The sequence below is a fragment of the Zingiber officinale genome, chromosome 6A, assembly GCF_018446385.1.
Source record: "Zingiber officinale cultivar Zhangliang chromosome 6A, Zo_v1.1, whole genome shotgun sequence".
NCBI lineage: Eukaryota > Viridiplantae > Streptophyta > Magnoliopsida > Zingiberales > Zingiberaceae > Zingiber > Zingiber officinale.
In genome coordinates this window covers 123,306,169-123,378,257 of record NC_055997.1, presented here as the reverse complement: position 1 = coordinate 123,378,257, position 72,089 = coordinate 123,306,169, and the positions used below count along the sequence as shown (strand labels likewise).

Sequence of the window (72,089 nt, the reverse complement as noted above, 5' to 3'; positions counted from 1 at the left end):
GCGGCTGGAACATATAATTACACAACCACGCAGTAATAAAAACACAATAACTCAAAGGAAACTATTCTAGCAATGGTAAACAAGTATATAACTCCAACAATAGGACATATCAGCCTACAAGTATGGAATAAACTCAATTACAGTCCCAACTTCATAATAGCGTTTAAGGAAAACCAAAAAAAACTCTAAACAGAAAGGTCTTGACAATTTCTTAGCAAACTCTTGATCTCCCCATAGTCCAGCCATCACACACCTTCATCACCACCACCTTGTCGCCTTCCTTTCATACTTTAGCTTTTCCTTTATCTGCAGTAGGAGGAAATGAAAACTATAAGCATAAAGCTTAGTGAGCGCTATCTAACTCACAAAAACTCGATATGCATGTATATAAATAAAAACATGCTAAAACTGAATGCAAACATATAAAGCTACTCATGCTCATAAATAGCAAAGGAATCATACTAACTGAAATACTAAACATGTATAGCTAATCATGCTCATAAACCAATAAAGGAATCATACTAACTGAAATACTAAACATGTATAGCTAATCATGCTCATAAACCAATAAAGGAAACATACAAACTAATAATGCATGCCAGAAATAAGAAGAACTAAACTTACTGATTCTAAACATATGTGAAGCTTGTTTCACTTGTTTAATACTTATACTTTAATACTTTTATACTTCAAAATAGTTTGGGCCCGGCATTGTACCAATTTGCGCGCATCCTTAATAAGAGTCGAGGTAGCTAATCCCGAAACTACTAAGGTACTTCTAGGCGATCTTGTGCCTAGGGGCGATCTAGGAGCCCACCCAATGGACCTTGTGTCCTGGACCTTGTGTCCGGTACATGCCATTAAAAAGTAAAATACTTATTTTCTTTTTAATTATTACTTCCTTATACTTGTTATTCTTCAATTCTCTTATAATAAAATGCCTTGACATTTCTTTGAGCACTTGATATGCTACTGATCCCAATTCTTAAAATTAGGGATCCTATTAAGACCTTGGTCTCTCTTTCTTATAACTTCTTATAAATCCCTAAAGGATTTCTTAAAACTCTTATTCTTCCCACCTACAGGTAGATTCTAGAGTTTTTATAGAGCAACAGGTTTCTTTAAGCATGTATCAACAGAATCAAGCAAAAGAAAACAAATCAAACTTCTTTAAACATGCTACAATAAACATAAATCAAAGGAAAGCAAACTGAACTCTCTAAGCATGCTACAAATAAGTCAGACAATCTAAACATGTACAATCACAGAAGCTAATTATTCTTAACTTCAGCTTTGGAATGTCCATTTCCACATCACTATACAGATGTATTAAAAGGTCTCTTGAGTTTCAGTTCAGAACCATATTTGTTATCAAATTTCATCTAGTGACTCCGTGAAGTTGATAACCAACTAGAATTAAAGGCACATTCTATTCACTCATGTTTTGCCGAATCAAGATCAGGATAAGGATTTGTACATTAAATCATATCCGAGCAAATGGTACACTGGACATGGAAACTTATTCAAAGATCATTTCAAACCGAAGAAACACCACATAAATAGGTAATCAAGCCATCATGAATAAGTAAGCTTTTTTTTTTTAAAACACAGGCCTTAAAAGCAAATATATTGTCTTCTTCTATAGGATGACCTGTCTTGCCTAGTCCAGAATCTATTTATCTAATAACAATGACTATAAAGAAAATGCTTTAGTAAACAAAACTAAACCCCTAATCAACTTCAATAGCTACTAGAGAAACTGAAAGTGAGGTAGATGATTTTATCAATACCAACATTCTAATTGGTACAAAGAAAGATAGATAAAAACAACAAACCATTTACCCCCACCAGTAAAAAGAACAACATTCTTTAAGCTAGCATTCAACGGAACCTACAGATTTCACCATTTAACTTCTAGAATTCAAAATTATCTACAAGCAAACTCTAAGGTTACATGCAAGGCTTCGGAACAAGGAAAAGAAACAAGGAATGAACTTCGGTGCTATCCCAATGCTGTATACCATGATCCGGAAGCAAAGAACATAAATTAAACCTCCTACTTTATAGAATTAGATCCCCACTGCAAGGTCAAAGTTTTCCAAAACCTAACAATTCCCCTTTTATTTCCCTAATGAAACTCACGGCATTTGTACCCTTTTGAACCTCACGGCAGAACTTCAAAAACAAAACAAGAGAAAAACTCTAAATCAATGCCACAAGGAGGATTGTTCATGCTCGGCAAGGAAATGAAGAAGGCAAAATCGCGGAACTACTCCTACTGCAGGTGAGAAGCAACTCACCGTGATTTGCTTGGACTTACAACCGAAGAAATCGCTTCAAAGATTCGGAGAGACTTCAAATCCCGCGGCTCCTTTTTGTTTCCGAGCTCCCCGGGTCGAGGTGGTCACCTACGGGTGAAGATCGGCCAGAAAGAGACTTCGCCGGCCGCCGGAGGGTGAAAACCCTAGCTCCTTCGTGTTTCAGCCCGAGAGAAGAACGGTGTCGCTGCGTGAGAAGAGAAGGAGATTTTTTAGAGAAGTTTTTGATTTTCCGATAAGAAAAACCTAAATTCCTTTTCTTATACTAGGGTTTAATAGAAACTATACCTTAAATAAATTTATTCCCATATTTAGTTAACAAAACGAGCTTAGCTCGATTGGTCGGGCCGGTTGTTTCGGGCCGGTTGTGCTTGGGTCCGAGGAGCTGGGTTCAAAACCTAGCTTCTATAACTTTTTTTTTAAACTTTCTCCTCTCGGTAAAAATACTAAACGGACTCCAAAAATTGCATAAAAATACTCTAAAAATTCCTAAAAATCTCTAGAATATTTTAAAAGCATTTCCAAATATTTTTAAGGATATTTAGAACTCAAAATAGAGAAAATTGGGTCGTTACACCCCCTTTGATCACAGCAAAAACTTTTAATATACTAAGTCGTTTCCAAAGTCCCAAAAAAATTTCTAAGTCATTTGAAAAATTTGCTAAGTGAAAATTTAATATTATTTTCAAAAAAACTTAGCTTAGATAATTTTTTAAAAAAATCTACTTTTAGAAAAGATGTTAACATTTTTTTAAAAAAAATTGAGAATTTTTCTAAGTAAAATTTCAAGCAAGAAACATTTTTCTAGATATAAAAATATTTTTGAAGAATTTTCAAGAATATGTTTAAAAACTTTTCAAAGCATTATCTATTTTTTAATTTTAATGCTTTATCAGAAATTTAAACATTTCATTTCTATATTCGGCTTCTAGCCAGTGGCGAGGCAGTAGGCCTTCTTAGTTATTGGAGCAACAACCACTTTCTAGTCAAAGCCTCATAAAGAAATCTTAATGTTTAATTTTCTCGCTGAAAGCTCTTAACTTATAAAAAATTTAATTTAGCAAAGATTTTGGAATCCAATATAGATTCTTTCCTACTGGGTTATCCAAAAACTTAGGGGGTACATAGTTTCTAGGAACTTTCCTAAGTTGTCCCTGATGTTTTCTAATATACCAATTTAATTTTTCATAAATTCTTAGTTTAGATTTTGGGAATTTATTAACATATGCATCATTATTTTCCAATTTATCAATTTCAACTTTTAATTTTTCATTTTCTAATTTTAGATTATTATACATTTCCAATGGGCATGCTTTTGCTAGGTTCAATTTCAATTCAGCATGTTCTTTTTCTAATTTTGCAAGATCTTTCGTCAGCACTTTGATGAACTGAAAAGACTGAGTAGGGGTGAGATCACGTACCTTACTTACCTCACTTGGTGATGCTCCCCCTTCATCGCATCTTTCTTCTTCTGATGATGATCCTCCCCCTTCATCTATGCTCATCTCTGAGTCCGAGTCATTTTCAAAGAGATGATTGGCCATCAGTGCTACTCCTGAGAAGGCTTCGACTTCTGACTCGGAGGATGAAGAATCATCCCATGTAGCCTTCAGACTCTTGCGTGTTGAGGATGTCGATTTTTGAGCCTTCTCCTTGTGCTTTTTCTTCAGGTTGGGACAATCATCCTTGATGTGTCCTTCCTCGTTGCAGTTATCGCATCGGACCGCCCTTTTGTTGCATTGATGTTTCCTCGACTGCGATTTAAACTTATTAGTTTTAACGAACTTATTTAATTTTCTTAGCAGAAGAGTTGTCTCAGTTTCGTCGATCGATGCTTCGAAGTCGGGATCATCCTTTTCGGTTTGTAGGGCAATGTTGAGGTTCGACTTCTCTACTTGTTTATGTTGGTCCCTTTGGAGGCCGGCAAGAGGGGAGGGTGAATTGTCTTGGTTTACAATCAGGGGATTGCTAATCCAAGGAAAGTAAGCACACTATCTGACGATCTCCTTTGGGCAGAGTAGCCTCTTTACAGCGTTGAGAGCATAGACAGAAAAGTAGAAATGAAAGAACTGATTATAAGTTGTTGTTCTGAATCAATTGCTTAGCTTCTGGACCAAGGCTATATTTATAGCAATATAGCCTTGGTCGGGGCGCCTGGAAGGGTTCCGGGCGCCATGGGGAGCATAAATTTTATCCCCCAACGTTCAGATCGAGTCAAACATCGATCCTGGTCAAAATCCACTTCCGGGCACCCGGAAGGGTTTCGGGCGCCCTGGGCTGCTCCGGGCGCCCCGGACTGCTCCGGGCGCCCCGGAGCAAAAAGTCAACAGTTGTTGAGTTTTTGTCCGGGACCTCTTCTCTGGTTCAGTCCCACCTCGGTCCGGGTCTTTCGCTCAAGCTCCGCTAGCTTGGGTGATCTCGACCATCCGAAATAGGGCTCACCCGAACCCAAGTTCCGACCTTCTCCTCGAGCAGCCTTCCTTCCCGGTTTCTCGTCCCTCGAACGCCGTGCACATTCTTCTCGTCCACCGATGTACTCTTCTGTGGTCACCTCGTCCCTCGGACGCACCGAGCCCGTCGACTCTCTCCCGTGCCATCCTTCTCGCTAGCCGCGTCTTCCGCTCGACTTCCTATGTTCTTAAGCTCCTGCACACTTAGACACAAGAGTTAGACAATGCAGGACCTAACTTAACTTGGTTTGATCACATCAAAACACATTGGGGTTCCAACAATCTCTCCCTTTTTGATGTGAGCAACCCAAGTTAAGTTAGGGAAAACATATGCAATAAAAATAATTTATTTGCAATTAAGTCCAAAGATATTTCAATTTAAAAATTATATTCCTCCCCCTAGACTTAACATCTGTCTCCCCCTTTGATCACATAAAAAATAGGGGTCCTTAAACAAGTCTAAGGTAAAAAAAATTTCTATGGTAAGTTTTTAAAAACAATTTCTATAAAAAATTTTCTAATTTAAACAGTTTCTAAGTCAGTTTTATAAAAAAAAATTCGAAGGCAGTTATAAAAAAATTCTTAGTAAAAAAAATTTTAAGGCAATTTTTTTATATATAAAAAACTTAAGGTAATAGAAAATTCTAAGTCAAATTTTTTAAAAAAAATCAAAGGTAATTTTCATTAAAAAAAATTTTCAAAGGTAATTTTCATAAAAAAAAATTCTAAGGTAAAAATTTCTAAATCAATTTTAAATATTTTCTAACACAAATTGAATAACTCTTTTAAAGCATTAAGTAAATTAAATTAATATTTTTTCAGTTAGTCAATTAAACTTTTCATTTCGATACTTGGCTTCTAGGTCGTGGCGAAACACTAGGCCTTCTTGGTTATTAGAGCAAAAACCACTTCCTTAGACAAAGCCTCATAAAGAAATTAGTTGTTTAATTTCCTTGCTGAAAATGCTAAGTCTAATTTTAATTTTAAATTAAACGGGTTTTTGGAACCCAGTAGATGTTCCTACTTACAGGATTAACCAAGTATTTCCTAGGTACATAGACTTTTGATATATTTCTAATTTAACTTTGATGAAATCTATAATACCAATTTAAACCTCTATAATTTCTAAAAGTAGAAATATTTGAACCATTAGATTTTTCAATCTTTTTATTTCTTCTTTTAGTTTTTCATTTTCAATTTTCAATTTTTCAAAATTCTCTATAAGACATGATTTTGCCAAAATTCTTTTTGTTTCTAGAATTTTATGTAACGACCATCCTTCTTACTACTACTACTACTCTCTAAGAGTGACCGTTACTTATCTACTAACTCTACTTAACCGGTTTATTAAAAATCTCTAGGAAAACCCTACCGAAAAATTTCGGCAGAGTCTCCCCTGTACCGGTGACCATTTCCCATAATACAAACAAATAATAAACCATCAGCCACATGCGGCTGGTATAAATACTTCACAACCACGCAGTAATAATATCACAATAACTAAAAGGAACCTATTCCAGCAATAGTAAACAAATAGAACTCCAACGATAAGACATACCAAACTACAAGTGCGGAATAGACTCAATTACAATCTCAACTTCATCATAGCATTAAAAGAGAACTAAAATAACTAAACAGAAAAGTCTTGGCATTTTGCCAGCTCATTCTGGATCTCTCCATAGTCCAGCCATCACACACCTTCATCACCACCACCTTGTCGCCTTCCTTGCTAAATCTGTTCCTTCCCTTTATCTGCAGTAGGAGGAAGTGCAGTCTATAAGCATAAAGCTTAGTGAGCGCTATCTACTCACAAAAACTCGATATGCATGTATATAAATAAAAACATGTTAAAACTAAATGCTAACATATAAAACTACTCATGCTCATATATAACAAAGGAATCATGCTAACTGAAATACTAAACATTTGTAGTTCATCATGCTCATAAACCAATAAAAGAAGCATACTAACTGAAATACTAAACATGTATTGTTTATCATGCTTATAAACCATAAAAGAAGCATACTAACTGAAATACTAAACATGTATTGTTTATCATGCTTATAAACCAATAAAAGAAGCATACTAACTGAAATACTAAACATGTATTGTTTATCATGCTTATAAACCAATAAAAGAAGCATACTAAACATGTAAAGCTACTAAACATGTAAAACTAAACATGCTGGATAATCTAGTAGCAAGAAACAAATAAAACTATTACTGCATGCTTCAAATAACAAGAAACTAAACTTTCTAATTCTAAACATATTTGAAGCTTGTTTCATTTGTTTCAAAACTTATACTTTAATACTTCAAAATAATAATAAACTTCTTTGGGCCCGGCATTGTACCAACTTTTTGCGCGCATCCTTAATAAGAGTCGAGGTAGCTAATCCCGAAACTACTAAGGAACTTCTAGGCCTTGTGCCTAGGGGCATCTTGGAGCTCATCCCTTGGACCTTGTGTCCGGTACATACCCTTTAAAAGTAAAATACTTTCTTTTTAACTATAACTTCTTTATACTTGCCCTCACTTGGCATTTAAGCAAACACCTTGTGTGCGCTTTTGATATTCAATCTTCTGGAATTGAAATCAAATTAAAGCCTTGGTCTTCTTCGCTTATAACTTCTCATATTAGTCCAATAGCAAAGGACTAAAAATATGAATCAATACTGCTCATGTTAAACTGATAGCAAAGGAAACTGTACGTCTAATAGCAATAGAAAAGAAGTCTGCTCATGCTTACAAATAGCTAAGGAAAAGCTAGAAAAAGAAAACTGCTCTTCTATTAGCAATGTAAAAGAAATCTACTCATTCTAATTAATTCCAACAAAGTGGAACATAAGGAAAGGATAATTTCTGCTACAATCAAAAGTTACCACATGATATACTAAAGCATATGTTGTTCATGTCCAGTTAATGGCATACAACCTATTCTGCAAAGCTAACATAAAATGATATACTTAAACACATGCTATACTCAAATCTCCAACTATCTCAATGCGGTACTGTATAATCTGAAAGCAAAGAAAAATAGATCGAAGCTTAACAGAAAATCTGCATACAAAAGTTTCTAAAAGCTTCCTCAGAAATTCGGAAGACACAAGCAGCAACAACTAATGTCTATAGCAAAGTATGAGTAGCAGTAACAAAGTAATTGGTCACCTCCTGTTACCTTAGCCTGTTTAGTGAAGCAAAACCAATTAACGAAACCAAAACTCTACCCACATTCCATACACTGCCATGGTCGACACTAAAAGGAAGGACCGTGAACAAGACTTTAGTGCATCCTATCTATCCAAGATTCCTCATCCAGTGCACGAAGAAACATCACAATGAAAAGCCATGTTAAACACCATCTCAAACCCGTCCAAATCTGAAAAACTAACCCAATTTCCTATAACAATTTAACAGGAGAGCATAACCCCTTCATAGATTAGATCAATGTTAACTATAAGGCTGTAGAATCTAAAACACAACTTATACGTTCATCTAACATCTCGGCTAGGCATTTATGCAAACAGAGAACATTCCGAGAACTCGCAAAGAAACCTTGAGGAGAATCAAAAATCCACCGAGCATAAACCCAATTCAAAAACCAAAACCAAGTCGCGAAACGACTCCTACTGCAGGTGAGAAGCAACTCACCATGATTTGCTTGGACTTACAACCAATCGGGACGAACTCTAGGGCTTCGGAAAGATGAAGTTCTCGGCTTCCTCTTGTGCTCACGCGTGCTCCTCTCTGTCGGGATGACCACCACGGATGAGGTTGGCCGGAAGACAGCTTCGCCGGCGCCGGAGGGAACCCTAGGAGATGTCGCGGTTTTCGCCCGTGGGTTTGTCGCCGTCACGCAGCCGAGAAGAGAAGGAATTTTTTGAGAAAATGTTGATTTTCCGAAAAGAAACCTAAATTCCTTTTCTTATACTAGGGTTTAAATCGAACTATACCTTAAATCAATTTGTTCCCATATTTAGTTAACAAAACGAGCTTAGCTCGATTGGTCGGGCCGGTTTTGCTTGGGTCCGAAGTTGTGGGTTCGAACCCCAGCTTCTACAAACTTATTTAAAACTTCTTTCTTTTTGTAACACTACTAAACGACCTCCAAAAATTACGTAAAAATACTCTAAAAATCCCTAAAAATCTCTAGAATATTTTAAAAGTATTTCTAAATATTTTTATGGATTTTTAGAACTTGAAATAGGGAAAATTGGGTCGTTACATTTTATTTTCTAATTTGGTATTTTTATTTTCTAATTTATACATGGATTTTGCCATTGCCTTAATACCAAAGTAAAGTTCATCAGGGGGTAAGAGGCATACCTCACTTACCATATCAGACTTGAAGCCTGAATCTCCCACTGCTTCGCTCTTCCATCTGAGGTCGCTCCCCCTTCATCGATGTTGGGTTATGATGTACTTTGTCTTTCGTAGCTTGCCATCAGTGTTATCCCGGCATATTCTTGAATCTTGGACTCAGATGATGAAGTGTCGTCCCAAGTGGCTTTTAGGTTCTTGTGTTTCTTGGGTGTCTTCATTTTGTCCTTCTTTAGTTCTGGGCAATCCTCTCTTAAGTGTCCTTCCTTTTGACACTAGTAGCAACACACTTTTCTTCTATTTCTTGGATTCTTTTTATTTTGCATTTCTTTAAATTTATTAGATCTAAAAAACTTTTTAAAGTTTCTTACCGTATATGCTTCTTGGTCTTCTTCGGAGTCTGACTCGGGTTCATCCTTCTTGGTTGCGTTCAACGCCATTATCTGACTTGAGTCTTTTGTTGTAGCTGCACACCTGGTTTCATGTAACTCAAGAGTAGAAAACAACTCTTCTAAAGTACTTACCTCCAGGTCTTTTGAAATATAGTAGGCATCGACGATTGATGTCCACTCCGGAGTTCGAGGAAATGCGTTGAGTGCGTAGCATATGGTATCCTGGTTTGTTACTGTTTCACCGAGGTTCTCGAGACCAATAATTAATTCTTTTACCTTCGCATGTAGACCGACTACCTTCTCACCTTTTTCTAGACGAATGTTCATCATTTTGTTCCGGAGGATGTCTCTTCTAGCGAGCTTCGCTTCGGACGTGCCTTCGTGGAGTTCTAGGAACTTCTCGTAAAGTTCTTTGGCCGACGAGTAGCTTCCGATGCGGTTGACTTCCTGAGGCGGCAGTACGCTCAGTAGGTGATATTCCGCACGACTGTTCGCTACAGACTCATTCTGCTCCTTCTTTGTCCAATGGCTCTCCTCTTTTTCTTCTCCATCTTGATTCATCGGAGCTACAAAACCATACTTCATAATAAACCAAATTTTGAAATCAGTTCTTAGGAATACCTCTATACGACGCTTCCAATCTGCGAAGTCCCCCTCGAATTTTGGTGGAACGACGCTTGGTCCGACCATCTTGTTGCTTTGATCGGCAATTAGTCCTCCTGAAGCGTCCTTGCTCTGACACCACTTGTTGGTCCCTTTAGAGGCCGGCAAGAGGGGAGGGGTGAATTGCCTTGGTTTGCAATCAGGGGATTGCTAATCCAAGGAAAGTAAGCGCACTATCTGACGTTCTCCTTTGGGCGGAGTAGCCTCTTTACAGCGTTGAGAGCACAGACAGAAAAGTAGAAATGAAAGAACTGATTACAAGTTGTTGTTCTGAATCAATTGATTAGCTTCTGGACCAAGGCTATATTTATAGCCTTGGTCGGGGCGCCTGGAAGGGTTCCGGGCACCCTGGGGGGGGATAAATTTTATCCCCCAACGTTCAGATCGAGTCAAATCTCGATCCTGGTCAAAATCCACTTTCGGGCGCCCCGGGCTACTCCGGGCGCCCCGGACTGCTCCGGGCGCCCCGGAGCAAAAAGTCAACAGTTGTTGACTTTTTATCCTTGACCTCTTCTCTGGTTCAGTCCCGCCTCGGTCCGGGTCTTTCGCTCCAGCTCCACTAGCTTAGGTGATCTCGACCATCCGAAATAGGGCTCACCTGAACCCAAGTTCCGGCCTTCTCCTCGAGCAGCCTTCCTTCCCGGTTTCTCGTCCCTCGAACGCCACGCACGTTCTTCTCGTCCACCGATGTACTCTTCCGCGGTCACCTCGTCCCTCGGACGCACTGAGCCCTACGGCTCTCTCCCATGCTATCCTTCTCGCTAGCCGCGTCTTCCGCTCGACTTCCTGTGTTCCTAAGCTCCTGCACACTTAGACACAAGGGTTGACAACGCAGGACCTAACTTAACTTGTTTGATCACATCAAAACACCTTGGGGTTCCAACAGTTTAGGCTCTGCAAGTCGAGACTTGTGAAGTTCGAAGGTAGAGAATAAACTTTCTAAACTACTTATCTCAAAATCCTTAGAGATGTAGTATGCATCTACTAAGGACGCCCATTCAGGAGTTCTGGGGAAGGCATTGAGCGTGTATCGAATGGAATCTCGGTTCGTTATCGATTCGCCGAGATTTGTCAGTTACGTTATCAGCTCCTTGATTCTCGCTTGGAGTTGCGCTACCATCTCGTCGTTGTTCATCCGAAGGTTTGTTAGTTGTGTCCGGAGAATGTTGCGCCTCGCTAGCTTTGCTTCTGAGGTGCCTTCATGGAGCTCCAGGAATTTTTCCCAGAGGTCTTTGGTAGAGTCGTAGCTTCCAATCCGACTTACCTCCTGGGGTGGCAGGACGCTGAGCAGGTGGAATTCCGCCTTTCCGTTGGCCACGAAATCGGCTTGCTCCTTCTTCGTCCAGTTGTACTCTTCTTTGTCTTTTGACGCTGCATATCCATATTTCATTATTAAAAGTATATCAAGTTCAATTTTAAAAAATACCTCCATTTTTCGCTTCCATGTAGCGAAGTCTCCGTTGAACTTTGGGGGATGAATGTTCGCGTGTTCGCGTCGACCATTGTCTTGATCTTTGTGCTTCAGTCGGCGGTTAGTCCTTTTGAGGCTGTCAGGCTCTGATACCACTTGTTGGTGTAGCGGGCCTGACAAAAAGGGGGGGGGGGGTAAATTGCCTGCAAACAAAAGTACCCTCCTCAAAACTTTCAACTCAAAATAAAAAGCAACAATAAAGTAAAGTAACAATGACAGAAAAGAAAAAGGGGCTCAACGAATTGACTTAGTTACAACCGAGGCGGTTGTTAATCCAATGCGGTTGAACACGTGCACTAACAGAGTCTCCTTCTCTGAAGGCGGAGAAGCCTTTTACACTTTGAAAGCTCTTACACGTTACTTGGAAATGAAATACAGAGTTGATTTTCGTTAATTCCGAATAGTTGTTCGAGGCCCCTTTATATAGGGGTTCCAAAACTTATCCATTTCACCTGATCTTCGGGATCAGGATTTGACTCAAGAGGGATCGGTTGAACGATCCCTAGGTTTGGTCGACCGAACCTGCGTACTTGCCCAGGCTTCCGTCCAGATGTAGTCTGTGTGGATCGAGCCTGCGTTCGGTCGACCGATCCCATTGTTCGGTCGACCGATCAGCCAACGGTCTCTCCCTGAGCTGGCCCGATCAGCATGCTCGACTAAGTCTCTGGTTTATCTTCGGTTTGGTTGACCGATCAGAAGATTCGGTCGACCGATCAGCCAACAGTTGGTTGCTGACGTGTCACCAACGGCTGGCTTCTAATGATAGGGGTTAAATCGACCGATCATGGCTTCCGGTCGACAGAACACTTGTCAATTCAACTTCCTGGTTGACTTGCTCTGGTTCTGCTCGCTTGGGTGATTGCGGCCAACCGGAATAGGGCTCACCCAAGCCCAAGTAGTCTTCCGTCCCGGCTTTACGTCCCTCGAACGTCGTGCACATTCTTCTCGCCCACTGGTGTACTTTTCCTCAGCTCTCTCGTCCTTCGGAAGCACCGAGCTCGTCGGCTCCCTTCCCGTGTCGTCCTTCTCGCTGCGTCTTCCGCTCGACTTCCTGCGCTCCTAAGCTCCTACACACTTAGACATAGGGATCAAATACAAACATGACCTAACTAACTTGGTTGATCACATCAAAATAACCACGGGGTCTAATAGATCCTCCCCCTTCATCGATGTTTATTTCTGAGCTACTTTCATCTTCTTCTCGGTGGTCCACCAGTAAGGCTAGTCCGGTGTATTCTTCAATCTCAGACTCAGAGGACAATGATTCATCCCGAGTGGCCTTTAAAGTCTTGTGATTGGATCTTGTTGGTGGTTTGTCCTTGTCCTTGTCCTTTTTCTTTAGTTTAGGGTATTCATCTTCGATGTACCCTTCTGCGTTACAATTGTAGCATCGGACCTCCTTTTGTTTTGATAATCTCTTTTTGTCTGCCATTTAAATTTATTAGATTGAATAAACTTATTAAACTTCCTTTCCAACAGTACTGCTTCATTTTTGTCGATGGATGTTTCAGAGTCAGGATCTTCCTTCTTAGCTTTCAAGGCAAGATTATTGTTCGACTTTTTGATTTCTTTAGAATTTGCACATCGAGTTTCGTGAAGTTTAAAAGTAGAAAACAAATTCTCTAGTGTACTTACCTCGAAATCCTTAGAGATGTAGTATACATCTACTAAGGATGACCATTCTGGAGTTCTCGGTAAGGTGTTGAGCGCATATCGGATTGAATAGCAGTTCGTTACCGATTCTCCAAGATTGTTGAGTTGAGTGATAAGTTCTTTAATTCGTGCTTGGAGTTGTGCTACCTTTTCTCCATTGTTCATCTGCAGGTTTGTTAGCTGGGTTCGGAGGATGTCTCGCCTTGCTAACTTCGCTCCTGATGTGCCTTCGTGGAGTTCTAGGAACTTCTCCCAAAGCTCTTTGGCTAAGTCGTAGCTACCGATTCGATTGACCTTTTGGGGCGGAAGGACACTCAGCAGATGAAACTCTACTTTACCATTCGCTACGAAGTTGACTTGCTCCTTCTTCATCCATTGATATTTTTCTTTGTCTTTTGGAACTACAAACCTATATTTCATAATTAACAAAATTTCAAAATCTATTTTAAAGAATACCTCCATCCGACGTTTCTATCGTGCGAAGTCTCCCTCGAATTTTGGTGAGTGAATGCTTGCATCAGCCATCGTCTTGTTGCTTCAGTCGGTGGTTAGTCCTTTTGAGGCGTCCTGTCTTTGATACCACTTGTTAGACCAGGTAGGGTCGGCAAGAGGGGGTTGAGTTTATCTGTCAAAAGTAAAACAACACCTTTCTCGACCGTTCAACTCAGATTAGTAGCAATAGTATAATTAAAATTAACAACAAGAAAATGAAGGAAGAGGCGAATGGTTTACTTGGTTACAACCTAGGTGATTGTTAATCCAAGGACAAATGAAACCTCTAAAAATCTCCTTTAGTGAAGGGGAAAAGCCTCTTACACTCGTTAATTGCTCAGACTATTGTTAGGAAAAGAATACAGGAGTTATTGTCTATTTCCTAGGTCCAAGGGTCTTTTTATAGTCCCTGAAAAATCTTATCCATGGCTTGAAGGCGCCTTACATAGGGTCGGAAGGTGCCTCCAACAAGGCACCAAAGGATAAAGTTTTAGCCTTTGGCAACAGCTAAAATCAACCTGGTCGAAGGCACCTTCCATGTACATTGAAGGCACCTTCCATGAAGGGTTGAAGGCGCCTTCCATGCACATTGAAGGCGCATTCAAGTACTTGAAGGCGCCTTCTAGCAGAAGGTTTCAGTAGCTACCAAGCTTTACTCTCTTCCTCTGGCTCTTCCGCTTAGATGATTTTTGCCAACCGAAATAGGGCTCACCCAAACTCATTTTTCAGCCTTCTCGAGCAGGGTTCCGCTCTAGCTTCTCATCCCTTAGAACATCGCACACATCCTTCTTGTCCACCGGTATACTCTTCCACAGCATTTCGTCCCACGGATGCACCGAGCCCGTCGGCTCCCTTCCCGTGTCATCATTCCCGCTAGCTGCGTCTTCCGCTTGACTTCTTGTGTTCCTAACCTCCTGCACAGTTAGACACAAGGTTCAAATATAATAGGACATAACTCAACTTAGTTGATCACATCATAACTACCATGGGGTCCAATAATATGATCCAGGGGGAGCCAATAGAAATACCATCTTTATTATTAAATAAATTTGTTTAGCATATGATTTATTGTTTTTCTTATACATGCTTATATTAGGATAGATAAGAACTTAGGCTTGATTGACACTTGTTTAATTAGATTAAGGATTCTCATAAAGAAAGTTAAATATTTAATTTCTTTAAATTGCTTTGTCTATAAGTGGTTGTTGGGAGTCAGGAGTTTGCATTCGAGAGTCAGGAGTCTGTAATTCGAACTCTATATTCAAGAGTCTGCACTTGGACTTGGGAGTTGGGAGTCTGCAATAAGTTTGCAATCGGGAGTCTACAACTTGGACTTTTCAGTCGGGAGTTTGTACTCGGGAGTCGAAAATTGGGAGTTTACATTCAGGAGTTGGGAAGCTGCAACTCGGACTTTGCAGTCGGAAGTTTGCACTTAGACTCGAGAGTCTGCACTCGGGAGTTGAGAGTCTACAGTCGAGAGTTTGCTACTCAGACTCTACAATCAGGAGTCTGCACTCAAGAGTTGGGGAGTTTGTAACTCGGACTCTGCACTCGAGAGTCAGGAGTCTGCAACTCGAACTCTATAGTCGAAAGTCTGTACTTGGACTTGGGAGTTTCCACTTGGGAGTTGGGAGTCTGCAATGAGTCTGCAATCAGGAGTCTACAACTTGGACTTTTCGGTCGGGAGTTTGTACTCGGGAGTCGGAAATTGGGAGTTTGCATTCAGGAGTCGGGAATCTGCAACTCAGACTTTGCAATCGGAAGTCTGCACTTAGACTTGGGAGTCTGCACTCGGGAGTTGGGAATCTACAGTCGAGAGTTTGGAACTCAAACTCTATAATCAGGAGTCTACACTCGGGAGTTGGGAGTCTACAGTTAAGAGTTTGGAACTCAGACTCTGCAATCGGGAGTCTGTACTCAAGAGATGAGAGTTTGTAACTCGGACTCTGCACTTGGAAGTATGCACTCGAGAGTCGGGAGTCTACACACAGACTCTATATTCAGGAGTTTACACTCAAATTCTACAGTCGAGAGTCTACACATTGACATATAAGGTAACACAATTTTTCAACTAATTCAACCATTTTAAATAGTTCTTCCTTCCTTATTTGACAATATGAGATTATCATGTCAACTCAATAAATAAATCTACTTTAATCTATAATTTCAATTTTCACTACTTTTTCTCTCACTTTGTTAAGACTGTCCAACACAATAATACATCCACTAGTTGGCATCCACATGTGGCTCTGCTTTTACTTATTGTTGCTCTACTTTTACAAACTGAATCAATAGAACTTATGTTTCTTCCAACTTGTTAAGTTGGAATTCTTTTGATAACTTCAAGAACTTGTCGTCCAATGATTCTGACCATTTTCAGCTTGATAGCTAAGGGAGTTGCTATGGTTTTACTTTAGAAACATTTATGCAAATTGTTTCGGTCTGAAAATTTTCACCACGATGCTGTGACAATAGAAATTGATCCTGGCATAAAGAATAATGGTGTCGAGCCATTCTCCTATATTCATTCCCGTAGCATGGTGATTCCTACGACGACTAACAAACCTTGAAGAGCGCATCGGATTCCTCCAACGAAGCCACTTTATACTTAGGTCAATATAGTATTTCAATATGGTAGAGAAAAAAAAAATGCGAGTGGTAAAAGATAAAATCGTTCACCCCCACCCCCAACGTCCCCATCGTATCCGATCCCAAGCCATCACGAGAGAAAAAAATCACGACAGCCGAGCAGACAAATAGTGGGTGAGGTGAGATACATAAAATCTAGGGATTTATGCCCTAACAATCCTACGATTTAACTCCACGTTCTCAAATGACAAACGAGTGTGAGAATGAAAGTTAGAGGGAGCATGAGAGCGAGAGCCCCTCTTACTATCTAGGAACTTGATTGGATTGGTTTGGCTTGACTAGTCGGAGATGGTTGAGATACCACATAGAGAATATGTTAATCGTGCTTTGGAATGCGCCACATGATTCATGTATTGACCAAATCTTAATCTTACCACATGACCTATTAACCGGGTCAAGAGCTCACCATGAATCTTACTTACCTCCCCATCACAAATGTTGTTTGAATTGAGAGAAATTTAACACTAAACTATAATTTGTCATGCATGCTGTGAAGTTAAATTTTATCATATAAAAATTTATTGATAACTTCATTTTATTCAAATAAAAGAGAACTTGATGGAATAGATTTGCTAGATCCGGTGATTTTGGGACAGAGGGGAAAAAATAAATAAAAATATTTTACAAGTTCAAAATGTTTTTTTTTTTGAAAAAAAATATTTTAATTTATTTTTTTGGTAGGTGGTTAACCGACTGAGCCAAGACACAACTCGTCTATAAGGGAATCGTGTCATCCTCCGGTTCGTTTCATCACTACGGTTTGGCGTTTCCATACTCTACGCCTCGCAGCTGATCCCATTTGCCTGCCCCGCCTCCCGCTTCAACCATCTCCTCTTCCTCCTCTTCGTGCTTCTTGTGGGTTTTACATCCTTATTAACGGCTAATTTTCGGTGGGTTTAGGCGTCCGTAGTTCGTCTAAGGACTCGATTAGGGCATCAGAAACTCGATTGCTTGACGAAACCCTTTCGTCGTGAGAAAATTGAAGCTGAAATCGCTCCCTCTGATTACAATCTCTTCTGGGGAGATGGTCCGGCTGAGAGAGGTGTATATGGGTCATCGATGACGTGGTGCTGTAAGATCTAATGATGTCCTACCACGGCGGGAGTTGCGTCGGCGATGGTCATCTGCGGATGCAATTCGAGCGGGAGCAGGACATTGAGCTACACGATGACACCAACGACCATAGATCTGATGGTTCTTCCAGGTGCGTAAACCTGAAGTCAGATTTCCATGTTCTGTTGGTCTGTCTTTCTTGCAAGTCAATGTGATGCAGCTACGTTATACTTGGCATTTTATTGCAAATCAAGTAACAATTTAAGCTCTAGAATTTCAATCGATGCATGTCGGTGGGAAAGTGAACAGTCTGGGGCTCATGGGCTATGACTGTTTTGTTTCTGTTCTGTACTGAACTTGCTTGGTCAGATGCCTTCGATGTGGCATCAACGCGAATGCAACACCACATATGCGCCGTGGACCTGATGGACCAAGGACCCTTTGTAATGCATGTGGCATTTCTTGGACAAAGGTACAGCTAAACTTTTTGTTTCTTCCTTTTAGGTGTTGTTAGTTTGTGCTCTAATATCATGAAACATAGTTAAAATTATATATTAAATAACGCAAATCATAAATGTATTGTATTTTCCGTAGCAAATAGTAACACTTGTATAAGGTGGATCTCATTAACATAAGTCAAAAATATATTCTTCTATTTACAAATTCAAAAGGTGGTAGTATCGCATAAAACAAAATAATATTATTGTATGCAATGAAGGATACTTAGGGCCATGATGTCATCAGATCTGTCAGAATCACAACCTCAAACATGATATAGTAACTACTCATAGATAAGTCAGCGTTCAAACTGATGCTTGAATGTTCTTAAGAGGACTTTAAAACAATCTGCCCAATATGCTAGGGTAAATAGTCAAGGATTGCAATTCAAACATGACAGATGGGAATTGAAATGTGAATGGTATAAATAGATAAAGTGGATGTGATTTTTCAACATGGCTTGATAGATTTGCAACTTGAGTATTAACAGTTAAGGCTGCACAAATCATAACTGAAACTGAGAATAGAAGCTGGATACATGTCCTTAATGTAGATGCATATGAATTTGCTTTAGTTGGCAGATTAGAGCCTCCACTCTTCATATGAATTGTTGAAGCAAAGTGAATAGGAAACTGACAATATATGTTAGTGCTTCAATATATTGAAGCAACTTGTAGGATCTATTGATATGATAGTGAGAGAAAATTAGCTTATGATATTGAAGCCTGAAGCAACATAAAATTAAGATGAGGTGTTGACTACTTGAAGTTGAAATGCTCATCAAGCCACGGCCAAATCCACATTCATGGAATTTGAAAAGAAAGCTATATTTTTTTTTATGAAATACAAACTCTACTTTAGATAAAACGAAGCTAAAGATTAAGAAGTAAATAAATATTGGAAACTATGAATTAAAAATAATCTACGTTCAGAATTTCTCAAAAGTAATTATGGCCGACACGTTTATCTTGCCTAGATCCCTTCTTCCTTCTTTTGTTATGACTGATGTACACTTCAAGCTCCTGAATGTTATGATATAATAGGATATTGAGGAGTTTTGGTGAATGTCCAGGAATTCACCATTTTGTTTGATTGATTATCTCATCTATTTGGGTTCACTATGTTGATTGATGTTGTCTAATCTTATCCAATCCTAGGCACTTGACTGGCAGTTTATGATAAATCAAATCTTCTAGTCACATAGATTCACCCAAGGTGATGTCAAGGTGCCCATAAGGTCACTTCATTCCATGTTATGGGAAAATTATTAGGATCTTATTCTATGTAGGTAGTCCACTCTACATCAAGTTAGATTATCATTATTGTCATTTTACATCCATATCCCCAAGGTTTGCATAACTATGGAGTCCTATTCTAGTTACAATAAGGTCCTCAACAAAAGCTAATCCGAATTAGTAGCTGGTGTTACTTCCTCTACCAATCTTCTTAAACAGGGATACTCCATTTCGGCATTGGCAGCAATTAATTCCATAAATTCTTCACATTTTGATGGGATTAATTCCACAAATTGTTCTTGCTTCCCACCACCTTCGCTTGCAAAAGGGTTGGTCCATTCATCAGAAGAAGGATAGGCATCCCATTGCGGCTGCTGTTGGGTAGTGATTGTGGATAAATATTGTATATAGTTCAGATAAGAATGTTCAGATTCCTCATAATCAAGAGTAGGGTCCATGGACCGTGGTACAGAGGCTCCTGGGCTTGTATCCACTGCATGGTCTTGCTCAAAATTATTTTGGATTGATTTATTCTGAACAAAGACAGCTGCTGATTCCCTTGGTAACAGAAGGGAAAATATGTCTTGGGTTGTGAAATGCCTGGGACTATGCGAAGTAGATGCTTGATTTTGTGTAGGTCTATTAATAGGAGGATCAGTTGACCCGAATCCTTTGTTGTCTCGTTCTATATAATTAAGATGAGGTACTTCATATACTTCTGGAACAACTATTTTTTCAAGTATTAGCTGTGCAATCTTTTGCTGTTGAGAAATATAAACTGGGAGGTTAGTTCTATTAAATAAGATAATTTGTACTTCACCTCGGTAGTCGGAGTCAATAACACCTGCTCCTACTTCTACACCAGTTTTCCATGCCATGCCCGAACGAGATGCTAGCCTTCCATAATATCCATAGGGAATTTCAATTCTTAGTCCAGTATGAATTAAGTCTCGACCATATGGTTCGATGACTATTGCATGACTAGCTGATATATCTAGGCCAGCAGATCCTTTGGTTTGCCTTGTGGGCGTAACTGCATATGGAGAGATTTTGTTAACTAGAATATGAGGTTCTGTTGTTGAGGAATACCTTTCACTGGGCATATCTTCTATTTGTTTTGGATTATTGTCTTCCTCATCACCCCAACCAGATGGAGGGGGAAGTTCTAAATCAAAAGGAATCTTCGGGATATCATAATTGACATAATAATCAAACTTTCCGCTTGGTTGCCCCAGAGTATCCCATCTTCCTATTTTGTATTTTGAATTCTGCTTTCCCTTATAGACCTCATTATTTTCTTCATAATATTCTTCTGTCGTTCCATCATAGTTCATAAAGACTCCAGGTTGAGTTTCTATAAGAACCGCCAAAGTCTCATATACTTCTTCATCTTTATTATTGTAATTTGGTGCTTCTGATGGTTGTGCAACAGTATAATTGCTGAAACTTAATGAGATTCGTCCGTCCATCATTGTCTGGCTATTCACTTCTGCAGGTTGCATTGGTATAGAGATCTGAGTTGGATTTATGACCCAATTTAGTCCTTGCAGGTTTCTTGTGGTAAATCTTCTTCCAGGAAGAGCATTTACCCCATGAGAGGCCAAATAATCCACTACTCCCTGCACTTCATAAACAAACCCAACATTAGGTGTATTAGAAAGTCTACCAACCATTCCCTTGGTGACTAGCAAGTTTGCTTCACTATTCTGCCAGGCCTCATATCCTCGTGCAAGGATAGAGATCTGAATATTGCGGTAAAAGTCTCCAATCGTCATCATGACTTTTTGAATAACATAAATCATCTGGCTTCCACGCGTGAGGTCAACTTCCATTGTTGCCAGAATAGCTTGGTCTCCTTGCCATCGGTTATCTTTGAAGACAATTAGTGTCATTGTGCCTTCATATTGCCTATGCAGTATTTGAATTCGTACCTGAAGAACTCCCAGGTGGATGTACTACATGCGGCTTCTTTGAAGCTGGGCAAAGCTTTCTTCTTGAATAAAATTTCTATCAACTTGGTGATTATCAGTCACCAATATTGCTTCTTCAGATCTGTGCACATAAACTCTGTGATGTGCATCATCCCTTCTTGAGTGATATAGTACTTCTGCTGGTACTATAGCGGCTCGTTCTTGCATTGAAAGTTGTAACTGAACTTCTGGCTCCAATTGTTGCTCAAGAGTATATCTTGATGGTGCTCCACTAGTGAGTTGACGTCCAATCCTTCTTGCTACTTGTTGAGTGTTATAAAGACGTCGTTGATTTTTTCTGTAGCTTCTTATTTGATCTTCAAATAAAGGAGTTGTTGCTACTTGTTGTTCTGTTCTGGTGGCGGTGGCCATACTCCTTTTAATTTTTCTTGTTCTTGTTTTAGGATTTTGTATGGATCTTTAAAAACTCTTAACTTTCCAGGCTTCTCTTTAGGTTTCAGGGGGCCAAGCGATAGGTTTTCAAGTTTAGAAATTAGGTCTGGTGGTAAAGAAGGGGTAGTTTGCTATAAGTGAGGAAGCTTAGCCTCTTGCAAGGGCATCGAGCGTTCACTCGAACCTTACTTGAGGAATCAATGTGTTCTCTAGTGTGTTGTTTTCCAGTGTGCTTTTAACTTATCAATTTCCAAAAACCTTCCGCCTTTCGTTTTGTGTGTGCACCAATTTTTGGTATCATAGCTTGTCATACTCTTGTTACTTAAGCCTGTTGGTATTATGCAACCTTGAGAAGCAAAAGGACAGATCCTAACTTGGTATAAACGGCAAGGAAGGCCTAAGAAGACCAAGGGCACATCTGTATGAGGTTCTCTAGGAAGGAACTGTCCTCGCTCAAGGAACAAGAGTCCCTATAAGTTCTGATAAGTTTTATGAGCACTTTTGTTACTTCAAGAAATACAATTTCATATCGTGAAGCTATTTCCGCCACTGATTCCATAGAAAATTCATCCATTGGTTTTGATAGACCAAGTGATTATCAGGGCATAACACCTGGAATTGCTTCGATAATTAAACAAACAACACCCAGATCCATTTACTCGTCCAAATAGCTGAAACCCTAAAGGAAATTCAGCAAGACCTTCGAAAGCAAAATACCCCTTCTTTACCACCAGACCTAATTTCTAAACTTGAAAACCTATGGCTTGGCCCCCCTAAACCTAAAGAGAAGCCTGAAAGTTAAGAGTTTTTAAAGATCCATACAAAATCCTAAAACAAGAACAAGAAAAATTAAAGGGAGTATGGCCGCCGCCACCACCAGAACAGAACAACAAGTAGCAACAACTCCTTTATTTGAAGATCAAATAAGAAGCTACAGAAGAAATCAACGACGTCTTTATAGCACTCAACAAGCAGCAAGAAGGATTGGACGCCAACTCACTGGTGGAACACCATCAAGATATACTCTTGAGCAACAACTGGAGCCAGAAGTTCAGTTACAACTTTCAATGCAAGAATGGGCCGCTCTAGTACCAACAGAACTACTATATCACTCCAAAAGGGATGATGCACATCACAGAGCTTATGTGCACAGATCTGAAGAAGCAATATTGGTGACTGATAATCACCAAGTTGATAGAAATTTTATTCAAGAAGAAAGCTTTGCCCAGCTTCAAAGAAGCCGCATGCAGTACATCCACCTGGGAGTTCTTCAGGTACGAATTCAAATACTGCATAGGCAATATGAAGGCACAATGGCACTAATTGTCTTCAAAGATAACCGATGGCAAGGAGACCAAGCTATTCTGGCAACAATGGAAGTTGACCTCACGCGTGGAAGCCAGATGATTTATGTTATTCAAAAAGTCATGATGACGATTGGAGACTTTTACCGCAATATTCAGATCTCTATCCTTGCACGAGGATATGAGGCCTGGCAGAATAGTGAAGCAAACTTGCTAGTCACCAAGGGAATGGTTGGTAGACTTTCTAATACACCTAATGTTGGGTTTGTTTATGAAGTGCAGGGAGTAGTGGATTATTTGACCTCTCATGGGGTAAATGCTCTTCCTGGAAGAAGATTTTCCACAAGAAACCTGCAGGGACTAAATTGGGTCATAAATCCAACTCAGATCTCTATACCAATGCAACCTGCAGAAGTGAATAGCCAGACAATGATGGACGGACGAATCTCATTAAGTTTCAGCAATTATACTACTGCACAACCATCAGAAGTATATGAGACTTTGGCGGTTCTTATAGAAATTCAACCTGGAGTCTTTATGAACTATGATGGAACGACAGAAGAATATTATGAAGAAAATAATGAGGTCTATAAGGGAAAGCAGAATTCAAAATACAAAACGGGAAGATGGGATACTCTGGGGCAACCAAGCGGAAAGTTTGATTATTATATCAATTATGATATCCCGAAGATTCCTTTTGATTTAGAACTTCCCCCTCCATCTGGTTGGGGTGATGAGGAAGACAATAATCCAAAACAAATAGAAGATACGCCAAGTGAAAAGTATTCCTCAACAACAGAACTCATATTCTAGTTAACAAAATCTCTCCATATGCAGTTACGCTCACAAGGCAAACCAAAGGATCTGCTGGCCTAGATATATCAGCTAGTCATGCAACAGTCATCGAACCATATGGTCGAGACTTAATTCATACTGGACTAAGAATTGAAATTCCCTATGGATATTATGGAAGGCTAGCATCTCGTTCAGGCATGGCATGGAAAACTGGTGTAGAAGTAGGAGCAGGGGTTATTGACTTCGACTACCGAGGTGAAGTACAAATTATCTTATTTAATAGAACTAACCTCCCAGTTTATATTTCTCAACAGCAAAAGATTGCACAGCTAATACTTGAAAAAATAGTTGTTCCAGAAGTATATGAAGTACCTCATCTTAGTTATACAGAACGAGACAGCAAAGGATTCGGGTCAACTGATCCTCTTATTAATAGACCTATACAAAATCAAGCATCTACTTCGCAGAGTCCCAAACATTTCACAACCCAAGACATATTTTCCCTTCTGTTACCAAGGGAATCAGCAGCTGTCCTTGTTCAGAATAACTTAATCCAAAATAATTTTGAGCAAGATCATGCAGTGGATACAAGCCCAGGAGCTTCTGTACCATGGTCCATGGACCCTACTCTTGATTATGAGGAATCTGAGCATTCTTATCTGAACTATATACAATATTTATCCACAATCACTACCCAACAGCAGCCGCAATGGGATACCTATCCTTCTTCTGATGATGTCTTTTGTATTTGGTTCCATAAATTTGAAGATATTCCCATGACTAAATAGTGCTTTTAAAATCAGACGAGACCTGTTGGTTCATCAGCATGGCTGTTACGGAAACCAGCAAAAATCAGAAAAATTGCTACAAAATTGGTAGTCTTATTAGTTGGCCTCTTAGCCTAGTGGATTCTACATTTGTATTGTTTGGTCACTTGTTCAAATCCCAATGAGTTCCCTTTTATGTTTTTTTTTTCAAATTAACTATTATTAGGACATGTATTTTATTATATGGATGCTTTATATTTATTTTGTATATAATTTAGTGTACATATGTTTTTATTATGTAATTTTGGTGCTCACCTTGTGGTGAGCACCATGTGTAATTTTTTTGGGTTTTTTTTTTTTAATTTCTTTAGCTTTAATTCTATAATCCAAATTATAAACCCTAAAGACTAAACCGTAAATTCTAAACCCTAAGCTTGCACAAGGTGAGCACGATAAGGTAAGTAGGGTAACATGCTTGTGTATGTATGTATGATGTTACATTTAACTGGATTAGCCTGTCTCCTTTCCATCCTTCCAATTCTCGGTATATTTAAAGACTAAAAAAAACATATTGAACATCCTTCCTATCTCTTAGCATTGTGACTTGTATTTTGCTTCTTTTGTAGTAATTTTTCACTCCAGTCTCATGAAGTTTGTCTATGTCAGCATTTGGTTGTTGGTTGTTGGGACCTGTGATCTATTTTCTGTGGATTTACTTGTTTCTTCTGATCTTCTTTCATCTCATGATGTTATTATTTTAGCTGATGGACCATTATAGAGTTTATACAAACAGGGGAAAATGAGGAGAATGATTAATTCAAATGGCCCTGTGGATGAGGTTGCGGTAGCTAAGTTGGTGCCGAAAATTGACATGGAATTTGAAAGTGAAGAAAAAGCATATGAATTTTACAATAAGTATGCGGGACATATAGGTTTTAGTGAGGAAAAGTTCATCAGGTAAATCATCTGAAAGTATTACTAGGTCTAGAACCTTTGTTTGCTCGAGACAAGGTTTCCGTAAGGACAAAAAGGAAGCTAAGGAAGTCAAGAGACCCAGACCAGAGAGCCCTGCACGAATGACAATTAAAATGACTTCAAATGGTAAATACCGAGTTAGAGAATTTATAGCAGACCACAATCACCAACAAGCACCTCCTTCAACAACCCACATGTTAAGGTCTCAACGAATAACGATTGAACTTCAGACCGCTGAAGCACATTTTTCTGATGATTCTGGAGCCACTCCCAAATCTACCAATAAGACTGTACCAAGGCCAAATGGTGGCCCTAGAAATGCTAGCTTTCTTCCTGCAGATTACAAAAATAATCTCCAATCAAAACGCATGAAGGCCATGCAGATGGGTGATGCTGGAGCTGTGTTGAAGTATATTCAGAGCATGCAGCTTGATGATCCCTCTTTTTTCTATGCCATTCTGGTTGATGAGGATGATAGGTTAACTAACATTTTCTGGGCAGATGCAAAATCTAGAATAGACTTCAACTACTTTGGTGATGTTGTGTGCTTGGACATGACTTACAAAATAAATGGATATGGTAGGCATTTGGTACCGTTCCTTGGAGCTAATCATCATAAACAAACAAGTATCTTTGGTGCAGCATTGATGTATGATGAATCACTAGAATCTTTCATATGGTTATTTGAGACATTCAAAATTGGGATGCGTGGAAAGCAATCAAAGACAATATTGACGGATCAATCTATCACAATTATTAATGCGATAGCTATGGTGTGGCCAGGAACAAATTATCGCCAATGTGTATGGCATGCCCACCAGAATGCTGTTAAGCATCTTAATCATGTATTCCTAGGTTCAAAAACTTTTTCAAAGGATTTTAGTAAGTATCTATGACTACGAGGAAGAGGGAGAGTTTTTATTAGATTGGAGTACAATGCTAGAGAAATATGACTTAAGAAATAATGAATGGTTAGCCAAATTAATTGAGGATAAAGAAAAATGGGCACCTCATCGTATGCACAACTGCAGGCTTTCCTTGGCATAAATCAATTTAATCAAGTAATTTTTGAAAAAATTTAAAGATTTATTTTGCAGCAGTTGATAGGATTAGACTTCCCTTTTTGTAACTTACGTTTTTTTTTTTTTTTACTAAATTACAGGATTCATCAGCGTCCAATTTTCATCAGCATGCATTCCATGCTATTCCTCAATTAAATCAGGTAACATCTATGGTTTAAATCATGGATTTGAATTTCAACTGCTGTTCTGTCTCGGTAGATGTATATTGACCCAAAATGTGTGGGGGCCAATAAATGATCGGCAGCAGAGACACCTAATATTTTTGTGTTTCACCTAATACATGGCCATTCAGGAGATATTGAGTTCAATATGTGCAATAAAAATTTGATACAATCAAATACAAATATACAAATCTTCTTTTTTTAGCATGGATGGTAAAAGCATTACAGAATACCAATGGTAAAAAATAAAAAATAAAAAAAAGACAGTTCGATGCACGAAGTTCCTGTCATGTGGGGTCTCGGGAAAAGATTTATTGTACGTAATCTTACCCTATTTTTTGCAAAAGGTTGTTTCCAGAATTCGAACCCGTGACTTTTTGATAACTTGATAACAATTTTATCATTGTGTCAAGGCTCTCCTTCAATACCAATGGTAAAACAAAATATAATAATTACTGAAATCAATCTTTAGAGAGAATCTTTGATGATTCCTAAACTGAAGAGATCCACCACTTGCATGCTACTAAATTATAAAAATCATGTCCAAGGGTAAGAAATTAATTCTCATTTTCAAGTTTCAAATATAAGTCCCTTGGAAGTTGCAATTTTGTAGTGAAACTTTTCAAATATTTGTTTAGATCAATATTGAAAGAAAATGAGATGAACACACCATCAAGCTGCAATTTAAAAGTAAATATAAGTTTATGGATAATAATTGCAAATTTAATGAAACTGGTAGTGTCCTCCATTTATTACATGTGTGCTATCTGTTTTGGAATTTTTTGCTCCTAAATTTCTTCCGAAATGCTTATTGTTGTTGGCTAACATCATAATATCCATAAGCTTATGTTAATTTAGTAGTGTGGAAATATGAATCACGAAAGCTCAATGTTACAATATGATTGAAGCACTCATAGAAGTAAGTTTGTTGATTCATTGATGAGAATGTATAAGCAATTATTCATCAAAAACACAACTATAGGTCTCTACTGCAAATGCCATAATGCTTTTTTCCTAGGTCAGTGGAAAATATGCTATTGTTTGGTGCTGTTTCGGGAAGAGATAGTTGAATCTTCTTTTGATGTCATTTTTAGGGATATGCAGCTGCTGCAGATATGCACGCACAACCATTTCTTGGAAGTTCCCATTTGAATAATCAGACAAGTGATCGAGGCCATTGAGACATTATATTCTTCAACAGCTCGGTCATTATGAAATTATGTAAATCCAGGCATCTGCAAACCCCCTATCGATATCAACTGGCATATCCCTTGTACCACTAAGTCCCCTCTTAAACATCTCAATTTTTCACATTAATCAACTTATGTTACTTCCAGATGGAGATGCAAAAGCAACTCCCTTTGGAAATATGTAAACCTCCTAAATTATGGTAGCTGTTCCTGTCATGGCGGAGGCTAACATGTTAGCTTGTGTTCATTTTCTATTGAATAGTTAGCCTAGGCTCAAAATCATGTATCATAACTTGCTCTGTTTTGTCGGTAATCTAGTTCATAGAGTTGTAAAATGTCGGGTTCAGTACAGTCGTAATTTCCAGTATCTTCCTGGTCATCCAATTTGTTTTATTATAGGAATTGAATGTTCTATTCTTGATGATCTAGTGTCAATGATTTTTTTTATATATAAAAAAAATCTGATAAAAGAAAGGGGAAAATAAAAGAAAAAAAAATCGAAGCACTGTGTGCATGAGTGAATAGCTAATTGTAATAGGATTAAAACAGCTGTTTGATGGACGATATATCATAGTTTCTGTATACATTGACAATACTAATAAAAACTAATTTATTAATTTATTTAAAATTATAGTTTTACGTTTTTTATTAATATCTATTTTCTCCACTAAATTATTACGTAATTCATGCCTTTTAATTTTATTGTAATGGAATGCAAGTACATCGAATTAATTTTATTCTAAAAATTCAACAAATTTTATAGTCTAATGCTACTAACTAATTCTTATCCTTTACTTTCCAGAAAATAAAGTAGAATTATATGAATTATTATTATTATTATTATTCTCTTTTTTGTTTCATTACTCTTTTCATATTTTTACTATTATCTAATATTATGTATATGCGTTTTTAAACCTACAAATCTTTAATAAGTACCAATACTATGGGTTTAATGTGCATGAAAACCATTAAGCTGATTTTGTCAAACCACATTAATTGTCTAAAATATCTACCTAATCCAATTGGATTTTGCTTTCTTATTTATTTAAGCAAATGGTATTTAAGCAATCAAATAAATTTAAAAAGGAAAAAATATAAATATTTTAAATAAAAAATTGAAGAAAAAACTGCTTGAGAATTAATTTCTGACCACAGGAAGATTTTCACATTTTTTTACTGAATGTGAAAAAAAAAATATTTCCAAACGTTTTGTTTGGTCTGTTTTCATCCTACGGTCATACAGTAACGCCGGAGAGGGATAATTTCTCAAATATATATACACTCTTTGTATTGACAAAATCTTAAAACTTAAAAGAAAGAATATATATATATATATATATATATATATATATATATATATATAAAACAAAATTTATTTAAAACTAGTAAAAATATATTCAAAGGCTTTGAGAAGGATCCGACGGTACTTTCGAGCTTGAAACTTGACGGTTAAAGTTTTTTCACAATAAAAATAGATTTTTTTAAATTTCCCATGTACTGATAGAATCTGATTTTAAGATCCGAGTTAAAAGTTATTTTAAAGTTCATACTGAATTGATCTTTCATCGTACTGCCAACGTTAAATTAATGAGTTCAAAAATAAATAAGACCGTAAATTGAGTCAACTTAAAGCCGAGTTTAAAATAAATTAATTCGTATTTAAATTTGACTTAATTTTTTTTTAGTTTGAGTTTATTTAGATTCATTTAACATTGTAAAAACAGAGGGCACTCAACTATGTTATTATTATTATTATTATTATTATTATTATTATTTTTGGAAAGCGCCAATCGTATACGATAACAATTCAATAAAGTATCTTGCCGACAAGAACGATATAAGTGGTCCCCAAAACATGGATGACACCATCTATTTTGGCCAATGCTGCTGCGGCAATAGATCTTTAGAATCTGTGCATCAGATAAGGAGGGAGATAAAGATGCGAAGCTCTCGTTGGGCAGCTCAATCCGCCAGCTTATCTCAGCCATCCATGACTAAAAAATCTAACAGAACCAGCGGCCAGAGTACAATCCTGCTTTCTGACCACAACATGCCTTCGCCGTTGACTACAACGCATGCAGGAGCCACCATCGCCGCCGCTAAAACATCTCCCCTCCAGAAAACTCGTCGCCGGTGCTCCACCGGATTAACTCTTCCGTCCAGAATGGCCACAGCTGCAATGCAAGCCTCTGCGGCCGCTCTCCGGCCATTCAGCTCCAGATCGAGATTCTTGACAGGGGGATCCCCCAGAAAACTACCACCGCAGAGAGTATTCACCGCCAAATGCTCGCCATCTTCCACCTTCAAGGTGGAAGCCATCAAGCCAAGAAGGGCGAATGGATCCCTGGCCTTGCCTCCCCGGGCTATCTAGCTCTACGAAAGGTGAGATTTATATATCCTCTGACATGTAATTACTAGCTAGATTGCGTCATCGATCTCTTGCTCGGCGATTGATTAATTAATGGACTAAAACTCTAAAAGTAAATTCACAGTTTGCCAGGGTTCGACCCCCTTGGACTGGCGGAGGACCCGGAGAACGTCAGGTGGTTCGTGTAGGCGGAGTTCGTCAACGGGCGCTGGGCCATGCTCGGCGTGGACGGGATGCTGCTTCCGGAGGTCTTGCCCAAGATCAGCATCATAAATGCGCCGCCGTGGTACGACGCCGGCAAGGCCGAGTACTTCGTCTCCTACTCCACGCTCTTCGTCATCGAGTTCATTCTCTTCCACTACGAGGAGATCAGAAGGTGGCAGGAGATCAAGAACCCCGGCAGCGTCAACCAAGATCCGATCTTCAAAAGCTACAGCTTGCCGCCAAATGAAGTCGGCTACTCCGGACCCCCTTAACTTTGCTCCCGCGCTCGAGTCCAAGGAGAAGGAACTCGTAAACGGTAATTAATTAAATCACTCTTAAACTAATTAATGAGATTATTCATGTTCAGAATTAGGCACACATGTTTAATTAAGCTAAGCTATGCGTTGGTGTTGTTCTGCAGCGAGACTGGCAATGTTGGCCTTCTTGGGTTTTATTATATATCCAACATAATGAGACGGGCAAAGGGCCATTTGAGAACCTTCTGCAGCACCTTTCGGACCCAAGGCACGACACGATCATCCAAACCTTCCAGTGATAAGATTGATTGATTAGACACTAGTGTAACAATAATTTGATTGTGGCTTTAGTTAAGTAATACGTGAAGAAAGCATTCATGTATAGTATTGAACATTAGTTGATGATGCTACTGAAGTTCTGGAGATCTTTCTGTTTTAGTTGGCCATGATCCATGTTTGTTGAAGTTACTGACACTAGCCAGATCTCCAGGCTGGTTTCCGTACTTTATTAGTGGAAAAGGAAATTATTGTATTAGCATTATTTTATGCATAGGCACACTTGTTTTGGCTATTATGGTTATATTTGTCATACCCGTATTCTCTTTATGATGTGCAAAAATCAATTATAATCCTAATTTACCTATTCAATCGCTTCTAACCAAGCCATGTACGATCCTACAATACTAACACCCAGAAATAATAAATGGCAATTTATGACAGGGTCATATTTTCATCAAACTATATATATATATATAATTAATTAAATATAAAATAAAAGGTTGTTCTGCAGTGCCAGTGTACTGCATGTCCTAAAGAAACACTGCAACTTCTCTTTTCTTTACATGAATTCCTCAACTGCTTTGCTCTGCTCTCACTCATGTACTTTTGTAGCAGAAAACTCAGGGTTGAACGGAAGGTACAGGAGTCACGAGTCAATGTAGTTAGGTACTCCGCTGCTGTGCTGTACTTTGCGACGGTGTGAACTGGTCTCTGCGAACCAATCCTCCGCTTTCTGGGTTTGTGTGATGCAATGAAGCTGCAGAACCATAGATTATATTATTATTATAGCATGCATCACACGGACCAATCTACGCTATCTGTTTCTCCATTATTATTTAGCCTAGCCAGAATCAAAATTTAGTTGGCTCATTGTTTGTCTTATGCTCTTTCAGTTTCTTTGGCAGACAAAATCGTCAAAAGCATCCACCAGTTACCAGTAACATGCGAAAGAGTTCAGTCTTTAGTAATTGACAAAAAGAAAACATTGAATTGTTAACTGAAAGTGTACAGTGTTATTGTATGATATCCAGTATATAAGGTCAATTTCTTCCTTTTTTTCTGAAAATACTCTAGAAGGAGTTGCATGTACTCTAAAACTTTGAATAAGCTAATTCTCAGTAACAAGTTGCAAATGCCAGTGTAAATAAGCTTAAACAAGAATCAGTGAGACTTGAGAGAGCAAAACGGGAAAGAATATGAGAATCAAGACTGGCTTTTTCATCAGAATTTACCTATTGCAATATTTCGATAACTATGTTGCTAAGTTCGTTCATCAGACTAATGGCAGCTAAAGATTACCAAAACAGCATTTATTATTGGAAACAAGTTTAGGAGAATTAGGGGGAATTTTCCTGAACTACTACAAGTAATGAAAGTGCGAATAGAATAGACACCAGAACAGAAAGTAATCTTAAAACATCCCAAATTCAATGAACTTATTCAAGAGGGAAAATCAGTTTACAATTATTCAAACCTTTGAAAAACTTCAAAGATCAAACAATGTCAAATAGAATTCCAGTTTAAGCAAAACAAAATAGCTTGAGCTAATATGATGGCAGATAACTACATAGAAAATTATAAAAATCCATCAATGAATTCTAATTAGAATCAGTGTCAAAATAAAAAGAAAGCTCATCTTGCCGCCGTCTTTTGCCCAACAACACCTCCAATCCATATTAAAGCAATATCAAGACTTTAATTATTCCAAAGATTTTTCAACTTATTAACCATATTTTATCTAGCATGATGGCATATCTGACCAATGGTTGATGTGAGTCCCAAATCTGAAATAAATTATCAGGTGACGAAGTACACAAGAAAATCAGGTGTTATACAAGCAAGAGAGATGATCTATTGAACCTTCAGCTGTATAGAGTTTCAGAAAATCCAGTTATTACCATTCGAACAGAATCAGTACTTTTCTCCCATGAACATGGCTTTACACATGGCTCATAGAGATGGCCAGATCTTCCATGGAATTCAGATCACTCAGCAGCCCATCACAGCACAATTATAAACGAAGCTGCCTGAATGCTTGCTAGCAATCAATTGCCATTCCGGTGGTCCTCCATTTGGAATCCATGAATTCAGTTCAATCATCCCTCCTCCATGAGAACCTTTTGTCCCACCGATCACTATTAGCCATTCTCCACAGGCACGAAACGCAAGCCCCCATCCATTCATTGAGAATGAGCTTTCAGGCAATCTTCCCAAAACTATCCATTTATTATTTACTTTGTCGTACTTCCTCAAATCCTTATCGGCATAATGAGCTGCATAAAGTTCATTATTCACCACAGCTACAAGTGGAGGTGCACCTCTGGCTCCATTGAGTCCGGCAGACATGTTAGGGATTAGCCTCCAAGAACCTCTCTTGAAATCATACTCTTCTCCACATGTAAGAATCTTTGTGTTATTAGCCATGCCGCCAATGACATAAAAGTTGCCATCCATGAAAACCCCCGAGCACATCTTTCTCGCTTGGTTCATACTAGGTAAGGTCTCCCAGGTATGCGTGCGAGAATTGTAAAGCTCTGCAGAGCTCAAGATATCACCCTTCGCATTGGTTCCCCCAGCTATTACGGCTTTCTCTCCGAGGCTAGCAGATCCAAACAAGCACCTAGGTGAGTTCATAACCACACCAGGAGACCAGGAGTTAGTCAAAAAACTGTATCGTAGTACAATATGGGAATTCACCTCTTTTCCAAAAACAAGGAGCTCAGTGCCCACCGCCAGGGACTCCTTATCAGAGCACATGAAGCTCTCTGTAGGAGGCATCTTAGGAACGGAAATCCAGCGCCCACGGTATGGATCATAGCCCTCCCACTCAAGGACATTACAGGAGAAATAGACCCAGTGCTCAACAATACCCATCTTGCAGCGTAGCTGGTAGAGTTCCCCGCTATGAATCAACGAATGGAACATTCGGTTGACTGATGCAACAGCACCATACTCCGATCGAGAAAGGTGAAGAAAGCAGCTAATTATGAGCTCCCTGCCAAGCCGGTTGATGCTTGAATCAAAAGAGTACTCCCTATATCTTGCTTGGCTATCCAATTTGCGGAGAGACAGATCCATATCTTTGATCTCAGGGGTACTAGGATGCTGTGGCGACTTGTTTCTTTTGACTTTGTCTTCGAGGTCTCGTTCTTCAGGCTCTTGAACTTGAAGATCCTCATCCAAATGACGTTTTTTCTTGTCTGATGATTCAAGGAAATGGTACTCCATGGAAATGCCAAGTGGATTCTTGCACACGGCAGCTTCGGAATGCCCTCGTTATCAAACGGCAGGGACCTTCTAACATCTCTCGGAAGCCTGAAATCTCCAATTAGTCACCTCATATATCTCCTCCTTGTTTCAGAATAATATGAGACTCACGATGAACACCAAAAATGAAAGTAAGAAAAAACAACAGGGGGAAAATTAGTTCTTTATACAATCTTCCGTGAAATGTAGCCTAAAACCGGATAAGAACAAAAGAGAAAAGCCATCAAATTCCATTTTTGTGTGTTCTTGACTGTCATTAAAAGCATCGAATAACCGATTTGGAAGACGAAAAACGCAAACCTTGTAAGTAAAAAAAAAAAAGGGGAAATAAGAGAGAAATTAGATTACAACCTCAGAAGAAAAGATTTCCATCTCTGAAAATAGACAACGAGCACAAAGAAAACACTAAAAAAAAAGAGAAACTTTTATCATCTTTGCCGCATAAATTCTTCGGATTCCATTCCTGGAGATCGAAGACTGACCAAAAAAATTCAACTTTTGTGTATCCCTCTGCGTTTTTTTCCTCGTTTTCCAGACACAGAAAAAAAAAACTAAAAGGGTTTTCAAATGCAAAGAGTTTCAAGAGATCTGGAGATGGAGATCTCGAAGGGACAGTAAGAAGCTACAGATCGATTTGGAGAATGAGGAGAAGCGCTCCGACGAATTCGAGCAAAGAAGGCACTTTCTTGGGGATTAAACCTCTCTCTCTCTCTCCCCACCCCTATTCTTGAGTTGTGACCCTCGCTCGCCTCCGTTTACCGTCTCTTAAGCTCTTCTTCCGGTACTCGAGCTTTTGTAGCCCTTGCTTTCTCTACTTTTTACCAAATTTAATCGCCTTTTTAATCAAAAAATATTTCGATTATCTATTAATAACTCAATTTAATAGATTTATTCCAAATAAGGGAAGTTGTCGTCTTCTACTTGTTACGGTTGGAAAAGTTGACCATCTTCTTCAATTATAATAATCTCATCTCCTCTTCCAGCTACTTCTAACTATTTCGGCATTAATAATTTTAAATACATGTTGTTTTATCTGGTACTTAATTTCACAATTAATATTTTTTTAAAAAAATATTAATTAAATTCTTTCGCGGAATAAGATCTCGAGGTAGGTTCGCCGCAGGAACAGTATATCAGACAACGTGCCCAGCACGTGCATGCCATTTATTATCGAAAAAATGGGTAAATAAATTGGGTGTCCAAGTGTTGTCAGTTCCACTGGGGTTATTTAATCGGGGGGAGAAATTATTGTGAAATGGGAAAAAAAAAAAAAAAAAATTCTTCCTGCGACTGTGCGGGTGGCCCCGGGAGTGCGAGACGGATGCAGCCGTCGGCAGTGCATTGGCGGGTCGACGTGAAAGGCTGCTGATGGGGGACAAGACGGCGTTAAATATTTATAGAAATGATAAATGTCAAACTTTTGAAATGATGGGTTCCATAAAAGCGCGTTAAGTGATAGGATTAGTTGGCGGACTGTCCGTCCGGCTGAAAAGATGGAATTTGCATGCGTTGGAATTGGGAAATTGCTTGTAAATTATAAAGGCGTGTTGGATTGAGCGAGTCCGGACTCCGTCGGATAGCCGCCGATGTGCAAAATGTGCCATAAATAGGGTTTGAGGAAATAGGGTTTGACGTCTATTTCTGAAAACCGCAAATTTCAATGTTCAAAATTCGACCGGTCAAAAAAATATATATATAAAATATTCTATTTAATATATATCATTTTAATTAATACATTTCAATAAAAAAATAAATATAAAATATTTCTTTTTTATATGTTAGATTTTGATCATTTAATATTGTTTTTCGTACTAAGTAGACAAGTGAATCGATGATACTGGCCTAAGTGAGTCAGATATTAGAACTAATTAGATCGGATGAAAATTAATTTAAGTTAAGGAAACTAGTTGAGTTAGTTAAACTAGTCACTTTGGGCAGAAATAATTAAAACTATGTGTCGAGTCAACCAAATTAAGCATATTTTGAGGGACCGTCAAATCAGATATATTCAATGAATTAGGTACATCAAGCACTATGAAATGGACCCAAAGACTGTACAGATTAGTTTGGTTTACATGGAAAAAAAATTATTAAACATAAATTGAAACATTTCACTAATTAAATAAAAAGAATAAAAGATAATTCTCTTTCTTTCTTTCCATTTCATTGTATTATACAATTTCTAATCTTATAGTTTCATTTTAATTATGTTACATCATTAGTTAGCTAGAGGAGCGGACAAAAGCAACCTCCCCATCCCCACACAATAAATTTGAGCTTCCCTTTACACAAACCATAAGGAATTATCAAAGTCCTTTTCGAAATCATTAATTCTTTTAAATATCTTGTTATATTCTATGGTTGGTTAACCCAAGACTTCTCTCATAAGTCATATCATCATCCCTTTTGTACACTGGGAATTGAGTTCATTTGGGGGCACGTGCTGCCAGATGACTATTTCTCCCTCTAAACCAACAGCCTCGATCGAGTCAAAATTCAGAAAATCAATCAATAGGCGTCCGTCCTTTGATATGAAAAATTTGAAAAACGAGCAAAATAGGGTGAGAGTGAAACTTTGGGTAATTAAAACGCATCTAACAGTTTGATTGCGGAATGAAAGTTATATCTATAATTCAATTTGATACCCAGCTGTCGTATCAAAAGAGGAGCCCTCACTCTATCTCCCGACTGTATCTCTTTCGTACGTTTCCTTTATCACAGGTAGAAAAGGCCGTCACTTCTCTCCCTTCTCCATCGTCAAAACTTGGCACCCTTCTAGAGCTCTGCATGTGAATACTTTAATTCTGACCGCTTACTATTGGCTGGCAAGCTAGCGAGCTAGCTTTGGATCGCCTGCCATTAACCTTTTTTTTCTCCATGGAAGAAGTTAAAACGGATGCCTACCATGATCCCATTAAGTATGAAAAGGCCGCCCTTTATGGTCGATCGATACGTGTGAGACTGGTCTAAAACGACGTGAAGCTAATTACAAAGTGTTTAACGCATGCACTTAATCACCTGCCCATGCCACTTGTTGTGATCGAAGTACTCCCAGCTAAGGAATTAGCAAATTGCAAACCAGGATGACAAAACGCAACTCGACCACCACTACTATGCGCGCACCAACAATTCCAAAAGCCAAAACTTTTGGGCTTCTTAGAAAACTTTTTCGACTGTTAGGAGAAAAAAGAAAAAAAAACTGGAAAAGATGATCAGGCGAAGTCATCACGCATGCTAATCCACAGGGTAACGACATATATGCCCAAAAGAAAGATTGATGGGTCAAGCAAACAACCGAGATAAGAAACAGCACGTGGAAGGTGGAGAAGCATGAAACGACAAGGCAGCCCCGAGGAGTTCAATCTGGCTTTGGTGTCAAGCTTTTGAATGCTTGCTTCTTCCTGGTCTAACTGGTGTACTTTGATGCATACTTTTCTCTCTTTATGCCATTCAAAGTGGGGAATTTGATCCTTATGTGGGGGCCTGCTCATCAGTACATGCATGCATTGCATCAGGCGCCGGAGCTTCTCGATGAGAGGATCCAGTTCGAGAATCGAATGACGTGCGAAGAACATGATTATTTCCAGTGAATTATGATGATAAATGGCAATCCGATCAGAGTCTTTGTTGTAAAACCCCTTGGAATTGTATATTGAGCAGTAGGATGGTGTGACAAGCAAGCTATTGATAAAGTGAGCTACTAACATTCCTGCCTAACCTATACAACTCTATAAAAGCAAAGTTGGACTAGTAATACTAAAAAGTAAAGAACTTCATGACATACTACCTCTTTTCAGTTAGTAATTGGAACACCAAAGCAAAGTAGAACTAGTAGAACCAAAAAGTAAGTATCACACGGTTAATAATTAGAATACCAAAATCACATATATTTGCTGTTTAGACATCACTAGGAATCAATCCTCTTGGATTAGCCCTGCAACTTGGTGACCGACTTTCAATTAAGCAGCAAAGAAAAAGCACAATGTAGAAGGCGAATTTGAAAAGGTACAAATTCTGAGAGCACACTCCACAGTTTTCTTTAAGGAAAGTCTTGTACTTGGGAGGGATAGATTCCTACAACTGAGGCCCTAGGGCCTCTGTATACTCTTGGGTTGAAGTTAAGTGTTGGAGTTACTTGCTGTTGCTTGGTATTCACACCTCTATTATTACCTAGATGCTTGAAGCATTGTGGATTCTTAGTCTGGAAAAAGAGGAAGGAACTGTGAGTGGTATTCCTAAAGAACAAGAGGTGACAAAAGGTTCTACTTGCTCAAAACTGAATAAGTTCTCCAGACCATGCAAGCATTAGCTTTGCAACTTATATTACTTAACGGCATGTCTCACATAGGGTGAGCAAAATATCTGTTAAATCAAAACAATTGATTGAAACCATCAAATTTGAAAAGTTTCCGTTAATTCACATTTTATTTTATTTAAATAAAATCTTGATTATTTGGATTTATTCGATAAGATCTTTTAAAAAAAAAAGAATCTCAATTATTTAGGTTTATTCGATTCGTATTGATTTTAAAATTCAAAAATCAATTAAACCGAATGGATATCAAACCGACTATTATATTATAAATAGTCGACTGATGTATTTAAATAATATTTAAAAGAAAATTTTCAATATCGACAACTATTTATGGACACAATTGTCCAAAATCAATCGAAGTGCAACAACATTCGACTTATAAGAAAAGTTTAATTAATTCTGACAAATTAATTGATTTTATATCTATTAGATTTCTTCAATATTAATGATCAAGCCCGACAAATTTGATATATCTAAAAAAGTTTGATTTAAATTTGTTGAATTCAATCGGTTTGATTTTGAGCCAATTATTATACCTTAATTTTATGTATATATTTGCCTTTTAACAAGGCGATTGCATTTAAGTCCATCAATATAATCTCAGTCTAAGAGATCGAAGCAATTTACATCTCAAGTTACAATAATGGAGATATGAATCTAGACTAGACTTTGTTCTGTGGCATATGTAAGAATCAATATTTTTATGTTTATTTATAAATATTGATGTGGTTCAATGTTTTTTTTTTTTCTGCTCGGTACAATGGTACAACTGTAGGATGTCTTTTTAATTTCTTAAACATTTAAGAATCGAGTCTTAATTTTGGTGAATTAATAGATGAATTTCTTCTATAGATGGTTGACCTAAAAACTTAGGCTGATGAATCTTATGAGCACTTTTCAATTTATTTTAATGATATATGAAAATTTTTTATAGAACATGATCCCAAGATTAATAGGCATAAATCAGATTCATAATTAAAAAAAAATATTCAAAATTTTCATTCCATGATTGTTTTTCGTAGTGGTAGAACTCCAAACCAATCCGGTCGAAGGCCTCATGTCGATCCGCTCCATTAATGCCGCATTGAACAGCCCATATGTGGCCCAAATAAAAGTATGATCTTGTTGGGCAAGACACAAGTGTCATTCAAAACAATTGAACGAAACCTAAACTGGTCATACTCATACCACGTTACGAAAGACTGCCTTGCCAAGCGAAAGTGAGCTCTGATCAAGAACAAAAGCGAAGTCGGGAAGCCGGAAGCAAATCCGCGCTCTGGTTCGATCCCATCCCGTTTCCTAGTTGCATTCCTAAACCGTACCCGCTGGCGGAGTTCTCGCAAGAAATGCTGGAGGACTCCGGTTACTGGAGAGGTCTTGTGTCTACGGCTGTTTCGTCTGGAGCTGGGGATCGGATTCCAGTTCATGTTGCTGTAGGACGGCACAGATCGTTCGCTGGGAAGAATGGCGAGAGTGGAACTGGAGCTCATGATGCCGGGGTTCATGTGGTTCGTCCTGACTTTCGGTCGCTTCTCTAGGGTTCTCTCCAACATGGAAGGTATGGAGCGATTTTTCCTTATAGGTTAGTAAAAATCCGTATAATAACATTATTGAAAGAGATGTTTAATCTTTTCACTCTTGCTCTAAACTAGTATTGTCTCACGTCATATAAGAAGAATTCTCCTTTTTTATATTTGTTGCTAGTCTCAACCAAAAACAGGAGATCAATATTTCTTATATATTTAATTTGATTTCACTTGGATTATTTATGATGTGATTTGGTCAGAACCTTCACCTGCATGCCTTGTGTTCACCCAACAGACCTCACTCTCCACTCTTTGAAGGCGAGGGCCTCTCAAATCTCAATTCATCAGTGCCTCTCCGGCATGCTAGCAGTTTCAACAAATTTCTCATGTCTATTTGGCTTCCTAGATCTGCATACAAGATATATTCCAAGCCGATATACTTAGTGAATTAATTGCTCACTATTCCACCTCCTCAGTGTAGAGTAAGCCCCTCTTCTCTGCTCTCTCTAGTTCAATTGGTGGTGGAATTTTCCCCCTATTTTTCACCTTCTATCTTGATTGTCTGTGTTCTATCACTCTCCATGACAATTCAAGAAACCTTTTATTGAAAATGGTAGCCTTCAATGTAATTCATAAAACTCCATAATAAAATAGTGCCATTGTGCAAAGGAATAAACCTTGCTAGACGTAGTTAAGTTTATGATGACACGTGCTAATATACCAATATAATATTAAGGAGATGCTTTGTCGGCAGCCACATACATACTTAACTGAGTACTTTCTATGTCAATACCCACCATGCCTTATAAGTTATGGGCAAGTAAGAAAGCCTAATTTTAAGTAGATTCACATCCTTAGAAGTTTCGAGCTTATACTCATGAAACTTTTGATAACTTGGTAAAATTAGGGAATACAGGGAAAAAAATGTATCTTTATACAATACTTTGAAAACTCAAAGAAGAGATTAAGTCCTAAGATACACTCTCCTTTCCTTGAAGATCAATTCCCTGAAAGAGTTAGTTTAGACAAAGGTAATCATTATGGGATAGACAAGCAAAGAGAAAGTAATACAAGTCAAATGATTGTTGATAGTAGTGAAAGTGTATCAAAGTCTATTTTTGATAGTGGGAATGTATAAGGTTCACTTCCACCATCTCAATTCAGTGGGAAAATAAATGATTAATTTGAGCCAATTTGATTGGTGAAAGAAGGAATCCTTAATTGAGAAGTAGCTTTCATTAAAAACTCCTTGAAAGCATTTTATAATTGAAAATGAGCTTTACATGGTTATTCTCAAGCTAATGATGAACCTAAAAATTATCAAAGAGGCACTTGAGTGTCATCCTAAGGAAAAGCAAAAAAATCACATCAGAAGAAGAGATGTGAGAATAAATCAAGTTAGAACTTATTGATTTAAAGATGGGACACAGCAAATAGGAATAAATGAATTCTCAGAATAAAAATAACAAATACAATACTCGTTTAGTAGTGAGAAGCTATACCAAATGAGGATTTAGCTATGGAAAATACCTTTTCACCTATAATCATATTTACCTGTATTCACTTGATTATGGTTATAATGTCTTATTTATATTTACAATTGCATCAAGGGATGTAAAAAATAACTTTCTTAAATGGAGAGTTGGATTAGGAAACTTACATGGAAAAATAGTAAGTTACACTGTCAAAGGCCACTAACCCAAAGTTTGCAAGCTCCAAAAGTCAATATATCACTTAACATCCAGATTTCTGTACCTAAAATTTCATAAAGCAACTTGAACTATACTTCAAGATGATTCATAAGGACTATTCGGTCATATTAAGAAATTGGGTGACAGAAATACACTTATATCTCTATATTTATGATATTTAATAGCTAGGAATGACAATGAATTTTAAATGACCACCAAAGAAAATAATTGTCAATGAACTTTGGCATGAAAGATATGTGATGCAATGATAAGAAGGGGCCCACCTTTGGAAAGATCTTTGTCGTAATGGAGGTCAGAGTCAAGATGGTCAACGCCCCTATCACAGGCTGGACAGGCGAGTGGTTCGCCCGGCCAAGATATGAAAGACCCGATCCAACATCATCACTAGCTCGGCCATCGATTGAGTTAAGACGCTCAAGACAGGAATGAACGCCAAGTGTCTGCAGAAGCTGTTGGTGCGGTTAGCACTAATGATTTAACCCAGGTTTTGATGAGTGACAAATCAGGTTAAGTTAGTCTGTTGTTGTCTAACACTCTGATCGAGTGTGCAGGAGAAGTCCAGACAGGTCGACGGGCTGACCGGATATCTGGCACGAAGCCCAGCTAGGTCGACGGGCTGACCGGATAGCTGGTGAGAAGTCCAAGCGAGTCGACGGGCTGACCGGACGCTTGGCGAGAAGTCCAGCTAAGTCGACGGGCTGACCGGATAGCTGGCGAGAAGTCCAGACGGGTCGAAGGGCTGACCGGACGTCTGGCAGGTGAGTAAAGGTAAGTCACCGAAGGGAGGATCGTGAGGACGCTGCCCCGGAAGGAACATTAGCGCCGATCCGCCAGATCCATTTCGATATCTAAGTCGAGATCGTGACTAGATTCCGGTCCCTGAAAGACGGAATCTAAGTCATACTTTTCATGTCAAACTCATGAATTGTGCTAACATTGTTTTGCAGAAATTTATTATACTTGCCTCTGACTAACCTTGTCTTGCAAGAGAAGGACCTGCCGAGAGTGGTCCGCACCTGGAGGGATCCGGCCCGGAGGCAAGTTTTATCCCGACAGGCCGCCACGTGGAGCTCACCGGTGACTCGCCACGCCTCACCGTGGCGCCTGAAGGGATCCGGCGCCCGAGCTCATATAAAAGAAGGGCAAGGGTAGAGCTTCTATATGAACTTAGAATCCAAGATCTGACGCTCTGTGCTCTTGCGACGCCACTAAAAGCTCTCCGACTCAGTGTTGGTTTTGTTTTAATTCTATTGTTGCTTATTTTTCTTGTACTAATTCTGTACTTAACTTTGTAATATTCGAATTGATAGTGATTGCCAACGAAAGTACTCACGAGTACGGCCTTCGAGTAGAGTCGCCACAGTTCCGAACAAGTAAAATCAATCGGTTCATTTACTTTTCCGCGCATTTTACACTCAAGTTTTGAATCGATATTCACCGCCCCCTCTATCGATAATTGGTATCAGAGTAGGTTATGCTCTAAATTCGTGCAACCACCAATCAAGCAAAGGGGGGTCGTTTTTAAAGAAAAAAATTAAATATTGTTTGTCTTTTAAATAAAACCTTACGCCTTTCGTTTTTTCCCTCCAAAACGGTTTTTGAAAAATACATCGCCATCTTTTCACCATTATTTAGTATTTAAAAAATATTACATTTTCAAAATTTTGAAATAATATATTTTCAAATATTTTATTAATATTTTAATAATATTTTATTATTTTTTTCGAAAATAGTGAAATATTATTTTTTTCAGCACTGCTAATCCAAGACCAAGTCTTGGGATTTTTTTCTGTTTCTCTGTGTGCAAGAATAATGACTCTTCAAGAAGGACGGAACCCCTGCGAACCACCACCATACGATCATGAAGACTTCAACTACTGGAAGCGATTAATGGAATGCTTCTTAGGAAGCGTAGACATCGATTATATGCTAATTTTGAGGAAACCTTCTCAAAACTCGGAACTGAACAAAAAGGTAAGTAACATTATTTGTAATGTTTTACCTAACAATATTTTATGCAGATTAGAAAAGTACAAGAATGCATATGAGCTTTGGACCCAGTTCATCAAGCTTCACGAGACGCCGATGGAGCTAGAAGATCAAGTTAAAGTCAAATATGGACTCGATTCAAATCCAACGGAGAAGCCTACTGAATTAGGGGTTACGCTCAAGGTTAGTAATATTTATCAAAATACCCCTGCTAATAGTGGTTTAAATAATCAGCATGATGATAAGTATGAAATTAGTCCAAATATGGTGCATGATAATCTAGATTTAAATTCAAAATCACAAAATAATCTAGACTCTGATCAAGTCAATTAAGACTCTGATCAATTTGGCATCAACCTTGACTTGGTCAAACAGAACAATGACCAAATCAATTTAAATAATTTAATTAATTCAGAAAATTTAAAATTAGGTGAGCATTTAGACATAAATAAGTCAAACATTAAAATAAACTTGAATTTAAATGCTAAAAATGAGAAAATGGATAAAATCAATAAATACCCTGATAAAATATTTAATAATCAAGATAAAATCAGTCTAGGAAATGCTATCCAAAACCAAGATAATTTAATTAATAAAAAATTAAACTTTAAAGATAAAACTAATCTAATAAATTCAATTAACCATATCAATTTAAAAGGCAAAGAAAATATAAGGATAAAATCAAACACTTTGATAAAATCAAAACGGAATTTAACAAACTTAAAATTAGATGTTAAAGATAACATATTAAACAAAAATAATCTAGAAATTTCAAAATTAACAATTAATAAAAAGCTATTAAAGAAAGATAATTCAATTAACCCAATAAAATTGAAATTGAAAGAATATTCAAATATTAAATACACTCTCTTAAAGAAAGATAATTTGACCAATTTAATTAATTCAAAATTAAAAATTTAAATTTAAATTACAAATTAAACATTAAAACTTGACTAAAACCAACTCTAATTATACAAAAATCTTAAATTAAAGACCAATGATTCAGGGGGAGGCTCCAGAATAGCTGGCACCTCCAAAACTAACTTACCCGACAGGGTAACCCAAACAAACTAACCCGGCAGGGTGATTAGGATTAGTTAAAAAGAGACCACGTCTAACTTGAATCCTGGTACTGGTGAAGTTTTTGGATGATAGTACATTAGGGAAGCTTGGGCATCGCATGTCTAGAAAGATATGACTTCGATCTGGTGCATTTGGCCAAGTGGAACTGACCGAAGCTACCCTTAAATGAATCATAACTAGTTAGACCAAGGTTTAGTACTAAGCTCCGTGGATAGGACTATTCGGAAAACCTCGAAAGGTTGGTTACTTCTAATGATATCCAAGTGACTCACCAAGCTTAGAAGTTTATCCGAAGAATGTCTATTTGTTGAGACCAAAGCTAAACCTGAATCTAACACAAGTTAAACCAAACTCTATAATTAAAACTAATTCATCTCACAAAATTATAGGATTCCCTGATTGAAAACTTAAATCGGGTGAGATGACTAAGGATCAAAACTAAATTTCAAATTAAGTTAATTAAATTAAATTTTGAATTAAGTTAATTAAATTAAATTTCGAATCAAATTAATTAAATTAAATTTCTAATTAAGTTAATTAAATTAAATTTTGAATCAAATTAATTAAATTAAATTTTGAATTAAATTAATTAAATTTTGAATTAAATTAATTTAATTAAATTTCGAATTAAGGTAATTAAATTAAATTTCGAACTAAATTAATTAAATTAAATTTCGAATTAAATTAAACTTTGAATTAAATAACTAACAAGAACTACGATTAATTTATGTTAAATTTTAAATTAACTTTAAAAATTATTTTAAAATTAAATTAACTTTAAAAATTATTTTAAAATAAAATTAGCTTTAAATTTTTTTTTTAAAATTAAATTAACTTTAAAAATTATTTTAAAATTAAATTAGCTTTAAATTTTTTTTTAAAATTAAATTAACTTTAAAAATTATTTTAAAATTAAATTAACTTAAAAAAAAATATTTTAAAATTAAATTAACTTTTAAAATTATTTTAAAAATTAAATTAACTTTAAAAATTATTTTAAACTTAAAAATATTTTAAAAATTTTATATTTAACTTTAAAAATTTTATTCTAAACTTAAAAATTATTTTCAAAATTCTTTCAAAACTATTTTAAAAATCGTTTAAAAACTATTTTTTTTAAACTATTTTAAAAATTATTTAAAAATTATTTCTAAATTATTAAAAAAAAAAATCTAGTTAAAAATTATTTTAATACTAAGGCACTTAAATTACTTAAAACTTAAATTTAAAACTTAAATTTAAGACTTAATATAACTTAGAATTAAACCTTTAAATTCATACCTAAGATAAAACTTAAAACTAAAAATTTTGACTTTAAACTTAATCAAGTAATTAATAAGTAAATAACTAATTCTTTAAATCTAACCTTATTTGAGAACTAAGCTTGATTTGATTAGAACTTAAGTTTAACCTTATTAAAAAAAATTAAAATTACTCTAAGTCATTTTTTTAATCAACCTTTAAAATATTAATTATTTTTATTAAAACATAATTAAAGTTTGACTTAAATTGAACCTTACTTAACCTTGTTTAATAACGAGTTTAACTTCAAATTACTACCAACTTTAAACTAAGTTAATCCAACTTAAAAGGAAGTAAATGAAAAGTTAAATTATAACTAACACCTTCATCAATTAATATAAAATTTAGATTATAGCAAAATTTAATCAATAAATTATTAATATTGATCAATTATTGAATTAATAACAACTTATCTTACTTAACATTACACTAAAGGTTAATTTATTTCAACTTAATCTAACATTAATTACGGTTAGTCAAATTTAAATGAACAATTTTATAAAGATAATTATACAATCGCCTAAAACACTTAGGTACGAAAATATGTTACGGTTGTAAAATTTTATATTAAGGGGGAGTAATAAATAAGGAGGATTAATAAATTAAAGGAGTATCAAATTCAGAGGGAGGTTTATTTTTTAATTATCTCCTTAAGTGTTATTGTTTAATCTTCTCTTTAAAATCTCTCTATAAAATTCTACCTCATTTTAAAAAAAAAAAAAATTCTAGTTTGAATATTTTTAGCAAATATTTTCAACATTTAATGTCAGGTTCAGGGGGAGAAATAAAACTACTTCAGTTTTTCAAATTAAACTTTAAAATTATTTTTGACTCAACTTGATTAAAAATGTGCAATTTTTTTTGAAAAGTTGATTCTGGAAAAGAATTTTACAAAATTATTTTGAAAACTCCTTTGTCTACTTTGAATATTTTAAAACTATGTTTGCAAACTAACTCTTATACAATCAAGTTGTTTTGGGCTTCACTTTTTATTGAAAATTGATTTTGAATATTAGATTTAACTTAGTTTTGAAAATTAAATTCAAAAATCTAGTTCTCAAAATTTGACTTTACTTAATTTTGACAATTTGAAAGTTAAATTTTAGTTTTCAAAATTGCTTTGAACTTGTGGAAATTAGACTTTTTCAAAACCTAAGTTTCTCAAAATTATTTTTCTTAATTGAATCTTTTACAAACTTAGTATTGAAAAATAAATTTCTTAGCATTTCAAATTAAGTTTCAAAATTGAGTTTCAAAAACTTATTTGAAAAGCATTTCAAAATTGAAACTAGTTTTGAAAATTTAAAATTTGATCTTAAAATTTAGAACTTATACACTTGTGTTTGAGATTTTGTCTAGTTAGACTTAGCTATTTTTCTAAACTCTAAAAGCTAATGCTTTAAACAAGTTTTTCAAAAGTTTAAACTCCCCCAGATTATCTTGACATTTCAAAAAATCTATGCTTATTTAATCAATGCTTATTTTTGATGAATGCCAAAGGGGGAGGGTTAGGTGGTTAATTTAGCTAAACCAGAGTTGAAAAAATAAACTAACTTAAAAACCCTTTAAATGCTTGTTTTTTCTTGCATATATTTTCACTAACTTAACCAGGTTGTCATTCCATCAAAAAGGGGGAGATTGTTGGTGCGGTTAGCACTAATGATTTAACCCAGGTTTTGATGAATGACAAATCAGTTTAAGTTAGTCTGTTGTTGTCTAACACTCTGATCGAGTGTGCAGGAGAAGTCCAGACAGGTCGACGGGCTGACCGGATGTCTGGCACGAACCCCAGTTAGGTCGACGGGCTGACCGGATAGCTGGCGAAGCCCAGCTAGGTCGACGGGCTGACCGGATAGCTAGCACGAAATCCAAGCGGGTCGACGGGCTGACCGGACGCTTAGGCACGAAGTCCAGCTAGGTCGACTGGCTGACCGGATAGCTGGCACGAAGTCCAGCTAAGTCTACGGGCTGACCGGACGCCTGGCAGGTGAGTAAGGTAAGTCACTGGAGGGGAGTGACTGCGAGGACGCGTTCCCGGGATGGAAAGACGTAATCTAAGTCATACTTTTACTCTCTATAATTGTGCTAACACTTTGTTTTGCAGAGAAATTTATTATACTTGCCTCGGACTAACCTTGTTTTGCAGGAGAAGGACCTGCTCGGAGAAAGGTGGTCCGGGCGCCGGAGGTCCGGGCACCGGGATCCGGGCGCCCGGAGGCAAGTTTTATCCCGATCGCGCGTCGGCTCAGCTCACTGGTTGGACCTGCCACGTCTCACCAGGGCGCGGAAGGGATCCGAGGCCCGAGCTTCATATAAAAGAAGGGCAAGGGTAGAGCTTCAATATGAACTAAGACTGCTCCTCTGGCTTTCGCGACGCCACGAAAAGCTCTCCGACTCGGTGCTGGTTTTGTTTTAATTCTATTGTCGGTATTTTCTTTATCTGTCAATTCTTGTACTTAACTTTGTAATATTCGAATTGATAGTGATTGCCCAACGAAAGTACTCACGGAGTACGGGCCTTCGAGTAGGAGTCGTCACAGGCTCCGAACGAAGTAAAATCAATTGTGTTCATTTACTTTTCCGCTGCGTACTTTTACACTCGAGTTTTCGAATCGATTTTCACCCCCCTCCCCCCCTCTATCGAATGATCACGGTCTTACAGAAGCAAGTTGAGCGGCTACCCCGCTCGACCTTACATCAATACTCAGATTAGCAGTGTAGAGTCACGATCGAGCAGACCACGCACAAACAATGCTAATATAGCCGAGCGGCTACCTCGCTCGGCCAAGGTGCGCGCATAGCAACCCGACAATGGAAGTATCGGCCGAACGATTATCCCGCTCGGCCAAGTAGTAGACTCATCAGCTAGACAACGGAGATTCAAGCCGAGCGACCATCTTGTTCGGCTGAGCGACAAACACCAAGGGATATCCTTCAACATCCTTTTGGGAGTTAGTGTCACCGATGGGCAGCATGGTTAGACAGAAGATTGTACGGCGGAAGCTTACACTGTCACTTCAGATATATGCTCGGCTCGTTAAGGTATTGTGTCAAGGACACTTTATTGACATGACTATTCACGGAAAGCTTGGGATGGCGTGCTCGTTTTAAGAAGCGTGCACACACGCTACGAGAGCCCTATATAAAGGGGGGTTTAGGCATCGACGGAGGTATGCTCTTCTCGCGATCTCTACAGTTGCTCTACAGTTTTTCATTGCTTCTTGCTTTGTCAGAGGCTGACTTGAACGTTGGAGGGTCATCGTTGAGGATCCCTTCCCTGGCTCGGCACTGACGCTGCTTGTGTTGCAGGCAGGTGCGGAGTCCATCAGAGGTCAGTAGGAGCGCCACGTCCCCAGCATCCACTTCCCCGACTTTTCGAAATATTTGGCGCCGTCTATGCGAACGTCACATGAATCCGAGCCGAGGAAATGGAAGATGCTAGACAGCTAACCACCGTGGCGCTTATGCAAGAGGAGTTGGAGATGCTTGTGCAAGCACAAGCAGCAAAAATAATGGAGCAGCAACAATAGCAAGCGATCGCCGATCGGCTAGCACCGCAACTAGCGACCTCGGCGGTCGATCGACGAGCGGGGCAAGAAGACCGAGCGGAGCAACTCTCCGTATGGGGGCAGAACCGCAGGCCGACTGACACCCAAGGGGAGGCGCCGCCCGCGCCGATCCCTTTCCATCGGGCCCTGTTCTAAACCCCCTCGGAGATAGCTCAAGCGCATCAGGAGCGGGGGTCATTATCGGACGAGGCACCCGTTCGGGATGCGCGGAAAGGAAAAGCACCCCGAAGCGCCACGTCTCCCGAACGGATCAACAGACAGTTCTCAGAGGAGATCTTACAAGACCCTCTGCCTCGATACTACACCCTGTTGGCGATCGGGACATACAACGTGACGACCGATACAGATGATCATTTGGATCGGTTCGACAATGAGATTACGCTGCACCAATACACGGCCGGAGTAAAGTGTAGAGTCTTTCTCACGACTCTCTCCGGATCGGTGCAATGATGGTTCAGAAGGCTGCCGGACGACTCGATATGAAGTTTCAGAGACTTTTAGGCCGCCTTCCAGCACCACTTCGCCAGTAGCCGGCGCTACAAGAAGACGAGCGTCAACCTCTTCGCCCTGAAACAAGGGCCCAAGGAAGCGCTCCGAGTGTACATCCAGCGCTTCAACCAAGTGGCCATGGATATTCTCTCGGTCTCGTCCGAGACCATGATGAATGCCTTCACCTAGGGGTTCGCTCTTCCGATCACTCATCGGGAAGTCGCCCCGGGACTTCGACCATATGCTGAAAAAAACCAATGAGTACATCAATATGGAAGAAGCCCAGGCGGCCAGACGAAAGGAGGCGCCTATCGAGCATTCGGCGTCGATCGAGCGTCGACCGGCTAGCAGCCATCTGCCGCCTAAGGGAGCTGAGGGAGCACGGCTGCACCAAGAGACCAGGGTGCACGCCATACAGCATGTGGCGTCCGACCGGCTCAAGGCATCGAAGGGCAAGATATGGACGACTATGTTCTGTTCATTCCACCAATCAACGACGCACAACACGCGGGATTGTCGAGGATTGACGCTAATTGTTAGCCGACCGACTCCCAAAGGGTATCGCCGCCACTCCCCATCTCCCGAGCGATGGGATCGTTGTCGTTCGACTGAGTGACGAGAAAATAGAAGGGAGCCTGAGCGACCCCAACAGCGGAGGGAGGAAACCAATCCCTCCAGGATCCTGGCCGGGCGAAATAGGCATTCCGCTCGGGAAGAGGAAAATAGAAACAATGCTTCCCGGGGAGAGTTAGACATGATTGCCGGAGGGCCGACCGGCAGAGACACCAACCGGGCTAGAAATACCACAACATGCCGCACCGACCGACTGAGGAAATAAAAGCGTCAACGGTGTCGTGCCCGTTCGACTAATGGGGCATGGATATCGTGGAGTCTTTCCCTATTGCAATCGGTCAGCAGAAGTTCCTGCTCGTCGCGGTGGACTATTTTTCCAAATGGGTCGAAGCTGAGTCCCTAGCCAAGATAACTGAGCAGATGGTCATGAAGTTCGTATGGCAGAACTGTTGGTTGCTACTCGGAAAACCTATAGGTTCCACTGTACAAAAATTTTATACAAAGGTCTGAACCTTTTCCTAGCTACCATGTGTTCTTTTAAATTAAATTTTGGATCGCCTGCGGAACTTAACACGTTTGATCCAAAACTTAATCTATTTGTTCTTTTAGGTTTTGACTTGGATCTCCTGCGGAACTTAACACGTTCGACCCAAGTCTCCTTAAGTTATTAATTCCATTAAATATTAATTTCCATAAAAGGTTCCCAGTACTGACGTGGCGAGGCACATGGCCTTCTTGGATATGGGAGCAACCACCACCGACTAGACAAAACCTTTAATAGAAAGCTAATATTTAATTTCCTAAAATAACTTTAGGTTAACCAAAGAGAACAATCAAATCACAAGGAAAAGAAAGAAACAAAAGAACACAACTCGAAAAACATATTCAAATACTAGAACGTACTCTTATATTTGGTATTATTTCCATAAATAACTAGATGACGGAAAATAAATTACTAGTTATACCAGAAAAACCTCTTGATCTTCTACCGTATTCCTCTTCTAACCCTGGACGTTGTGGGCAACGATCTTCCAAGACGAGAAACCACCAATCACCTTCTTCTCCTCCAAGCAAGGTTCGCCACAAAAGAAAAGCTTTACCAAGGAGAAAACCAAAATACTAACCAAGCTCCAAGAGATGCTAGCTTTCTCCTTCTTCTTCTTCTCCGAGTAGTATCCGCCACCACAAGAACTCCAAGCGAGAGGGAGAGGTTCGCCACCACAAGAGGAAGAGAAGGAGATGATGGCACCACACCAAGGAACAAAAGAGGGAGAGGAATAATAGATGTTGTGTTGAAGGCACCTCACCCCTTCTTTTATATTCTCGCCTAGGTAAATTAGGAAATTTAATTACAATAAATTTTCCTTAATTTCCTCGACATGATATAATTGAGAAAATAAAATAATATTTCCCAATTAAACAATGATGGCCGACCAAATCAATAGGAACAAATTCGACAAGTTTCAATCAACAATTAAAACTTTCCTTATTTGTTTCCTAAATTTTAAAAATAAAATTTCTTTAAAATCTCTTCATGGTTAATAAAAGGAAATATCTATAATTTTAATTTTATTAACATGTGAATAATTTTAAAGAGAAAATAAAACATCTCTCCAATCTATAAATAAGGAAAGAGATCTAATCTCTTTCTTTTGTAAATCTTTTACAAGAGAAATATTTTAATTTTAATTCTCTTTTAAATTAAATCTTCCACATAATAATAAACATTAAAATTAAATTTTCTTTTATTAATTATGGTCGGCCTACTAGCTTGTCTGTTAGGCCTACCACCTTAAACCCAGTTAGCCAGCCTGTTCACAAGTTGCTCGCCCCTAGTGGGCATGTATGGGTATATGGGTATAGACTTATAAATAAGAGGCTACGATAGGGACCAGAGGAGGAATTGGTTTGTCTCCCGATAAAATTAAGTTCTCTCCTAACACATAACTTAATTTTATCAACGATAATTCATTCCACTAGAGAACTATCATCAACTACCGCACCAATCCCAAATTACATTTTGGCTCCTTCTTATTATGAGTCTCCCTGTGTTTAAGATATCGAACGTCCACTAATTATGAGTTACCGATAACTCATTTAATTAATATCTAAGTCCAAGAGTAGTACCACTCAACCTTATTATCACGTTTGACTAAGTCCACCCGCAGGTTTAATACGACAATCTTTACGAGCTCCTCGAGGACATTATCAACCTAGTATCACTAGAACACGCTTCCTTCTATAATCAACAACACACACTATAAGTGATACCATTCCAATTTATCGGGTTTATCGATTCATCGAACTAAATCTCACCCATCGATAAATTAAAGAAATAAATATCAAACATACGTGTGTTATTATATTAGATTAAGAGCACACACTTCCATAATAATCGAGGTCTTGTTCTTTTAAAGTCAAGATAAAAGGAACGACCTCAAACGGTCCTACTCAATACACTGAGTGTACTAGTGTAATTATATAGTCAAGATAAACTAATACCTAATTACACTACGACCTTCTAATGGTTTGTTCCTTTCCATTTGTCGTGAGCTACCGCTTATAATTTATAAGGTATCGATAACATCTTCTTCCTTCTGTGGACACCACATACCATGTTATCTACAATATAAATTAAACGAACAACTACAAACAAACGTAGATAATTAGACCAAATGTGATTCTTTATTCATAACGAATGTTTACAAAGCTTAGACTTTCAAGATACACTCCAACAATCTCCCACTTATACTAACGACTAAGTCGCCATATCTTCTACCATACATCCGATTCCCATTCCTCCACATGATCGAAAGCTTTCACCAAGGGCCTTAGTGAAAGGATCCGCCAGGTTATCCGCATGCAATCTTCGCGATGACAACTTCTCCTCGCTCACGATATCTCGATCGGGTACTTACGCTTTATATGTTTACTCGCCTTACGAGCTCGTGGTTCCTTCGAGTTTCAGAATGCATCACTATTATCACAATAAATTGTGATGATCTTGGGCAAACCAGAATCACATCTAAGTCCATTAGAAAGTTCCCGAGCCATATCGCTTTTTAGTCGCCTGAGGTCGCTACATACTCGCCCACGGTTGAGTCCAAACGATCGCTTAACACCTCCATGAAATGGCTCCACCTCCTAAAGTAAACACATACCGATGTAGACTTACTATCATCCCTATCCGATCGAAAATCAATCCAGAACCATGTGGAGCAAATCATCCGCTGTAAACTAGCATATAATTCCTAGTCCTTCTCGTGTACTTTAATATATGTTTTACCGCAATCCAATGTCCTTGTCTAGGTTACCTCGATATCACGATTACGCCACTAAGAAACAGATATCGTGTCTCGACATAAGATCAGATACATTAGCTTCCTACAAACCAAGCATAAGGAACCGCTTTCACGTCCTCTATCTCTTTTGACCTTTGGAGACATCTCTTTAGATAGAGCTACTCCACGCCTAAAAGGTAAGAAACCTTTCGAGGAACATGCTAAAACGAGCAAGGATCGTATCTATATACGAAGCTCGATGACACAACATTCTTTTCACGATCCCTTATAACTGATCCCAAGAATGCCAGCACATTCTCCTAAGTCCTTCATATCAAATTGTTTGACAACCATACCCTTACGTCGATAATACCTTGACATTGCCAATTAACAAAATATCATCTACGATAGACAAGAAATACCACCACGCTTCATTACACTTCTTATATACACAAGACTCATCCGGACTTCAATAAATCCATAAGACCGGATTACTTCATTAAACCGGATGTTCCAAGACTGTTGCTTCACCATAAATGGACCGATTGAGCTTCAGATACTAGACGCTTCGCTTTTTCAATAAATCATTCTCGTTGCTTCATATGGATGTTTCTTCAAGACTTCCATTAAGGAAAGTCGTCTTGACATCCATTCGCCAAATCTCATAATCCATACGAGCAAAGAATGGATAAGAGTATCTGGATAGATTTAAGCACGTCCAAAAGTTTCCTCATAATCGATTCTTTCTTTCCGAGTACACTTTCGCAACAAGCCTAGCTTTGAGGTTTCCCCGTCTGTTCCTCTTTTCCTTTTAGATCCACTGCATCCAACGGCTTTTACACCATCAGTGGTTCTACAAGCTCCTGCACCTTATTAAAGTACATGACTCTATTTCGTAATTCATCACATTTCGCCAAGACGCCGATCTATATCTCGAGTGCTTCATCATACGATCGGGATCGTGTCATGTTTTCCTGGATTAAGTTCAAGACTCTCCCAAAAACACGAATCTTTCAGTCGCCTCACAACCCTCCCACTACGACGAGGCACTATCTACGGTCAGTATCACGTGACACGTCATAGCCTCATGGTACTTCATCTCAGATCGCTGGTATCAAGGTATACGCCCTCTCTAAGTTCTTCTAAAACGACTTTACTATCGGGCTTGTGATCCATTATATAGTCTTCTTCTAAAAACTGGCATCGGTGCTAACGACCTTCCGGTCTTTGGACTATAAAATAAACCACCTTTGTTCCTTCGGGATATCCTACAAACACGTGAACTTCAGACGAGATTCTAACTTATCAAGATCTCGTTTCAAAGATACGTGCCGGACTACCCCAACCGAATATGTCTTAGATCGGGTTTTCGCCATTCCACAATCCCATGGGAGTAAGAAACCGATTTAAGGTACTAAGTTCGTAACGATACTGCTTCCAGAGCATATCCCCAAAACGAATTGGAATTCAATAACTCATCATCGATCTAACCATCTCCATAAGAGTCCTATTCCTTCGCTCGCCACACCATTCTGGGTGTTCCAGTGCGCATAATCGATCAATCCCTACCGATAAGTAATTTTAAACCTCCTAAGAGGTATTCGCCACCACGATCCGATCATAGTGTCTCGATACTTTTACCTAATCGCTTCTCCACATCAGCCTTATATTCTTCGAACTTATCAAAGCACTCTGACTACGTGCATTAGGTAAACGTATCCATATCTCGAATAATCGTCTGAAAGAGACAAAATATTCAAACCTCCTCTCGCCCGGACAGACATACCACACAAATCAGAGCGAACCAACTCTAACACTTCTTCGGCTCTATACCCCGGCCTCGAAAGTCTGGTCATTTTACCTTCCAAGCAAGATTCACAAGTCGAAAATTTTCCAACTCAAACGAACTCAAAGTCCATCCGCTATAAGCCTCAATCCTACTTGTTAATACGCCCAAGCCTTAGATGCCAAAGATACGCCGTTCATTCATGGGTTCTTTTCTCTATTAGAATTAAGACGAGTTATAAATTTCCATGTTTTGCAAGAAATCGATTTAAAGTATACAAATTGCCAACTAACGTACTGCAACATATAATCACTTTATTTCTTTTAATAACTACATCACATCGAAAGAAACCGAATATCCATCTAAAAACAGCTTAGAAACCGAAATTAAATTCTTTCTAAAACCGGGTACATAAAGACAATTTCTTAAAATCAAATTTTATTTCTACTAAAAGATAAGTAGACGCCTCCCATCGCAATACCGCCACCTTAAGAAGATCGCCTACGTAGACTGTGAATCTCCTTCGATAATGGGTTTCCTCGAACTCGCAGGAATCAGACACGATCATGGCTCCCAGATTCACACACCAGCCGGTAGATAACACCGCTAAACATGTTTCAACAACTGTAGTACGAGATATACCTTGTTGGTTCTTACGAGGACAACTTTCCAATGTCCCTACCGTCATGCATTTAAGCACTTGCCTTCGACTTCTTCATTCCAACTTTAAATCCCTCTCGCGGATTTACTCTCAGCCAAGCTTGCTTTCTTCTTCTTCCTTTCGCTTGTAAGGTAACCATTTTCAAAGATAGTGAATTTTAGATCGCGATTTAAATAATCCTTCACGCTCAAGTTCTCACAAGAGTTCCGCTAATGAATAAACCTCTTATTCATATTATAGTTCAGCGAAACCGCTCAAAACTTCTAGTGTTTGGAGGATCATATCGATCCGGGTTTCCATCAATTTCTCCTCCAAGGATCCGTATCTCGCTCTGATAAGCCATCATCTTTAGATACGATCTCACAGAGTACCCTCGCACGGTGGTCGCATTATCTTTCTACGGCTTCGCCTGTAAGCCCCATCTCGACGAATTAAAGAGTTCCTCGAGATTGTTCATAATATCATAGTCGTTGGTAAATCCTGATGCCGATGTCATTCGACATTGAAGCCAAATGTAACACCGCGCCATCTCATCCGCTTACCCATTTCCTATGATATTCAATCTCCTCGCGTAGATTCACCAAGAGTGCATCAGCACCAAGACATATTTATAGCTTTCAAAGAAGAAGAACAATGTCCGTGTTTTTCCAATCTATGAGTTCGTCCAAGAAGTCTATTCTGTCAAGTACGGACAGTTGGTCGAAAGATATCCTAAGAATCACAAATAACTTTTGTCGAACTCTAAATTTATAATAATATCGATTCCTCAAACAATACTATTTTAAATTAACCAACACCATCACACCGTGAATTTCAGACGCCACGTTAGTGCGGACGATACAAATTCAACATTCAGAAAAGGAGGGTTTTAACCCATTAATTTTATTATCTCGTCAACCTAACTTTTCGACAAATAAAATTAATAGTGGTATATTCGATCACACAAATAATAGGCGACTCATTGGGAGGATACTATTACAATGTATACCATTACTGACACTAAGTCCATTAATAAGATTACGCCCCTTCCGTTGGGAGATCACACGCTTAATTAATTTCCTATAGCATCCAAAACGGAAGTCTGCTCTAGTGATCCACAAACAAGCTCATCCGCATGGAGGAAGGCACTCAGAGCCAACGCCAAGCTTGTTTGCATCACTTACAAACCAAGAATGGAGACCATGAGATTTATTTAAAAATCCCTCCCACTTAGCTATTTATAAACGAGGAATTTTAACTACGCTAGCCTACCTACTAAAACTAACACGCACACACAAGATAATATAAAAGCAATAAATAAAATCTAATTTTCAACTATTACGGCTTTTATCTTTAATCGTCCTCCGTGTGTTATCATCCCAAGCTGCCGCCATATTTGGCCACATCCACCGGGTCTAACTGTCGCATCCATCTTGCCCCTAGTTCCGCCTCTGTCCTTAGAAGGTTCCACGCTTGCAAGATTCGATCCATGACATAAATAGAATTTTACATTTCGATCCTATATTCCATAAAAGGAACGTATATGTATCTAGATCAAAAATAAAATCCTAATAAAACTAAATACGCTCGTATTTTAATACAATCACGCACACACATATAAATGCCTTGACATGTCCAAGGGTCCAATCACACACATAATTAACTAAAAGCCATAATAGTTGGATCCTACATCCACAAAGTTAGCACATCCTACTATTATCCCGCCTAAATTATGTATGACATGTGCATAATTAAACTAAATACCAAATACACAGAGGCAAAACCCTAGCTCAATTGTTGGTTGCTACTCGAAAACCTATAGGTTCCACTGCACAAAATTTTATACAAGGTCCGAACCTTTCCTAGCTACCATGTGTTCTTTTAAATTAAATTGGATCGTCAGAACTTAACACGCTCGATCCAAAACTTAATCTATTTGTTTTTTAGGTTTTGACTTGTGCGGAACTTAACACGCTCGACCCAAGTCTCCTGTTATTAATTCCATTAAATATTAATTTATAAAGGTTCCAAGACCGCATGAGGCACATGACCTTCTCGGATACGGGAGCAACCACCACCGACTCAACAAAACCTTTAATAAAGCTAATATTTAATTTTCTAAAATAACTTTAGTTAACCAAAGAGAACAATCAAATCACAAGGAAAAGAAAGAAACAAAAGAACACAACTTCAAAACATATTCGAAATTAATCGTAAGCCTCTTGATTTGGTATTATTTCCATAAATAACTAGTACGATGCGGAAATAAATTACTAGTTATACCTGTAGAAAACCTCTTGATCTTCTACCGTATTCTCTTCTAACCCTGACGTGTGGGCAACGATCTTCCAAGACGAGAAACCACCAACCACCTTCTTCTCCTCCAAGCAAGGTTCGCCACAAAGAAAAGCTTTACCAAGGAGAAAACCAAAATACTAACCAAGCTCCAAGAGATGCTAGCTTTCTCTCATTCTTCTTCTTCTTCTCCGAGTAGTATCCGCCACCACAAGAACTCCAAGGAGAGAGAGAGAGGTTCGCCACCACAAGAGGAAGAGAAGGAGACGATGGCCCACACCAAGGAACAAAAGAGGAGAGGAATAATAGACGTGTTGTTCAAGGCACCCTCACCCTTCTTTTATATTCCTCGCCTAGGTAAATTAGAAATTTAATTACAATAAATTTTCCTTAATTTCCTGACATGATTTAATTGAGAAAATAAAATAATATTTCCAATTAAACAAGTGGTCGGCCAAATCATGAAGAACAAATCGACAAGTTTCAATCAACAATTAAAACTTTCCTTATTTGTTTCCGAAATTTTAAAAATAAAATTTCTTTTAAAATCTCTTCACGGTTAATAAAAGGAAATATCTATAATTTTAATTTTATTAACACGTGAATAATTTTAAAGAGAAAATAAAACATCTCTCCAATCTATAAATGGAAAGAGATCTAATCTCTTTCTTTAATCTTTTAAATCTTTTACAAGAGAAATATTTTAATTTTAATTTCTTTAAATTAAATCTTCCACATAATAATAAACATTAAAATTAAATTTTCTTTTTAATTAATTACGGTCGCCCTACTAGCTGGGTTCTGTTAGGCCGCCACCTTAAACCTGCTTAGCCTACTGGTTCCCAAGCTAGGCCGGCCCCTTTAGTGGGCATGTATGTGGGTATATGCAGTATAAGACTTATAACAAGAGGCTACGATAGGGACCGAGAGGAGAAATTGTTTGGTCTCCCGATAAAATTAAGCATCCCGTTCACCCCAACACACAACTTAATTTTATCAACGATAATTCATTCCACTGAGAACTATCATCAACTACCGCACCAATCCCAAATTACATTGGGCCCTTCTTATTATGAGTGTGTTACCCGTGTTTAAGATATCGAATGTCCACTAAGAGTTATCGACAACTCATTTAATTAATATCTAAGTCCAAGAGTAGTACCACTCAACCTTATTATCACGTCTGGACTAAGTCCACCGCAGGGTTTAACACGACAATCTTTATGAGCTCCTCTCGAGGACATTATCAACCTAGTATCACTAGAAACCGCTTCCTTCTATAATCAACAACACACACTATAAGTGATACCATTCCAATTTATCGGGTTTATCGATTCATCGAACTAAATCTCACCCATCGATAAATTAAAGAAATAAATATCAAACATACGTTATTATTATATTAGATTAAGAGCACACACTTCCATAATAATCGAGGTCTTTGCCCTTTATAGAGTCAGGATAAAAGGAACGACCTCAAATGGTCCTACTCAATACACTCTGAGTGTACTAGTGTAATTATATAGTCAAGATAAACTAATACCTAATTACACTACGACCTTCTAATGGTTTGTTCCTTTCCATTCTGGTCGTGAGCTACTGTTTATAATTTATAAGGTACTGATAACATCTTCTTCTGTATGTGACACCACATACTATGTTATCTACAATATAAATTAAATGAACAACTACAAACAAATGTAGATAATTAGACCAAATGTGATTCTTTATTCATAATGAATGTTTACAAAGCTTAGGCTTTCAGTATACACTCCAACAAGAACATCATCTGTCGGTTCGGCATCTCTCGTCGACTTGTATCAGATAATGGAAGACAATTCGTCGGTCAGAGGCTCAGGGAGTGGTGCGAAGGATATGGTATCCAGCAGACCTTCACTTCTGTGACCTATTCGCAGAGCAACGGGCAAGCAGATGTCACCAATCGGGAAATCCTCCGAGTCTTGCGCGCTCGGCTCGACCACATAGGAGGCAGCTGGGTCGACGAACTCCCCAGTGTGTTATGGGCTCTCTGTACGACTCCGAAAGAGGTGACCGGCGTAACTTCATTTTAGTTGGTGTACGGCGGCGATGCAGTCGTCCCAGTGGAGATGGAAGTAGAATCCGATTGGGTGCAACACTACGATGAAGGGAACGCCGAACGGAGGCAAATGGAGCTCGACTTGGTGGACGAAGCACGGGCAAAAATCGTCGTTCGGCTAACAGCCTACCGGCAACGTATGAGGCAGAATTATAATTGGCGAGCGATCCTAAGATCCTTCCAGGTCGGCGACCTTGTCTGGAAGAAAGTGAAGCTGGTCGGCGATGTCGCCAAGCTCGAGGCACCATGGGCGGGATCGTTCAAAGTTGTGCAAAAGCTTCGTTCGGGTGCCTACTATTTGGAGGACAGAGAGGGGAGGTAGCTCGAGGCCTTGGAGTGCGAACGATCTGCAACCCTACAGGGCTGGATGAGGTGTGCAAGTGAATCCTATATTTTATAGCTATCGTGTGCTTGCCGAGTGCAGGGAAAAGTTTGAATAAAAAAGCAAAATTTTCTTTTAAGTGTGTCTCCACCAATGGTCGAGCGGCGATCTTAAAACCTCGTCTCCACCAACGGTCGAGCGACGACCATAAACCCGAGTGTAAATATATGCAAACCGTCGAGTGACGACGTTAAACGCATGTCTCCACCAGCGGTCGAGCGACGACCTTAAACATGAGTCTCCACCAACGGTCGAGCAGCGACCTTAAATTCTCATCTTCATAAACGGTCGAGCAACGACCCTAAACGCGAGTCTCCACCAACGATCGAGCGGCGACCTTAAACCCTCGTCTTTATCAACGGTCGAGCAGCGACCTTAAACGCGAGTCTCCACTAGGGGTGTAATCGAGCCTAGCCGAACTCTTGGATGTTTGAGTTTGGCTCGTTTATAATCGAGCCGAGCTCGAGCTTTATTTAACGAATATATTCATGGCTCACGAGCTTATTCGAGCTTTTATCAAGCCTAAACGAGCTTAATAAATATAAATTATAAATTTAAATATTCATTAAAAATTAAATTAAATATTTTTAAAAAATTATAATATTCTTGTTAAAATTTATAATTTTATTCTAATAAATAAATTTAATATATTTGTCTATATTTTGCATAAGTAGAGTATAAAATCTATAAATTCAATATTAAAACTATTATTTTTTTAATTTAAAAGTTAATTTATGAGCTTAACGAACATGTTCACGAGCTAACGAGCCGAATATTATGAAGCTTGAGCTTGGTTTGTTTATCTTAAAGAGCCTCATTAAACGAGCTCAAACGAGCTTTTATCGAATCGAACTTCGAATAGCTCACGAGCGACTTGGCTCATTTACATCCCTAGTCTCCACCAACGGTCGAGCGGCGACCTTAAACTCTCGTCTCCATCAACGGTCGAGCGACGACCTTAAACGCGAGTCTCCACCAACGGTCGAGCGGCGACCTTAAACTCTCGTCTCTAGCAATGGTCGAGCGGCAACGTTAAACACGAATCTTCACCAAATCGTCGAGCAGCGACGTTAAACTCGAGTCCCCAACAAATCGTCGAGCGGCAATGATTAAACGCAGGTCAACTAGACAAGCACCGATGATAGACCCAACACTACGTAGGCGGTTGAACGGTTGATTGCAGATGAGGGTTGCCCAAAAGCCCCCAAAAGGGCAAATGAAGGGCCCGTTTGGGAGAACGTTTTAGAATACTTGTAGGCCCAACGACTTGAAAGGAAAGGCAAGTCGAGGGGACGCGCGTGCAAAGCACGACCGAAAGGAAGAATTATGAGGCTATAACGTGGTTAAAGGAAAAACGGAATGCGAAAACAATAAGAAAAAGTCACGCCGAACGGCGGAGCATGCATTGATACTTGGAAAAGCTTACAAAAGAAGAATTACAAAGATCAAGCTCTCAGCCTCACTCTAAGTAATCCAGCACGTCGTCAGACAGAGCGGTTGTGAGCTTATCCCGACTTATGACTTTGCCTATCACAGCGGTCGGCAAGTGGCCCCCCTCGTGAAGCTTGTCGATCGTTCCTTCGATCGCCAAGTCAAAAAGGCGAAGGGCCCAATCAGTGAATCTATCGCAGTACGCATCCGAATGGAGGTAGGACTGTTTCATGGTTTCAAACCTACTCCCTTCAGCGTCCTAGTAGATGCATAGGGCCGCCCGGGAGCCCTCTAGCTCGTCCTTGGCGGCGACTATTTGATCCCGGAGGGATTTTTCTTCGGCCGAGCGGCTGCTCCGCTCGGTCACCAGGAAGTCTTTGGCCTCCTTGAGCTTCTAGGCGAGCTTCCTATTCTCCTGGTTCTTCAGCTTGAGGTCGTTGATAGCCCGTTGCTTCCGAGCGGTGGCCGACTCTATTTTCTTATCGAAGGTGGCGACTTGTTTCTTGTATTTGGCCAGCATTACCTCCTGATCGGCAGACTTTTTCCACTCGGCCTCTAGGAGCTCGTTGCTTTTCTCCAGATCGGCCTTCAGCTTCTCGACTTCGGAGAGGGATGACCCTTGGGAGGAAGAGGCGCCGCTCGAGATTTTGAGTTTCCTGAACTCATCCTCCAAATAAAACCAGCTTGTGGCTCATGGCCAGGCTCTCCACCTAATACTGCAGGTAAATAAAAGAAGGTTAGGATCGAACGGAGGCAAACCGGGAACTTACAATAAAAAACTTACCCCGGTGGTCATTTGGGTATGACTGTTGGCCAAGGCGCACGGGGGGAGCATTATCACGCGGGCCCGGGCATCCTGCCAAACTTCGACGAGCTGCCCTTGAATGAGGATCTGATGCTCGGGGGTTCGGGACTGGGCGCTCGGCTCGCTGTAGTCCTCCGTTGGCAAGTGGAGGACCGTCGTGATAGAGTGTTGGCCTCCCGGAGCCGAGTGTGAGGAGGCCACTGTGCCAGAAGCCGGTAAGATCCCGGGTTGTTGGATTGCTACGGGCTTCGGTGGTGGCAGTATGAAGGTCACGGGCGATGCAACCACGACACTTGAGGGCAGCTCGGCCATGGAAGGCGTCCGGTCGGACGAAGAAGCCTCCAGAGTTTCAACAAGCGTGGTCGAAGTCGAGGTTTCGACCCTCTCGACTGGTTACGCCCCTGAGGCAGCAGAACGCGGAGATGGCTCCGCTTGGCGCCTCTTGTGCCTGGTCAAAGGCACGTTGGAAGAGGCCGACCCCGAAGGTTCTTCAACAGGGATTACAGGTCGTCGCTCCGTCTGGAGCTGTGAGCTCGGAGCATCCCCTCCGCTCGGCGCGTGGTTGGCTGCACCTTCGCCTACTTCTGCGGGCGTCTCCCCGCTTAGCCCGAGTGGGTCTTCATGAGAGCCGATTGGTGGCCGACCTCGGCTCGCTAGCTCTTCGGCAGCCACCGCCTCGATGAGCTTCAATTTGCCGGTCATCCGCGCTCGCATCATAACTCCGGCTGCAGAAGAAAAAGAAAGATCAGTTAGCATCAAAAGGAAAAGATAAAGTGGTTGCATACCTAGGCTGGTCGGCAGCCCGGTGCGGATCGGACTTGGGCCAAAAATGTACAATACACCCTCCAGCAATAGCTTGTAAATGTGGTATTTCTGGTCGGCCAGCATGGAAGCCGCATGTAGATAGTCTGAGCGGCTCTTATATCGCTTCAGGTCGGGCTGAGGCACTACTTTTAGTTGCCAACGGGTCGTGAACTCTGGCCGCTCGGGAAGACGCAGGAAAAAGAAGTATTCTTTCCAGTGTTTATTAGAGGTAGGCATTTTGTCAAAGAAAACTAGGCCGACCCGAGATTGGAAAAGGAAGGTCCTCGACTCAGATTGCTTGGGGTAATAGAAGTAATGGAAGACCCGAGGAGTGAGGGGGATGCTGTGTAGCCGGAACAAGACAGTGACGCCGCACAGCAGACAGAAAGAGATCGGTACGAGTTGGGGGAGAGAAATGCAGAAGTGTTTACAAACAGAGATGATAAAAGGATGGATGGGGAATCGCAGGCCGACGACAAAGTGGTCTCTGAACAGACAAATGGTGTCGGCTGGAGGATTATTGAGCCAATCGGACGGAGAGGGTAAGACAATCTCGTACTCGGGAGGGAGCTCAAAGGTATTTCCAGAGCCGCCGCGTCGCCTGCATCGAATCGGGACTCCATGGTGGTGTACTAGAGCCTGGGAACGGCGATCGACGGTTGCGAGGAGTTTGCCATTGCGATAGAAAGCAAAAACAGCGGAAGAAATGCGAACAAAGGAGCGAAAAGACCACTGTGAGGATACCAGGAACAAGGAGAGGTCGGAAACAGAAAGCGAATGAGGGAAAGAAGCTTATAGGGTGAGGATCGTTGGAGCAGGAAAGGAGAGATGGTCGACGACGCGCAGAAGGTCGTCGGAGGAAGAGCGGATCGCCGGAGAACACACACAGGATCGCCGCCGGAGATCACAAATGCAGGAGCACGAAGGTGGAGAGGGCGGTGAGGCGGCGGGCTCATATACCCCTGGCTCGGTCGATCGAAGCCGTCTGATCTAGGTCGTGAAAACCTATGCGAAGATCCGACCGTTGAATTTAAACCGTCAAACGCCATCATCAATGTTGGTCACGTCAGGCGTGCGGCGGTTGCAGACGTGACACGTGGCGTGCTACCACGGGTCGGCAATTAAGACCGGCATGGGAACTTGCTCCGCCTTAATGGAAAGGGATTTGCGCGCTTCCCGAGGAATCAAGGCGACGTCAGGCCAGCCGGCGTTTGCCTGGGACAGACAGACGAAAAAGTCTGCAAGTGTAGCCCTTTGGTCGCCCAACTGGATCGAAGGAGAATACTCATGACCCAACATTCACTTCAAAAGGCCGATCGGCAAGGGTTAGGCTTAGCTTGATCGGGCTGTATGGAAAGGAAGACTGATCGGGACGGAATCTGTTCACGCAATAGTCCAGTCAGTCGGACCTTGACCTCCTTCGACTAGACTTGAAGAGGAGGCATGTGATGCGGTGATAAGGAGGGGCACACCTTGGGAAAGGTCTTCGTCGTAATGGATGTCAGAGTCAAGGCGGTCAACGCCCCTATCACAGGTCGGACAGGCGAGTGGTTCGCCCGGCCAAGATATGAAAGGCCCGATCCGACATCATCACTAGCTCGGTCATCGGCTGAGTTAAGACGCTCAAGACAGGAACGAACGCCAAATCTCTGCAGAAGCAAGCCGAGCGGCTACCTGCTCGGCCTTACATCAATACTCAGATTAGCAGAGTAGAGTCACGGCCGAGCAGACCACGCACGAACAATGCTAATATAGCCGAGCGGCTACCCCGCTCGGCCAAGGTGCACGCATAGCAACCCGACAATGGAAGTATCGGTCGAACGGTTATCCCGCTCGGCCAAGTAGTAGACTCATCAGCTAGACAACGGAGATTCAAGGCGAGTGGTTATCCTGCTCGACCCAACAACGGACGACATGGAGGCAGGGAACTCTCAATCGAGTGGCCATCCCGTTCGGTTGAGCAACAAACACCAAGGGATATCCTTTAACATCCTTTTGGGAGTTAGTGCCGCCGACGAGCGATATGGTCAGACAGAAGATCGTACGACGGAAGCTTCCACTGTCATTTCAAAGATATACTTGGCTCGTTAAGGTATTGTGTCAGGGACACTTTACTGACATGACTATTCACGGAAAGCTTAGGATGACGTGCCCGTTTTAAGAAGCATGCCCATACGTTACAGGAACCTATATAAAGGGGGGTCTAGGCATTGACGGAGGTATGCTCTTCTCGCGATCTCTACAGTTGCTCTACAGTTTTTCATTGCTTCTTGCTTCGTCGAAGGCTGACTTGAGCATCGGAGGGTCATTGTCGGGGATCCCTTCCCTGACTCGGCATTGACGCTACTTGTGTTGCAGGCAGGCGCGGAGTCCATCAGAGGTCAACAGGAGCGCCACGCCCCCAGTATCCACTTCCCCGAGTTTTCGGATAGGATTAATATGAGTGAAGCAAATTCATTAGGATCAAAAACTAAAAGGGATAAGTTCAATGAAACTTTTGGTTCTATCTTAAGAGAATTAACAAGAAGAAAGAAAATGTCTATACATCATATTTAAATGATATTAAGAGTCTTATGTGTGCTCCAATCTGCAATCACTCTATCATGTGTTTTGTCATTGGGCTAGTTAGCAAGTATCAATATATAATCTAGATAAGACCGTTAGAAATATATCAAAATATTCTGAGATATTTGAAACAAACTATGAATTATCCTTGATGTTATCAGATGTTAGAGAAGAGGCCTTATAATTCTCTACAAGTCATTTTTCTGGGACTTGAGCATTCTTCGAACAATATATACGCAGTAAGCACACACTGTTAGTTAGACGTGTTTAATTACCTAACAATGTCTACAGTCGAACTGCAAAAACTACTGTCATGGACGCTCTGATTTCCTAGTTTATCCTCATGTATGATAATCAATTATTTTATTTTGAAGTAGCTGCTCTCTTGCATGTGTTCAATTGCCAATTCATATCTGCAAACTCCTGTACTTGGCAGGTCCTCATTGACTAGTAACCAGTCCAAGTCCTATGGAATTTTTCATCCGCTATTGGGGTAAATCGGGAAGCGTGTACGGCGGACGGCCCAGAGCTCATCATCTATTGATTGCGCGTCCCATTTGGAAGAAAAATTTCTACAAATACATCATAGTTGGAGATTGAACCGCAGATATTTGGATGATAATCTGGATGCCCTGCCGCGACACCATAACTCTAAGGACTTGGCAGGTGGATGCAAAGCTCCATGCGGAACAAAAGCCGCAACCAAAATCTGGTAATAAATGTCTTGAAAAGAAGACGCCAAACCTCCACACTACTCTTTTAAATCTAAGCTAGCGGTGGACGAAGAATGCAGATCAAATTATTTAATATTCTTTTGTTTAGGCCTTGGGGAAAAAGTGACAGAGAATAGCTAGTGGATTCAACACTAGAAGTGATGGAAAGGAACCGATGAAATGAAGGACTTGTCGGCAATCCCTCCATTTGCTTGATATAACTTGCAACTGAAAACAAACAACACTTGTGGATCCCTCTCACTTCCTGGACAACCTAATTTTCCACTTGTTGATGGAGATTTGAAGGCATTGCAATTACCAAAGAAGGTTCGATGAAGCCCACAAAAAGAGCTTTTAAAAAGGAGGAACAGGATTGCATGCTTAAAGTAATTGGCTTTACACGAAGGCTTAACTGGAAGATGACTGTGGATGCTTGGCCGCCCAAAACTGATAACCTTTTTTAGCTGTTTCTTCTCCTGCACCAGAAACTTAATCTGTGTGCATGTAACCGAACTCTTCTTTGTTATTATTATTAAATCAGAGATGGTTTTCCTATTTAATTATTTCTTCCTTCTACTGCACAATGAACTCACTCAGTCCGGTTCAATTAATAATAGCTGAGTGGGCAATATGGTCTACTCATTCTTTTCCCCTTTGTCTTTTTTTTTCTGAGTTTATGGTGCAACGGAATACCGTCAAATACTCATGGTTTATCTAAGCTAGCACTGATCCCTAGCTACAATATATTTATAGAAATTTTTCACCTACTAAGCTTTTGAATCGTTCATCAGGAGTATTTTTTAATTTATCTGATCGCTGATGAGAAATTTAATTGATGGATGATGAGAATTTTCGGTAGAGCAGATGTTATCTGATTTAATATTTTTTTTAATGAAAAAAAATATTTCTCCAACTTTCTTTCTGCCCGTTGGCTTTTTACAGACATGTAGCGTTTGTTGCCTTAAGATTTGTATAGTTATTAACAAAAGCAAATGCATTTTGTCCTTTTGGAATAATAAAATAGTATATTTACTCTCACAAAATTTAATATTGCATATATATCTTTCGTGATTAATTTACAAGTCTCATAAACATAGGTAAATCATTTTAAATTAAAATTATATATTCAATTGTCATTATTTTAGTCAAGCAATGATTTTCAATTTTTTTATCTTTCTTTTCTATTTTACATTTTACTTTTCTTTAGTCACTGCTTCATTGTCTCCCCTAAAATATTTTTCTTTTAAATTTTTTGTCATGCGTAAACTTAACACAAAAAATGTACTGGTTAATAGAAAAATGAATATTTTGAAGAAAAATAATTTCTTCTCAAAAAATTTCGTCCAAGTCATTCACAAATCTTTCACCATAATTAATAAATCCTTTTTAACCCACTATTCTTTATCATCATCTGCCGGTCTTTTTACTCTCATGATCTGATCGTTAAAAGAGTTTTGATTTTTTTTTTATTTTAATAATCTAATATCTAACTCTTGATCAGACTAATTTTAAAAATGATTAATTTGACCTTATAAAAATTTTCCACCGATCGATAAATTTAAAAAACATAGTTGACTCTTCACATGATGTAGAATACGATGGTGTGGGAATCGAATTCTCTAGTTGCACGGGGGAGAATGCCCTGCCGTTTACCACTGCAGTGACGCATTGAACTACTCACAGGGGGTGCCGTGGATCTCACGCACTGAACAACTCGTTTGCTCAAACGAATTAGTCCACTCCAACCAACTTGAATCATCTAATGCATTATGCATTTACCTCACTCAGCTTGGATCACCTACCAAGCCAAGCCCCATCAATTCACCTTGCTCAACTCACCTACTTACCCAATAGGGCCAACCAACTTACTTAGATCTATCAAACAACCCAGCTTAAGGGGTGTAAACAGAGCAAATTGAACCTTATTTTCCTTTGCATTCCCCTTCAAAGTTCTTATATATTGCCAACTTCTCCTACGACAACTAGTTGTTTGCTTCTAGATTGTCCCTACTTACCTCTCTACCAGAGGTCAATGAAGGTCGGAGTCGATCTCTCCAAGAAATTAGCAGTAGCCACTCTTTTGGTGCTCAACGAACCTCCTTATCATTGCATCAATCAACACAACAATATAATTATCCCTCCCCCTTAATTATATATGGACATTTTCAGGAGACAATTGAGGAAACCTTGGTGGACAAATTGAAGGGGAAAAAACAAAAACAAATTAAAATAATCATAATAATAAGTGGCATTTTAAAAAGCAACCTAGAACAATTAAATAAAAGAGACACTGAGGCATGGACTACCGCACATTGTCTTTATGGAATGTAAACATCTCCATACGAGCTTTAAAAGCCTATCAAGCTAGCTAGCTAGCTAACACATGTGTTAAGGTAGCTAGTGCGCTCTTCGTTGAAAAGTTTATCGGCGTAGTCGACCTGAAAATGATTGAATGTGTTGTCGGCTAGGGGCATACATGCAACAACCATGCCTGCATGAATCTTCCCCACACACACACATACACATTCACATACACAAAAATGCTTTTTCATAATTGAAGATGTTTACAAAAAAATCTTATTTAGAATTTTAATAATTGAAGATGTTTCAGTAAGTTTTGACATATTAGGATCATAGAAAAAATCATTTAAAACTTTAACCATTAAAGATATCCTTAACTCGTCGAGACCTGCACGCTACATAATCCAAATGATAGTGGTTTGGTAAGCTTTTGAGATCGATCGAGCTTCCAGACAATACCACGTCGCCTAAGTTAATTTGACAGTTTGATGTGGTCAATGCTGGGAATGAGTGCATGCACTCGATCGTCGACAAAGTTAGAAAGATTGAACACGCCCACAAGTTCAAAGTAGAATGCGGAAAGCGAGATGCATGGTCCCGATCGAGCTGCACCACTCCCTTTGATTAATTGCTTTGATCGAGTTTAATTAATTCAACAACAGGCAAAGTTAATTATTGTGGAGATGTGTGTCCAACGAATTGCTGCGAGTTTCTCGATTGGTATTTTATTTTCAATTAATTCTTTTAGTTGTCGAAATCTAACCTAACGAGGTGTTTGGATTTCATTAATTTACTTGATCGATCGATCATTAATATAATCCTCGTGCATTTAGGCCAGCTAGTTATGATTGTAAGAGCATTTTGTTGCGTGCAATTGCGGATCTTAATTAATTAATATAAAATAATTGGCATATATTATATATCAAACAGAACATAGCAAAAGTACTGCAAGAGCAAGGATATATAGTTAGATGATTAATTAGGTGAAAAGGATTTAGAAAAGAGAAATAGATAGCGCTAGCTACACTATTATTATTATTATTATTATTATCCAAAAGCCACTAATCAAGTCACACTCGCACAAGCCTTAATTACTAACGAAAGCACAAACCCGGCTAGCTGATCGTGGTGGCCAAGTTCAAGGATTTTCCATTCTCTATTTTTTTTCATTTTTTATTAAATATATGAGTATAATAATATCATTATTTATGGACATAATAACTGACTGTATTTTATTTTAATATGAAAAATAAAGACTAACTACTCTCCGTACAATCTTCTAATTAATTGGTAAATACAGCGTCTCCCATCAATCTACTACCATTTTCACCATCAACACTTTGCGCCGCGAGAATCCACACCGTGCGACACGTTTTATCTTCTTGAGCCCCACCAACCTACGTGCCCAAGCCACTGTCAGACCCACAGCGTCCCTGGTGGGCCCGACTGGTCCTCCCGCGCTTTTTTTTTTCTCTTTTTTTTCCCGTCTTTTCCCGTCCCCAGCTCGATCTACTTATACCTCGCATGCTCGTCCCATCCTCTCCGTGGAAGCTCAAGCTTGAAGGATTCTGATCTGTTGTTTTTGTTGTTCAATCTTCTTCTCTTCCTCTTCCAATTAAACTTAAGCAGCTCCTTCTGAGAATTCGAAAGCAGGGCACGAGGATGACGAAGCAGAGTCTGGTGAGGAACGAGGAGCTACCAGTCGCAGTGGTCTCTCCGGCAGCCATCGCCGAAGCGTTTCCTCACTTATCCTACCCTCCTCCACGTTCCCCCGGCTATCTCCGGTGCAAGAGGCCGGAGAGACGCCTAGACCTTGCCACAGCCGGAAGAGGCAATTCATGGATCGAATCCATCAAGATACAGTCTCCAACCCACGTCAAGTCGTCGTCGACGAGCAGCGCATCAGCTATGTCGGCCGCCCGAGACGCCGAATACGACAGCTGGGTGGTAAGTCCACTTCTTCCAACGACAGCAATTGCGGATTGAAGTGGAATATAATTAACGAGTATTGACATGCGCGCAGAGGATGCATCCCTCGGCGTTGAGCAACTTCGAGGAGGTGATGACGACGGCCAAGGGGAAGCAGGTCGTGATGTTCTTGGACTACGACGGCACTCTGTCGCCCATCGTTGAGGATCCCGACCGCGCCTTCATGTCCGACGAGGTGAGTTACGTGATCTATCAGATGGAAAATATTTCAAGAACTCCCAATTTAAATTGTGGA

The 72,089-nt window shown here is 39.3% G+C and overlaps 3 protein-coding genes, 1 long non-coding RNA gene and 2 pseudogenes across 8 annotated transcripts in view; 5 read left to right on the top strand and 1 right to left on the bottom strand.

The window, feature by feature from the left end:
• The first annotated feature begins 17,166 nt into the window (after positions 1-17,166).
• On the top strand, positions 17,167-28,198 carry LOC121997870 (GATA transcription factor 20-like). Of its 2 annotated transcripts, none has more exons than XR_006116390.1 (4): positions 17,167-17,612; positions 17,734-17,933; positions 26,561-26,620; positions 27,736-28,198. XR_006116390.1 is itself a non-coding variant. In XM_042552533.1 (4 exons), exons 1-4 carry the CDS (start codon positions 17,491-17,493, stop codon positions 27,820-27,822), a joined length of 372 nt encoding a protein of 123 aa, XP_042408467.1. In that variant the 5' UTR covers positions 17,167-17,490; the 3' UTR covers positions 27,823-28,198. The 2 variants fall into 2 exon arrangements, 1 of the variants encoding a protein (XP_042408467.1); XM_042552533.1 differs by having other exon boundaries at positions 17,831-17,933.
• On the top strand, positions 24,913-26,457 carry LOC121997869 (annotated as a pseudogene).
• Positions 28,199-29,807: 1,609 nt separating the features above from the next.
• Positions 29,808-31,211, top strand: LOC121994370 (annotated as a pseudogene).
• Positions 31,212-31,399: 188 nt separating this feature from the next.
• Positions 31,400-34,995, bottom strand: LOC121997868 (F-box/kelch-repeat protein SKIP11-like). Its single transcript, XM_042552532.1, has 2 exons — positions 32,838-34,995; positions 31,400-31,696 (listed from the first exon to the last, which is right to left on the bottom strand). Exon 1 carries the CDS (start codon positions 34,165-34,167, stop codon positions 32,929-32,931), a length of 1,239 nt encoding a protein of 412 aa, XP_042408466.1. The 5' UTR covers positions 34,168-34,995; the 3' UTR covers positions 31,400-31,696; positions 32,838-32,928.
• A 4,696-nt stretch (positions 34,996-39,691) lies between these two features.
• LOC121997867 lies at positions 39,692-68,140 on the top strand. 3 transcript variants are annotated; one of them, XR_006116387.1, is made up of 4 exons: positions 39,692-40,079; positions 40,343-40,529; positions 67,288-67,563; positions 67,674-68,140. It is a non-coding gene; the product is annotated as an uncharacterized LOC121997867 (long non-coding RNA). The 3 variants fall into 3 exon arrangements; XR_006116389.1 differs by having other exon boundaries at positions 40,308-40,529; XR_006116388.1 differs by lacking the exon at positions 40,343-40,529.
• A 3,275-nt stretch (positions 68,141-71,415) lies between these two features.
• LOC121997866 (probable trehalose-phosphate phosphatase 6) overlaps positions 71,416-72,089 on the top strand; it is a 2,952-nt gene continuing 2,278 nt past the window's right edge. For both annotated transcript variants that reach the window (XM_042552530.1, XM_042552529.1), the window contains exons 1-2: positions 71,416-71,812; positions 71,889-72,029. In XM_042552530.1, coding sequence (XP_042408464.1) covers positions 71,528-71,812; positions 71,889-72,029 — 426 coding nt within the window. In that variant the 5' untranslated portion in view covers positions 71,416-71,527. The remainder of the gene's footprint in view (positions 71,813-71,888; positions 72,030-72,089) is intronic.

Excerpts from the sequence above, each read along its gene's own strand:
- LOC121997870 (XM_042552533.1), top strand. The coding sequence starts at position 17,491 with ATGATGTCCTACCACGGCGGGAGTTGCGTCGGCGATGGTCATCTGCGG. Across the intron at positions 17,613-17,830 it reads AGATCTGATGGTTCTTCCAG|ATGCCTTCGATGTGGCATCA; the intron begins GTGCGTAAACCT and ends TTGCTTGGTCAG. Across the intron at positions 17,934-26,560 it reads GTGGCATTTCTTGGACAAAG|GATTCATCAGCGTCCAATTT; the intron begins GTACAGCTAAAC and ends ACTAAATTACAG.
- LOC121997868 (XM_042552532.1), bottom strand. The coding sequence starts at position 34,167 with ATGGAGTACCATTTCCTTGAATCATCAGACAAGAAAAAACGTCATTTG.